Below are 72,089 nucleotides of genomic sequence, written 5' to 3'. Positions count from 1 at the left end.
ACTTGACACACAAATAGTTGCAATGGCTCTGACTTGATAAGGGGAGGTCATCAAACAGTGATGATTTCAGCATTTGAAACAGTGAATTCTCTCATTAAGCACACAGTTTCATTTCCGTAAACAATTCATCTTTGTTTTCTTTTCTGCGATCAGTTGATTTGGATTTGATCACAACCTCTTCAATCGCCACAATATTCTGGTTTAAGAATCCGTCATTCAAACTGACTGGGGTGAATTTACTACGCTGTGCTTATGTTTCAGTTAGTTGGCCCTTTTACCGGCTTAATTTACTGAGCCTGTCTAACAATACATTAATCAAACACTGTCAACAGACTGTATTTGAAAACTAGAAGTGAATTTACCTATTGTTTGTAGCTAGTATGACAAAACGACCAAACAATCTTCCTGTTCCTCTTTAATACGCAAGAAAAGCTGGATGGGCAGCGCCACCAAACTTTCTTTTTTTGTTTTGAAGAGAATGTAGAAGCAATAACACAGATTGCAAATACATCTACCAACCATATTCCAAGCAGAAAGAAACTGAATAAGACAAACATGATATCATGAATCGGGTGAAAAACTGAATGCATGTGCAGTATACATGGATGTATTAACACAGGGTATACCAGGGTATAAGGCACATAGGACTTCAGACAGGATTCACAGAATCTTTCAGGATTACAAGGCATCAGATTAATGTGTTACCATTCATTCATTCATTCATTCAGGTAAGGTCAAGACCTCACAAACCAAACAAAGGAAAAGCAGTGATATATATACTAAAAAGAAACCAGGCTTGTTTAACAAAAAACAGGTGAACACAGTGATTGAATAATTACCTGATTAAACCAAGGAAAACAAGACAGTGACTAAACAATAAAAACAGGACACGACATAGACTTCAGAAGGGGGAGGTGTGAAAACCCAGGGTGTAACACGAGATTATAACAGCGATCCTCTGTACATATAGCAAAATGCAAGCAGAACTGACTACAACAAACAGAAAACAACAAATTCAGCTGTTCAATATCTGACACATTTTAAATGGTTCTTGAAGAAATGCAGGGCCAGTTTCCCTGTCTTTTCACTTTTCCCCGGCATCCTGTATTGATTGTATTTGCCTCGATCAACCTTGGGTTGGTGACCTACTCTGATAGAGCCACAGGAGGCAATCAACAGATCTCCAAGGCCATCCATGAAGAACTCTTAATGAAGAAGAACGGTGGAAGTAGAGACAGCGCATAAAAAGAAGGTGAATGTAGATGAGAACCATGTGTAATCATCAGTAGAATTATGAAACTTACAACAAGTACATATTTTTGTGACACACTATTAAAAGCCAAAATGAGAAGTATGTTTTTACTGGTTGGCACAATCTGTCTTTATCCTGTTTTAAAAAGTCTATAAGTCTATATTTTGACAGTCTCAAACACAGCCATTTGTTGTCAGAACAGGAAGCAGCAAAATTTATCAGTGATGTTTCAACTGCGTAAACTTGATGCAAGAGAAAAAACCCTCTCAATATTACAAATTTCAGAGAAAACTTTCTTTTTTTCAACTACAAAACTGTGTGGTATCATTCAGACTGCTCTGAGAAAACATCACTCAGTTAAAACTTGGCACAATTGTAAGAATCAGTGATTAATGTGATTAGTGATTAATGATTAATATATCTTTTCTAGGGACTAAATGATGCTGTTGAAATATTCTTTAAACTTACCACTATGGGCCACTCTTTTTAGCTGAGGGTCAAAGCCCACCCTACGCACTGAATCTGTCCGGGCCAAGAAGAAGTTGACAACACCATCAACAAGGGAGCAGTCTGGGTATCCAGGAAGAGGCTGGTGTCTTTTTCCAAAAAACCTGGACAGACAGCCTCCTTCATTTATGTCCCCCTCTTCATACACCAGTTTGAAGTAAAATGTATTTTTACCTACAGCTCCACCCACCTGTTCACATGAGGGAGGAGAGAGGAGAGGAGTGCTGTTATCAGTGGAGATGGACTGAGGTCAGCAGGGAATAGCCAGTGGAGAATGAGAATACATAATTTTTGATTGTATAATTGAACAGAATGTTCAGAAAGAACCAAGATATTTGTGCAACAGCCTTACTTTTACAAACAAAATCAATTTTTATTCAAATTTTCATCACTGACACAAAGTTTTTTTTTGTATTATTTTTATTTTTTTTTGCCTTTTACTCCTTTTCCTCACAATTGTGTCATAGCAAATTCCTTCATAGCACAGTTCCCATCCTGACCATGGGGTGTCTCTTCTGCAACATGTGGATTTGCCAACTGCTTCTTTTCACCAGACCACCGAGAACTGTTCTGAGGAGCCTTAACAAGTGTGGAGGTTCATTCTATTCTATTCTATTCTACTCTATTCTATTCCATGATCCTCAGCTCTGTCCAGCATTAATCTGATACCTCTGGTCAGCCAGTGGGAATCATGATTGCAGAATGAGGGAGACAATCCCCTGCCAGCTTCCAACCCAGAAACACTGTCAATTGCATCTGCGTGGATGCTTGTCCAAACCAAAGGGATACAAAATCTAGTCCCCATGGAAGTGAGTTAGCATCTTTTCCGAGAGCCACTCTACCCAGTTTTGGTTAGGTCTTTTATGTTCCGTGACATGTATGTTTTTAGCCCAAATACATTTTCATGTTTTGAATCATTAGGACAGCAACAAACTTTCGAATTACTCTCAGAGTTTTAATCCCAGGTGTTACGTGCGGGACACTTTGCATTTGTTTTACATGCATCTTCTTTTCCTCTCCCTGTTTTGCCTGCATCTTGTTTCTCTCTCTCTCTCTCTCTCTCATCTTCCTCTCTCTCTCCTACTCTCCTGACACAGGTATCCAGCTGTAGTGCACAACAGCTGTTAGTCTCCGTCTGGCCTGGTGTTGCGTCCTGCCTCCTTGTTCCAGCCCGGCCAACCAGAGGCGGAGTGCCCCTTTCGTCTCAGCCAACCAGAGACGGAGCGCCCAGATTTACAGATGTCGGTGTCGTGACTCGTCACATTTCTAGTTATTTTTTCCCCTTGTGTTTCTAGTGTGGTCTTTTCCTTGTGTCTCCTGTGCTCCCCCTGTTGTCTCTGCGTGTGTTGCGTGTGGGCATGGCGCCCTGTTTCATCAGTCCAGCACACCCGCAACTCATCAACGCTGCTGCATTTATACACCGGCTTTTCGACCGCTCTCCGCCAGTTCGTTGTCTCAGTCAGCATCGGATCATTCACGCCACCTGTCTGCGGACCTGCCTGCGTACCTGTCTGCGTACCTGTCTGCCTGCGTACCTGTCTGCATACCTGCCTGTCTGTGTACCTGTCTGTTTAGCTGCCTGTCTGTGTACCTGCCTGACTGCGTACCTGCCTGCTCTTCGACTACAATCCTCACCTCTAGCTACGCTCTCCGCTCTGTGTTTGCCTGTTGCCCTCCGATCGTCTCCCACTCACCAGCCTCACCTCCATCAGCCTCCTCTACCGAGTGTTTCTGCCTGCCTGCTCATCACCCCACTGCCCATAGCTCACACTACAAGAAATATCCGTTTAATCTTCTTTTCGAGTTCTTTTGTGTCTGCAATTTGGGTTCGCTCCTTTGTTTGTAACAGTTGGCCTCGAAATGTACAGATTTCGATCCCGTTATTGTGCCCCCCTCGTGCTTTTCGTGTTCGCCATCAACAAACTTGCTATACTCCGTCTGTTTTCCGACTTCGTTTGTGGATTGTGGATCTTAGGCTTGGTTGTATTTGATTGTCGTGAAGGACAGGAAAGGTGGGGGAATCCCCGCATTAATATTGCACTTTGTATAGGGTTAGGCTAGAGATGGGTGCCACTTTTGTATGTTTCGGTTTTAGAGTTAGTTGGTGTAGGTAGTTATTATGTTTGACACTGCCACTCCTTTTGTTCTGTAGATAAGTGTGTGTATTTTGGTGAAGGTGTTTTAGGGTTGTTTTGTTTTGCTCAGTTCATTCCTTTGGCATGATCTCTCATCCTCTCCCACCTTCCCGTCTGTTTCACTGTAAATATTTTGTATATGTCTGTTAATATAGCATTGTAAATATTATTAATATATGGCAGATCCTTGTACACTTCCCCCATGTCTGTATTTTATTTATTTTTTTTTGGTAGTTGCACCGTCAAAACCAGCAATGGTGGCGGAATCCTTTTATGCTGCATCCTATACCCATACCCCTGGGTGCGATATCACACCTGGGACGTAACACTAGGAAATGATCACATATTCATGTGTACTCACAATGTCCAACTCTGGCACAGCCTCCATGATCTCCACAAAACTCTCAATTTTGGTCTCACTGGTAAACTGAAAGTCATCGTCTACCCACAGGAAATATTTGGTGGTTACCTGAGAGACAGCAAGATTCCTGCCAGCAAACCAGCCCTGAAGTATCAAAGAGAGGAGAGAGGAGTTTTACATCAGTTTAAGGGTAGATTTAGTGTTAAGAGGCAGTTTTCCTTGAAATACATTTGCAGAATAGAGTTGTGTCTGACATGGGTACAAAGTAGTATTAGTACTTGATTACAATAATTTGCATAAATTTAAGAGAATACAGATTTTGGTCTGTCTGCAAATACAGATGAATCAAAGTTATCAAACTTTAACTTACCTGAGCTGGAGGCATAATGTAATGTTCAATGTTAGAGCCATTCACTCTTTCTGGGTTTAAACTGTCATCTGCAATAATGATTTTGATGTCCTTGTAATACTTCCGAATACTTTCAATTAGAACATTCAGTTCCTTATACCTCAAGAACGTCTTAGTTGTAACTGTCACTTGGGAGTTGACATCTGCAGCAAGAAAAAGGAAAGCTCTCATAAGATTCCTGTAAACTGGATTCAAGTATTGCTTTATGTCATTGATTAACAAAAATAAGACCGACTGTGATTAACTCAGAGCTTTGTGAACCACAAGTTAAATAAGAGCTATCATATTTCACACATGTACAGTAACGACCAAGGTATAATGGACACTTTTGAAACACACCATAAATACTTGAAAAAAAAAAAATCAACAAACATGTCACGTCTGTCACATCATTATACTTTACAGTTGAAGAAACCATCATTTAAAGAGAAAACACAGAGATTCTCAGGCTTGATCCTAAAATTAGCATTTGCGATAATTAAGCAAAAGATCATCAGGAGGTCTGACCTGTCCCAGGGTCGTATAGAACAGGCATCGAGGTCCTCTTAATGATAATGGGGAACATGACTTCATTGTCTTCAAATATGAAACGCGCTGAAAGAGACAAGATTAAAACTCAAGTGTCAGTACTCATTTACGTCTGTGCCTGCAAGCACTTTCCATTCATTGTGAAGCCGAAATAGCATAGGAAAAATATGTCGTCTTCCCACTGCATTGTTTTCATTGCAGCCACCTTTTACCCATTTGACTGATGCAAACAGATTGAATCCTGCCACCAGGTAGCTTTTATGGTGCTGCTGGAAAGGTTCTTTTTCTTTTTCTATCTATGTATCCTTTGTCTTCTTTCTTTCAAACCTTCATGCCATGTCATATTAACCTGCAAAATCTTAACCTTAAACACGTGAAAGGGTTTTGTCATGTAATGATGGCCAGTGAAGTGATGTGTCTGAAAATTCCAAATTCATTGCTAAGACAAGAGTAACAGTGTTTGGAGTCTCTAAAAAGTCACATGAAGCAATGATTATTTGGTGATTTTTTTAGTTGGAAAAAGGTATTTAAAAATATTTAAACCGGGTCCAAACAAACATTCTCTTGACTTCGAAGGGACCTGTACTAGGGGCGTACAGAGACGTCATTATCTGTATCTGCTCAGCCAACAAAATTGTCCGTCTCTGTAGCTGTATTCAGATAGTACACCAGAAGTGGGCATGGTTTATACCGGAAATCACGTTAAATCGGGCAAATTTTGTATTTTCTAACATAATATTCATTGGCAATGCAATTTTTGTGCCTTCCAAGCATCAAATTGATTTAATATCGGGATATAATTAATTAATTATGAAATATATTTCCACATCCTCATACTGTGCTTTTCATCTGTCTCACTCTTTTTAAAAAAATATTTTTAAATAAACTAAACTTAACTAAAATGTTTTATGAACTGTCTGAACGCCACACCTGTCTGTCTGAACGCCAAATTTGTTGACCATGAGTGTCCTCATACCTCACTGATGTTCCACTTGCAGCACACAAATTACTCTTCAGCAAGCATGAACTTTCAAAGGACTTTTATTTTGAAACGCCATCTCCATGCAAGACGAACGGTGTAATAAACAGTAGGATGCAACAACGTGCCTTAAATTGTTATTCATCCGCATATCATGTCCGAACACTTTTTATAATTTCACAACTGAATACAAGGCAGTATAATATAATTTGGAAGTGGTTTATTTAACTTTTAAAGAGATAGAGATCTAGCTATATGGCGAATGTCTAATTTCAAGCTAGCTTCACCAGCGATCACCAATAACGTGCAGTAAATGAAAAGACTAGTTGGTGAAATGAAAGTGCCATGTTGCATACAGAATGGGCATTTTTATCTCGTGGTCATCCACAATGATATGAATCGATTTGAAGAAACTTAATAGCTGACGCACAGACATGTCAATCATGTTTTTTGTTTTTTCCGAATAATAACGGGCAACTTCGGGTAGAATAAATAGGCTGTCTGTTTTCATAGCATTATTTGTGCTTTCCCGAATAACGTATTCGGATTCGGGTACACCCTTAGTCTATACCACCTTGGTACATACTGAAGAGATAGAAATCAACTGAAATTGGCAACGGTGGACAGAAGCATATGCTCTGTCATTTATATGAAGAAATAGCCAAAACAGACAAGTGACTGCATGATAAAAATAAAGCTTGGGAGTGAGTTTAAGTGCTATGGAACTTCTGAACTCTTTATTGTTACATGCTAGCTGAATATATTAGCCGTGAGAGAGGAAAATTACAGCTGGCATATGTAAAAACTGGGTCTTACCTAAATCCCTGGTCTTGATGTGGTAGATGGTGCTGGTGTAAGACACTTGACTCAGCAGTTGATTCAGCTGGGTCACATTTTGGGTTGAGATGTTCAGCTTGTTCTGACCCTGGCCCTCCACCAGGTCCATGTCTGTTGTGCTCTCCACAGACAGAACACCACTGGACACACTCAATGACACCTGAGAACACACAATGAATTCTGTGCACTCCAAAGGCCTCCCTCTACAATTAATCCATTAATCCATGTGGAGAGTCATAGAAACGATGACATCTCATTAAAACGCCCCTTTATTGGGCATCATCAAAGCACCTAAAGCATCATCAGGAAAAGCCTGGAATGAAATACTTTTCCAGTATGGAAAGAATGATTTCAGTTCAAAAATTTGTAGTACTTTGGCAGTACATAGCCCCTGATAACCTCGGGAACTATAACTCTCTCAGTTGCAATTTGCCCAAAATTCAAAAGATTCTATATGAAATATAATCTATGAGATATGGCTTCTACATTCTGTGTGTTTGTGCAAGAGGGTAAAAACGGGAAAAAAGTGAAATCAGTACTCATCTGTATAATTCTCCTTTCAAACAGCATAAATGCCTAACAGGCAAATCAAAGAGAAATGCATGCACATTCTACAAATTTTGTCTGCAGTCTTCAGCCACAGCTTTTTTCTTAATGTACAGATTATAGCAGCATGTTGCTCTGATCAGGGAGGAAACCAGTTCGGCCATGCAAAAAAGCACGAAATTAATGCAGAAGCAGGAGCCATTAGATCACTGTTGTAGGGGTGTCGCAGACAAACAGTTTCCGAAGTTGAATCAGATTATCAAGTCTTGCCTATAGCTGACTAATCCTCAAAGCATGCCTTTTTTTTTCGCTCATTGATCCGTATTCTCATTTGTGACGTTGGCCTCCATGTTTTCCACACCAGACAAGAGAGCTGAAACACCCAACTAAACAATTTGTCTTCTTGACTTGGCATATGAATTTATTTAATAATAGGACGTGTTCCATCCATTTTCTCACTCATTATTTGAAACGTCTGCATTATGGTGACCTTGTAACGACAATAAATATGCCCATTTAGAATATAGAAGGCCCATAGCTTACAGTAAAAAAGAAACCAGGGTAGGTAGGTACAAAACTTTTTTCTTCCGCACATAAAAACAACGACAAAAACTGAAACGAGGCCACTGTCAAGTGTCGGCATATCAGACATCAAACAAAGTGGCATATAAAAATGACCATAACAAAATATAGGATTAAATAACAAATGGGTTAACACATGCCTTGGATTTTTATTATATTTAGTTTAATCCCTACAAGCTATATATTACAGGCAATACGGAATAAACATTATTCGTTACACGACTCCTTAACTTTAACATAAAACAAGCATTTTAATGCCATGAAGTGCTGAACAACGTCAACACAAAGTAGGACAAAATGTACACTACCATTCTGGATTAAACAGAATGGGATAAACTTAATAAATAACAAATATATAACTGCAGAGAGCCGAATATGCAAGCTTGCCGCCATGTCCAGGAGTTGGTTGCATGACTTCCACATCTGTCGTTCGTTGCCCGGCTCACCCTTGCTAATGTTCCTAAGGTATTGTGATAAGTTATCAGCAGTGCATGTTTGGGTCACTCTTGTTCATTTCTGTTTATTTATTTTTAATGAAATCAGAGTAGATTTTGTAGGCATATAATGGAATTCTGCGCTGTTCCGAGCCTGTATCTGACTTTCGATTTTATGTTCAAATGGCGCTTTTATGTTCAAATGTACCCTGCTCCCTTGCAAGTCAGAAGAAAAGCAAATGTGAGAAAGAGTCCCGAGTCACTTTTAAATTCAGTACCCTCATACAGCGGGAATGAAATGATCCTTGTCTCGTAACCACATTTTGAGACAATTCGACTATGAGATTGGCGGTCGAATCGGGCTTCTTAGATCGAATCATTGTAGGGTCACCCCTACAATGTTGAATTAGGCTGTCATTACATCAGCCTGTACACAGCCCTTATTTGATTTTAGGCACTAAATATATTACATTTCTGAGACACTGAATCAGATACATATTTGAACCAGCAAGAACCAGCAACCCTCCAATCTTCGGTAAAAAAACAAACAAACAAAAAACCTTACTCCCAATCATTCTCAAAGGTATTTGAACATATTTTCACATACACGCACCTTGTAAAGTGCCCTTTTCTGGGCATGCACTGCTAAGCCTGCAACAATACCAATTAAGTAAATATTCAAAGTACTGTAAGAAGAATGACAATAGCTTGTTAAATCAGTTTCACAAAAATCACATTTTAAGTCTGTAAGACTAGTCTTTTTAAGATTAATCAGGATATATGTAACTTTTCTCCCTATTCATGGTTCTGTTTGCATTGTGGTGTTGTGGCCATGCCTCAGTGTATCACAGTTTGGTTTGAAAGAAAACTCAACCAAATCAGAAATGAAGTTCTTCTTTCATTCAAAGCACGAAACATACATGTGCCGCGTGAAAAGGCTTACAGGCTTCAAATTCTGACACACGAACTGCAAACAGAACCGGTGGATTCGCTTCGGGATGAAACATCCCTGTTAATTACTGAGAAAAATGGTTTAGTTATAATGCGTGTCCAGTTGTAATGTTTGAAATAAATAACAAACCATGTGAGTTTTTAACTTGCCACCAAACACTGATAACTAAGCAACATAGTAGGAAAAATTAGGTTTAAAAATTTCTTGAAAATTTTAAATTGTGTAATGAATTTTATGGATTACTTTTGATGGGTAAGAATACCTGGAATCAGGCTTTTTGTCAAGGGTTCAACTGTGAAGCCATGACTAGGATACTGAAGTGGAGAGTTGGAAGGAGCTATGAGTACGACATCTAAGTTTGCATTCATCCTAGACAAAAGTTGTAAAAAAAAAAAAAATTACAACATTACATCAATAACTTATTCACAGTCAGACAAGTACTCTTGTAGGTGTCACCCATGCAAGGCATTCACCTCAGCTAAGACGAATAAAGCAAGTGCATTCTTCCTCCATCACATGCAAAGCAATGGGCTGCAGTTATTCACATGAATTTACACAGTATTGTGTGTGAAATTATGCATTTTATATAGCATAGCCATGGCATTTGGTTTTCAATCTCTGACTTTTTTTTTTTTTTTTATGTACGACTCCAAAGGGGTGAAACTACCATTATTTTTGACAGGGTTAATTCATATGTTTTTCACACCTGATCTGATGTTTTCTGTACTCCTCTGCTCTGCGTTTCAAGGTTTGGTTGATTTGGTCCTTTGGTACACTGTTTACCAAAGAAACATCTTTACCTCCACACAAGCATGCACGTGGGAAACTGTCCATCTTCTTAGGTCTATGGGATAAATTTCAAACACAGCACACAAATCTCAGAGCAATACATAGAGCTGCTGATTCATTTTTCTAAAACAAACTTTAAAACAACATCTGTAACTCCATCACCTGCCTTTATTTTTGATGGTTATTTAATGTTACATAGAACCTTTGCCTTCATGTGCCTCAAGACACCCAATCCAAAATTATTACAAGCCTCACCAGACTGATGTCATTTATTTTTGAGAAATATTTGAATATTGTAAAAATGTCATGATGGTTGTGTGTCCAAAAGGCTTAAATAAAGCAACAATTCAATCATCAGCTGTCAGACTGATGTCAAAGGCAACAATTTCCCCTATACTCCCCACATTAAAGTATTGTGGGGAGAAACATTCAGCAAATGCTTTAAGGTATTAGAATAGAATTAATAGCTTCAAATGTAACATCTTTACAAGCACATTACGAGGATCTCTACAATAACTTTTTAAGCATTTGGTTTCCCCTTTTTAAATTTTAGATTTAAACATTTGGATATGTTTAAAAAAACATTCTGTTTATGTGTTATATATTTTATGAGTAACTAAACATTTATGATGGATTTTCAAGTGAAATCTGTGGAATTTCTAAATTTTGACAGATTTATGGAAATTGGTAGTATTTCGAAATGGAAGACTGGAATTAGTTAATGGACATAACAAAAAAAAAATGACTTGTTTGTTTGCTTTTCCTGAAACAGACAAACAGACAAATAAAAACATGTCACAATAATTAGTTACATATTGTCATTCATTAATTCACAAATCACATCACCTACTTTGCTTGTGGGAAAGCAGTGGCTTCGGAATAACATCCAGCATGTCTTTCTTCTGTTTGTCTATCAGAATGACTTCAAGATTAGACAAACATAGTATCTATAAATATTACTAAAAATGTTGTCCATCTTACAGCTATTAATTCAAATGTATGTGTAAGCAAGCATAGCATACCTCACAGTCAGTGATCCTTCGATAGAAAAAGACACCCCCATAAGGACCAAAATAATAATAGTTGTGAGGCCAAGGACCACCACGAAAGCAATCGTCAACTTAGAGTACTGGGTCTTCATTCTGATAACTCTGGAGAAAAAAAATTGATAGCTTTGATAACTTTGAAAGAAAAAATAAAACAGATAGAGGGCAGAATGTCTGTTAAGTAAGATGATCTGGAGAGGAAATTAAATAACCGTTAAGTTGGCTTGTAAAAGACGAGCTTAAAACAGTTATGGTTTTCCATCCCTTCATAAATACACTACTAATAGTTTCAGTGAGATTTACATTTACATACTCAGTGACCATTTTATCGAAGATATCCCAGGTCTCCTGGCATGTCTGTGAACTCCATAAGCAATACCAATCTCAGACTACCAGAAAGGAGTTAACACCTCTTGGATTTGCAGAACTCCATTTGTTTTTTTTATTTAGCCTCCCTATGCTGTCTGGACTAGGTCCATATTTGTCAACGACATATGTGAAAAAACAATCATATCATGTGGATGGGAACCTTAACAAGTGCATTTGAACATTACTAACGAGGAAGTTGTGTGCGGTACAAACCATGGAGTGATGAAATAACTGTCATAAACATGAGAAGGCAAACACCTGTCAGAAAGCTAGCCAATGAAGATCTACAGTATTTCCGCAGCGTCTGTGAAATTCTAAAACGGTTAACGTGGCAATGTGGCTTAACGTACCAAAACAACAACGTATGAAAACTAAATTTCTCGCATACTTCATTTCTCATAAAAACCGTCACAAGCAATAGCCTATATAGGCTACTCTCAGTAGATCTGTAACCCAAAGAGAAAACAATGAATTTTGCCACAAATGTTTTCACCTTAAAAGGGGATCATAATGAATCAGATTGTGTCTCAATATAGCATTCTTAAAACTACCTTGGAACACTGTTTTTCTCCCAAAAGGTGAGACATGCTCCATCTATGGAAGCCAAGAAATGAGGGAATTTTCACGTTCTTAAGTAGCCTGGTTGTTTTTGTATGTCTTCCTTTGTATTATACATGTGGTTGCATAGGGGGGAAAAAAAATGAATATTCAGTTTATCGTGAAATCAAGGAATGTGTATTCACTCTTGGGCTCCCAATAACTGGGTTTTCTGTGTAGGCTACTTCAGACATTAAACATGACATTCTTTCATCAGGAGTGAAGAACATAGTATATAAAATATATGGACCATTTAAGTAGTCTATATTTTTAAAGAGACTGCAGTGCTCTTCTTGGTACCTGATACTGATCACTAGTGTGCTTCCTCTAATTAGACCGATATGTTCTTTCATGCATTTGTTTGCAAGTGTTTGTAGTAATGCAGACAAATAACTATAAAACAAAATATAGGCTATTCTTTACAGTGAGGAGGTTTTCTCTCTACATTACAAACATCAGACTCCTCTATTTAGCGAGCTCAATTTGGTTTATTTTATATGAGTCTCACATTCAATGCGACTCTGATGTGTTAAATCATTAAAGTTTACCATGCACTCAAAAACAATTTGTTGAAAGAACGCAATTTAACCATGTGTCAGGAGTGCAGTGGAACTGGACCCAAACTCAAGACACAGTGATGGTGGCAACAAACAGGAGGACTTTACTTACAAAATGTAGACAAACAAACAGGAACCAAAACTGGATATAAACAGTGCAGCCAAACAGTGTCTTCAAATGAACCCAAACAACAATAGACAAAGGACAGGTCAAACACAGGGGCTTAAATACAAAAGGAGAACTAAACTGGGGAAACATGATCGGTACAAATTAACAAGGGTAAAACAAGGATAATAAATGGAATAAACAGAATCAGGTGAGGGGCGAAGACACACACGGAACAGGGGCACAAGACATTTCAAAACAAAAGTCCAAAACGAGGTGCAGGCTGTGACACCATGCCACATATTTTCATCTAAACCAGTCAAGTGAAACTAGTCTGTCTTTATTATGTTCTGTGAACGGAACATACATTTGTAGAAGAAATGTAATCATTTCATTTAAGTTCGATTTATTTGCTTTGCATTTGTCTTTAGCAAGCCTAAGACTAATTCAGTGAACGAATACATTGTTTGTCTGTCTTACTTCTATCACATTATAATTAGATTTAGCGATGCTGTTAGCACCAGCAAGTATTTAATCAAATCACTAATAGGTTACCAAAGGTCAATTAATTTTAGTATAAAGTACAATAATATAAACAGTTTAATATTTTAATTTCGTACAACACAAAGGCTAAATAATAAACAATACACATACACTTCTACTAGACAGAAAATGGAAACATAAACTGAACAATAACAAGCTGGGTCTAAACAGCAGCCCATTGCTCCAAGGCATGCTGGGAGGCTCTGCCCTTCTACTGTGAGTAAGGAGCATGTGCAGTAGCTAGCAACACTTGTGTCAGATGCAAAAGTAACTCCTCCTCCTTGAATCAATCTATATTGATCCAGGTCATAAGAATTTTTGTTGCTTGACATTAAACAAACAAGAACAAATCATGTTACAAATATAAACACAATACATTCATATTATACAAACATTTCTATTTTGGTAATAAAAGAAATCCCTTTGTTGAGTTTTTTGAGTGCATATGTAAAAGAGTAGGCTAAATTTATAAATAGGCTATGCGTGTCAGATGTCTATGACTACTAAGTCAGAGCCACCAACGAAAATGGTTCTCTTATTTCCCAAGAGAAACAAGACAATCGGGAATCTATATTTTGTGCCTTTTTTCAATGTAACACGCCATTGCTTCTGTTGGCACATAACAGCTTAACAGCGGTCAGAGAGAACCACGATGCTGGACACAACTGCGGCCGCACAGAACTTTTAATGACAGATGTAAAAAAGGTTCACCACCAGCAGGCTGAACAAAAAAACAAGGTTACCAGGGGTCCAAAGAATGACGGACAAATTAGGGTAACAGGCGGCCAAAAAACTGTGGAACAATACAGTAATACTCAGAAAACACGCGGGAGGTGTAAACCTCGCACTGACTGATCCAGCGGAGGACCTTAATTTAAATAGCGGAGAGTATCAGGGAAAACTAATGTGAAGGCAGTGGTGCAGAATGAGGGTGATCAGACCAGTGATTAGTAAACCAGCGACGCTGAGCGCGGAATGGCTGAAACCGGCGAGGGAGAAGGCGAGGTCGTTACTACAGGTTAATGCAGCACTATACGATTATGCTTTTGTTTTGGCCTTTGTTTGTTCGTTTTCTGATTCGTTGTAAACCCGCAGAAACAGCAAAATAATAATTATTAACAAGCATAATTTAAAACCAGCAGCTCAAACGGCAGGTAGTACATAGTATTTGAACCAAATGTTACTCACGCATGTCTAGGTGTCCAACAGGGGCAAAATCAGGGATTCTTACCTTTGATCCTCTGGCAGTCTTGTGGAGCTACATGTATAAATCCAATATACGAGCTCTTTATCCTGCTTCCTCATATCCCTGAGTTATTGGTTAATGATGAACCTAACCGCACCCATGTTCAACGCACCATTTCAAATCTAACTGAATCACACCTGCAGACTCAGAAGTGAGGATATTCACGTTGTCTCCAGTTAGGTCATAACATTTTAAGAGCATAAACACTGAATACCTTTATTTGATAACAAGTAATGCCTTTTAATTAAAATCATATTTCGTGTAAATAGGTCCATTTCCCTGAAAGTTTTTATTATTATTATTGTTTTTAAAGCCATCAAGAAGGTAATTAAAGAAGGCAAACAATAATCATGACCACGCGAATGAGAAGAGATGAGAGTTACCACCATAATTATTAAAGCTGACGTCATTAATAGTGAGGTGGGCTCATCTGCCGCTATCTTTGCCAATCATTGTACTTTTTTTTTTTTTTATTACTCTTCAGAGTAAGTCAGGTGACATAAAACAGCAGTTCTAAGCTGTTAATGGAAATGTTGAATTGAATTGTATGATAAAGCAATCTAGTCTATTCATTGTTCAATCCTTCCAATATCAATCAATATTCAAAGCAATTGAAACCCACTAGCAAATATATTTCTGCAGCAAAAGTATTGTGAAATTTCAAAAGTATTACAGAAATCTTATAATTCTAGTGTTAAATACTACATGGTACCACCCAAGTAGTTATAGGTTGAAAATGATGCTATAGAAAAATACAACTGGAAAATAATATGAAGAAATGAATATATGACATGAAGATATATCATGTGAAGGTATGAAAGGTATGATAAGTTATTGTAGAGGTATTATACAATGCAGTCGAAATCATAGTAATTGCAGTTCTTTTATGCAACAGGAAGAAGTGGAAGAAGGAGACAAAAGTTTAAAAAGCTATTGAGAACCCAGAACCCAAAGAAATGAAACCGCTGAAACATTGACTGGTAGTACTTCAAATGTTAGGAAATCCCTGCATATATGTGATACTACATTCTTTCCAGCTGGTTTCTTCTTTTTCAATAAATCTACAGTATATATCTAAATAGAGACGACATATTTCAGAGTTTGGCCAAGCCAGGCAAGACAATGCACTGATAAGAATAATAGCCCTCAATCCCAAACATACATCTTTTGTAGACAAGGAACACATACTGCTCCTCCGCATAGAATCCCTTGGGAAAACCTATTAGAAGAGTTCTGCAAAGCCTGTCACCTACTACAAAGGAAAAGAGAACAGGAAGACAACATCACTAGCACCCTGGAGTTCCTGTCCCTCATAAGGCCGTACAGAGATGCATTGATAGTGTCCATTGGTATGCACATCACTGACACTGATGACACGAACTGATATCAAGGAGATGGAAGAAACAGGTTTTGTTTAGGTATTAATATGGGGTCAGTTTTCATTTCAGAATCCTTCATTTTTTTATTTTTCAGTGAGGAGCAGACTAATGTTTGGTGCTCAGCTCTGTCTGATAGCAGGGAAGTGTGTGCAAAGCCCAGGTCTTATCCAACTCCCTGGCAGCTCATGCCGATGAAAAACACTGGATGTAACAAAACATTCAGTTTGTTCACATTTTTGGTTGAGATACTAAGCTAACTCAGAGCTCTGCCCTCCACCAGGCCCCCGTCTGTTGTACCCTCCACAGATGGAATACCGGTGGATGCACTCAGTGACGCCTGAGAGTACAGCAATACCTCAACTCACAACACTACAGAACACTGCCAAGTACAACAGGGAAACACAAGCATCGACCCTGACCACACGGTCCCTGGATTATGGCAGCTGCTTTTCCATCTGTGAATCTGATATTGAGCAAAAGCTGTGGGTTACACTTCAGATTGTACCTGCATCACCTTTTGTAAAGTTTTGTTGACGAGTAAACCGTGGTGTCATGGGTAACTAAAAGAAAGTTCAATTTAAAAATCAATCAAAAGTAAATGAGAACCCACAAGATTTTCCCTTAAGCTTTCGCAGAAAAGAGCAAATCACCTGTTCCCATTCATTGTCCAGGATCACTGATAATATTCTCTTACTGTCACAGTATACCCTTCCACAGTATTGCCCTTCCTCATTAATGTACAGCTAAGACTGTAAAAACAGTACAACGTAAATTTTAAAGTTACTTTGATGATAATGATGTTTTGCCACTGTCAATGCAACATTGCCTCTGAGTTTCTTAATCGTGTTTAAATAAAAAAACAAAACAAAAAAAAAAACAAAACAAAAGTGTATTAAACAAGTAGCAAATGAAAATTTCCGATCCATATACAGTTCATGTAACTACTCATTGCCAGCGCCATCAAACAAAAATGTTAATGAACAATTAATTTTGTTTACTAAATTTTCCTTCCTCAGAGCTTCCAAAACTCAGTTTCCAAAACTCCCATCTTCAGCCAATCTGACATATTTTCCACACGGTGACCGTTTGATAGAATTACTGTGCAAGTGAATTTGAGTACAGTATTCCTCAGATTTGCATGGTTGAAGATAAAGCATATCTGAGCTGGAGCAAGTTCATTTTACTGCTCAGTGAGCGATGACTGGCCAGAAATGCTGAAGGTGCAGTCAGGCTGGATGGGTTAATTTGTAGCTTGAACACTAGCTAACCTAACAGTCACAGTCTCTGGGCATAGAGTCTGGAAAATGACTTGTATGTTTCATCCCTCTTTCACTTAGATAGTTTGCAACACTGAAACATTTGACACACAAATAGCTGTAATGGATGTGACTTGATAAGGTGATGACATCAAACAGTGATGATTTCAGCATTTTGAAACAGTGAAGTCTGTCCTGAAGCACACGGTTCCATTTCTGTCAACAATTCATCTTTGTTTTCTTTTCTGTGATCACTTGTTTTGCAAGTGATCATAACCTCTACAATCGCCACAGTATTCTGGTTTAAGAATCTGTCATTCAAACTGACTGGGGCAAATTTACTATGCTGTGCTTATGTTTCAGTTAGTTGGCCCTTTCACTGGCTTAATTTACATGACAGCCCAAAAATAGCCTGTCTAGCAACACATTAATCAAACACTGTCAACAGACTCTATTTGAAAACTAGAAGTGAATTTACCTGTTGTTTGTAGCTAGCATGACAAAATGACCAAACAATCTTCCTGTTCCTCTTTTTTAATATGCAAGAAAAGCTGGACATGCAGCACCACCAAACTTTTCTTTTTCTTTTGAAGAGAATGTAGAAACAATAACACAGATTGCAAATACAACATATATATAACCCTAACCCTAACCCATATATCTACTAACCATATTCCAAGCAGAAAGAAACTGAATAAGACAAACATGATATCATGAATTGGGTGAAAAACTGAATGCATGTGCAGTATACATGGATGTATTAACACAGGGTATACCAGGGTATAAGGCACAAAGGACTTCAGATAGGATTCACAGAATCTTTCAGGATTACAAGGCATCAGATTAATGAGTTACCATTCATTCATTCATTCATTCATTCATTCATTCATTCACTCATTCATTCAGGTAAGGTCAAGACCTCACAAACCAAACAAAGGAAAAGCAGTGATATATATACTAAAAAGAAATCAGGCTTGTTTAACAAAAAACAGGTGAACACAGTGACTGAATAATTACCTGATTAAACCAAGGAAAACAAGACAGTGACTAAACAATAAAAACAGGACACTACATAGACTTCAGAGTGGGAGGCGTGGAAACCCAGAGTGTAACACGTGATTATAACAGCGATCCTCTGTACATATAGCAAAATGCAAGTAGAACTGACTACTACAAACAGAAAACAACCAATTTAGCTGTTCAATATCTGACACATTTTAAACGGTTCTTGAAGAAATGCAGGGCCAGTTTCCTTGTCTCTTCACTTTCCCTCTGTATCCTGTATTGATTGTATCTGCTGTGGTCAAGCTTGGGTTGGTGACCTACTCTGATAGAGCGACAGGAGGCAATCAACAGATCTCCAAGGCCATCCATGAAGAACTCTTAATGAAGAAGAACGGTGGAAGTAGAGACAGTGCATAAAAAGAAGGTGAATGTAGATGAGAACCATGTGTAATCATCAATAGAATTATGAAACTTACTACAAGTACATATTTTTGTGACACACTATTAAAGGCCAAAATGAGAAATATGTTTTTACTGGTTTGTTAACTGACTTTCAAAAACATTCCTACTATAGTAATCAACACACCATCCGTTGATCAAAGCTGTCAGCACTGCTTAGGAATGGTGAAGCTAAAGCAAACAACTGCAATTTTGCAACTACTTTTTGTCCATTTTGGCACAATCTGTCTTTATCCTGTTTTAAAAAGTCTAAGTCTATATTTTGACAGTCTCAAATATAGCCATTTGTTGTCAGAGCAGGAAGCAGCAATATTTATTTGTGAAGTTTAAGTTGAGAAAAAAACCCTCTAAGTATTACAAATTTCAGAGAAAACTTTCTTTTTTTCAACTACAAACTGTGTGGTATCATTCAGACTGCTCTGAGAAAACATCACTCAGTTAAAACTTGGCACAATTGTAAGAATCAGTGATTAATGTGATTAGTGATTAATGATTAATATATCTTTTCTAGGGACTAAATGATGCTGTTGAAATATTCTTTAAACTTACCACTATGGGCCACTCTTTTTAGCTGAGGGTCAAAGCCCACCCTACGCACTGAATCTGTGCGGGCCAAGAAGAAGTTGACAACACCATCAACAAGGGAGCAGTCTGGGTATCCAGGAAGAGGCTGGTGTGTTTTTCCAAAAAACCTGGACAGACAGCCTCCTTCATTTATGTCCCCCTCTTCATACACTAGTTTGGAGTAAAATGTATTTTTACCTACAGCTCCACCCACCTGTTCACATGGGGGGGAAGAGAGGAGAGGAGCACTGTTATCAGTGGCGATGGACTGAGGTCAGCAGGGAATGGCCAGTGGGGAACATTCAGAGACATATACTGTTGAAATATACTGTTGGGTCTTATTTGTTCAGCATCTTTTGGACATGAGAATTTTGTAAAAGTCAGTTTGAACCAGACATTTCATCACAAACTGAGACAGTTTGATGCTAAAGCCTTATTTTTTATAAATAATGATTATTCAAATTTTCGTCAGTCCACAATCCAATTGTTTTTTCTTGCTACACATCCCTTCTTCTCCCAATTTAGTCATAGAAAGTTCTCTCGTATTTTTTTTCCTTACTACTTGCTCAACTCCCACACAGGTTAGGGAGGGTGTAGTGTACAGGTGGAGATGCGACCATTTCTTTTCACCAGATTGCAGAGGACTTTTTTGGGGAGCAGCACGTGAAGGTTCCTGTCACTCCCATGGATTTGGCCACCACTAATCTAGTACACTTGACCAACCATTTGGAGTACCTATTGCAGTGATGAGGTGACAATCCTTTGCCAGCCTCTCGTACCCCTGAGTTTTGCCAGCTTTTTCCATGAGGATGCTATGCCAGAATCACTGCTACAAGGATTGAAAACAAGTTATGTTTTTGGCCTATATACTTTAAAACATCTGTACAATCCTTCCACTGTTGTAGTCAAGACCACCTAAACCGAGACCAAGTCATGACCAAGACCAGAGTGTATCGAGACTGAGACAAAACCAAGATTTTGAGGGGTTGAGACCAAGCCCAGACCAAGACCAAGGCAGGACGAGACCGAATCAAGACCAGGACCAGGCCAGTGCTAGTCCCACACTGCATGACATAGAAACACTGTACAGTGTACACTTGGGATAAAATGTGGAACATGCAACCATAGGCACTTCTCAAATTGATCTGAAAGATCCACGGTCCCATAAAAACACCACCTACAAACAAACACTAAGAGCTGAAATCAATTTAACCATCTTTATTCAGCACTCTTTTTCCATGTTTTGCCATCCTGCTAACACAATACAATTTTTTGTGCAAGCGCTTTTTTAACATCTTTTCTGATTTCACACTTTTCTAACAACTTTCACAACTGTATTTATGTGTTTATTTTATCATTACTAGGGTGTTATTGACATATAAGATCAAACAAAATATCTACATCCTTTTGTTGGTCACTAGAACTAGGCCTTACCCTCAAGGCTGACCCCAAAAAGCGCTTTTTTCACGTTTTCTGTTTTTACAAATTTCTGAGAAGTTTCACAACTGTATTTTTATGTTTATTCCATTAATACTAGAGTATTATTGACATATAAGATGAGAGGAAATATGTACATCCTTTAGTTGGTCACTAGGACTTAGCCTGACCTTTACAACTGATCCCCAAAAACACTTTTTTCACGTTTCGTGATTTCACAAATTTCTAAGAAACTGTATTTATGTGTTTATTTCATCAATTCCAGGGTGTTATTGATATTTAAGATGAAATTAAATGTCTACATACATTAGTCACTAGGATCAGGCCTGACCTTTGAAGTTGACCCAGACTCATTTTAGATATATATTCCAATTTCACAATTTTTTGAGAAATTTCACAATCGTACTTTTATGGTCATTTCATCGATACTAGTAAGTTATTGAAATCTAAGTGGAAGTTGTCTAGATGCCTGGTTGGTCACTAGAACTAGGTCGAACCTTTGAACAGAAAGGTCCCAAAATGTGTTTTCAATAGTTATTGTTATTATTCAGAAGAGCAATCATGAGTAATCCTTTACTACTGTTTAAAGAGAAACTGAACATAAAATATAAGTATTCACAATTTGTTGACCATCCATGGCCTTATACTTCACCAATGTTCCACTTGCAGCACACTAATTTCTCTTCAGGAAGCATGAACTTTCGAGGGACTTTTATCTTGAAACGCCATCTCCATGCAAGACGAGCGGTGTAATAAACAGTAGGATGCAATAAAGTGCCTTAAATTGATATTCATTTGCATTTAATGTCATATTTGAACCATATTTTTCATTTCACAACTGAATACAAGGCAGGATAACATAATGTGTAAATAGTTTATATAATTTAATGAGATAGAGACCTAACTATCTGGTGATTGCCAAGCGAATGTCTAATTTTAAGCTAACTTCACCGTGGTTGATATCCCTGCAGTTGTGGTCTTGACCGGCCTTGAAATAAAATCCTGAGTCGTCTATGTCTGAGACCGAGACAAGACCGAGTAAAAATATGGTCGATTCCGAGACAAGACCGAGATCTACAAAAAGTGATCTTGAGACCGGTCTGCAGACCAAAACCGATCTCAAGTACTGCAACACTGAATCCTTGCCCTCATACCTTGAGTGCTATACTCAGAATTCAAATTTGGAGTCACACGTAATGATTGCTTGAATTACTCACAATGTCCAACTCTGGAACAGCCTCCATGATCTCCACAAAACGCTCAATATTGGTCTCATTGGTAAACTGGAAGTCATCGTCCACCCAGAGGAAATATTTGGTGGTTACTTGAGAGACAGCAAGATTCCTACCAGCAAACCAGCCCTGAAGTATCAAACAAAAAAGTTTTATATCAATTTGAGGGTAGATTTAGTGTTCAAAGAGGCACTTTCCCTTGATACAGATTTATCAGTTAGAGTCGTGTTTGACATAGTTACACAATTATAGGATCAAATCATGATCAGCATAAGAGATTTACCAAGTAGCTTGTTCATTATTTCATCATGAGTTTGTACAAATTTATAAATGTATAAATTTACCTTAGCTGGAGGCATAATGTAATGTTCAATGTTAGCGCCATTCACCCTTTCCGGGTTTAAGCTGTCATCTGCAACAATTATTTTGATGTCTTTGTAACACTTCCGAATACTGTCAATTAGAACATTCAGTTCCTTATACCTCAAAAATGTCTTGGTTGTAACTGTCACTTGGGAGTTGACATCTACAGAGAGGAAAATGGAAAGTTCTTATAAGATTGCTGTAAACTTGATTCAAGTATTGCTGTATGTCATTGATTAACAAAAATAAGAGCACTTATGATTCACTGAGAACAATAATAAAAGAAAAATCATCAAACATGTCAAGTCTCAGTCAAATCATTATGCTTTACAATTAAGGAAACCATCATTTGAAAGGCATGATCCTAAAATCACATCACATCACATCACATCACATCACATCACATCATATCACATCGTCTGCTGCTTTTCCGGGACCGGGTCGCAGTGGTAGCAGGCTGAGGAGGGTGGCCCAGAAGTTCCTTTTCCCGGCAACATTCACCAGCTCCTCCTGAGGGATCCTAAGGTGTTCCCAGGCTAGTCAAGATATATAATCCTCCTTACGTGTCCTCGGTCTGCCCCGGGGTCTCCTCCCAGTTGGGCGTTCCCGGGAACACCTCTACAGGGAGACGCCCAGGAGGCATCATGACTAGATGCCCAAAATACCTCAACTGATTCCTTTCAATGCGCAGGAGCAGCGGCTCTACTCTGAGCTCCTCCCAGATGTCTGGGCTACTCACCCTATTCCTAAGGGTGCGCGCAGCCACCCTGTGAATGAACTCAGAGCTTGTAACAATGGGTGAGGGTTGGAACAAAGATCAACCAGTAAATTGAGAGCCTTGCCTTCTGGCTCAACTCCCTCGTTACCACGACAGTCCAGTACAATGACTGCACGACTGCTGCCGCTGCCCTGATTTGCCTGTCAATCTCCTGTTCCATTTTACCTTCACTCGTGAACAAGACCCTGAGATACTTGAACTCCTCCACTTGAGGCAGTAACTCAGTCCCAACTCTGAGGTGGCAAGCCAACTTTTTCCTGCATAGAACCTTGGCCTCAGAATTGGAGTTGCTGATTCTCATCCCGACTGCTTCACACTCGGGCTGCAAACCACCCCAATGTTTGCTGGAGGTCACAGTTTGATGAGGCCAGCAGAACCACATCATCTGCAAAGAGCAGAGACTGCGGTCACTACACTGGACACCCTCCACACCCTGAATGCACCTTGAAATCCTGTCCATGAAAATCATGAACAGGATTGGAGACAAGCTACAGCCCTGGTGGAGTCCAGCATCCACTGCGAATGAGCTTGACTCAGTGCCAAGAATTCAGAACCTGCCCGTCCTTTCTGAGAACAGCCTTGATGAAGCCCTGCCTTCCCCTCTTGAGTTGCCTGATGGTTTACCAGAAAATCTTTGGGGCCAACCGTAAGTCCTTCTCCATGGCCTCCCCGAACACCTCCCATACCCGAGTTTTTGCCTCCACGACCAACATCACTGCAGCCTTTTTGGCCTGCCAGTACCTTTTGGGCAATTCCGGAGTTCTCTCAGCTAGCCAAGCCAGGAAGCCCTCCTTTTTCAGCCTGACAGCCTCCCATCCACCGGTCCTTGGGTTGCCGCCACAACAGGCACAGATGACCATCTGGCCACAGTTCAAAGCTGCCGCTTCAACAACTGACGCTTTGAACAAGGTCCATTCGGACTCCATTGCCCGAACCTTCTTCGGGCTCAGGGACAAGCTCCCTTGGAGGTGTGAGCTGAAGGCCTTCCCGGACAGGGTCCTCAGCCAATGTTCCCAGTTCATCCTTACTACACACGTGGGTTTACCAGGTCTATCCAGCAGCCTCCCCTGCCATCTGATCCAACTCGCCAGGTGGTGATCAGTTGACAGTTCTGCCCCTCTCTTCACCCGAGTGTCCAGACCATAAGGTCCTATGAGACACTACAAAGTCAATCATCTACTGCTGGCCTAAGGAGCTCTGGTACCAAGCACATTTGTAAGCTGCCTTATGCTCAAACATGGTGTTCATTATGGATGAATCATGACTTGCACAGATGTCCAACAACAAAGCACCACTTGGGTTCAGATCAGGTAGGCCGTTCCTCCCAATCATCTCCCTCAAAGTTTCTCCATTATTGCCAACGTGTTAAAGTGTTGAAATCTCCCAGTGGGACTACCAATTCCCCAGATGGTGCCTTTACTAGGATACTTTCCAATGCCTCTTAGAAGGCTGGGTACTCCGAGCGGCCGTTCGGTGCGTAAACCGTCACAACAGTCAGAGATTTCCCCCTTGCAACCTGAAGGCGCAGTGAGACGACCCTCTCATTCACTGGGACAAACTCCAACACAGCGGCGCTCAGTGAGGGGCTAACAAGTAACCCCACATCTACTCCCGCCTCTCACCCCGGGCAACTCTGGAGAAGGATAGAGTCAAGCCCATCCAGGAGTTTGGTTCCAGAGACAAGGCTGTGTGGAGAAGTGAGCCTTTCTATATCTAGTCAGTATCACTTTACCTTCTGCACAAGTCCCAGGTCCTTCCCCCCAAGAGAGGTGACATTCCACACACCAAAAGCCTGTTTCTGTATCGTAAGTCCAGTCCACCGGGGCCTTTGCCCCAACCTGCCACTCACGTGGCATTGCACCCGGCCCCTATTTCTCCCCTTGTAGGTGGTGGGTCCACGAGAGGATACTAAAATCAGTGTTTGTGATAATAAAGGAAAAGGTCATCAGGAGGTCTGACCTGTTCCAGGGTCATACAGAACAGGCACCGAGGTCCTCTTAATGATAATGGGGAACATGATTTCAGCGTCTTCAAATATGAAATGTGCTGAAAGAGACAAGATTAAAACTTGAGTGTCAGTACTCATTTATGTCTGTGCCTGCCAGCACTTCTCATCTATTGTGAAGCCAAAGTGACACAGGAAAAATGTGTTGTCCCACCACTGCATCATTTTCATTTTGGCTATATTTCATTCATTTGGCTGATGCAAACAGATTTAATTCAAGGATTTTGCAGTATTTATCCATTTACATTGCAATTACTGTTAAGTGCACTTGATTGTTATGAGAATACGTTTTGCAGCGATTTCAAAGCTGAATTCTCGAGATCCTCAAGTTAGTTTAAGCGCATAGTTCGCCTACAAAATGGCGGGGCCGAGTATTTAGCGCCATAATTTTCTGCAACCAGAGGGTGCAGTGAGACCTTATAGTGTGCATTAAAGTTATACTACTTTGTGAGACCTAACTCAAGGAATTTAATTGTTATAGTTTCTTCACGTATGGACAATGTAATAATCCGTTTGTATTACAGATGTTATACTGTACAATTGGAAACAGTATTCAACGTGCATATTTTTGAGAAATATTTGAATATTTTTTTTAAAATTCGCGATTTTTGTCTACATGGCTTAAACAATGCAAAAATTCAATAATGAATTAGCAGACTGGTGTCAAAAGCAAGATGTTCCCCCAAAATATTCCCCCACTGATTTGAGAAATGTTTCTTCCCCTGAGAAGCATTTCAGGAACACTTTAAAGTCTAACAATAGAACTGAAATAATTTCATAGAACTTCATAGAACATAATGAACAGTTTAAAGTCTAATAATAGAATCGGAACAGCTTTAGATGTAATGTACATTAAAAGGAGGTCTATAACTTTTTTTTGTTATTTTATATAAATATTTGGATATGTTACAATACAGTCCTTTTCTTTTTGTAAGTCAAATTTAATTTATGAATACATGACAATTTATGATGGATTTTCAGGTAGAAATTTGTGGAATTTTAAACATATTTTGACAGATTTATTTGATATAATATTATTACATCTTTAGTTTGAGCTAAACTTGTGGCATGATGTGTTAAATACCCATGCGGTGGGTATTTAATTGTTTTTAATTACTGTCATCATAATCTTATATTCATTTATTAAATCACTTATGATATTACCCACTTTGCTTGTGGAAAAGCAGAAGCTTTGGAATAACATCCAGCATTTCTTGCTTCACTTTGTCCATCAGAATAACTTTAGGATAGGACAAAAATATTGTCAGTCGATATCGTAGCAATGTCATCGGTCATATAGGTATGAATGATTCAATGAGTAAAAATCCTTTAGAGCTGATGAGCTATTTGAAGGGCAAAAAAGATTCTTCGTCATTTCTATGTAAAAATTGTATCTATAATTTTCCAGTATTGAGAAACTGATGGAAAAGTTGTGAAAGAGTTATGATTGAGTTGGCATGCTTAGGTTTTGCTAAACAAGATTATCTTAGATACTCAGTATATAATCTTACAGTGTAATTACACATAACATTACAGAGTCACTACCTGAAAAAATGGTAAGTGACAGCTTTGTAACAAAAATATTGCAATTGCCAATTTATCTAACTACACTACACAGTATATTTGACTCAATGAGTCAAGAGCTTGATAATCTCTTCTAAAATGAATCAGGTGTACCATAGCATAACATGCTCATGGCATGGGTTGTTCTAGGAGTAGACTGAAAAATATAATTCCATGAAACTATAGAACAGTAATTATTAGAAAGCAAAAAAAAGTATAAGCAAACATTGCCTACCTTGATGTTGGTGATCCTCTGACAGAAAAAGGCACAACCAAAAAAATGAAAATTATAACAGCCATGAGACAGAGCACCACTACGAAAGCATTCAGAAACTTAGAGTTCTGGGTCTTCATTCTGATAGTTTCACAGCTTAATCATATTTGAAAGAAAAAATATAAGAGAGAAGGCAGGGTATCTGTTAAGAATGAGGATCTGGAGAGGAAATAGAACAACATTTAAGTTGGTTTAAAAAAGCCAAGCTTAAAACAGTTGTAATCGTTTTCTATACCTTCATACATACACCACTAACAGTTTTAGTGGGATTTACATTTGTGCCAATTCACCAGAGACAGTTCTGGGGAGACATCACAAATCTCCTGGCATGTCTATGAATCCTATAATATACTTCCCCAGACAGGCAGAGAGGATAAAACACCACTTGCATTTGCATATCTCTATTGGTTCTCATTTAACTTCCTTTTAAATATTCCATGCTTTCATTGGTTCCCTATTTGTCAGTCAGGTATGTGAAAAACTAGTTATGTCATCTTGTACCTGGTATCCTAAACAAGTCACCTCGAATTCTGATGTGTGTGGTACCAGCCGTGGAGTGTTAAGTCACTGTCATAAACCTGAGATAGTGCACATCAGTTAGAAAGCTACCTAATGATACTCCACAACATTGATATAATGGCTGGATAATGAACAAGGACAGTACTGTGGACATGAGGCACCACTGTTGCATAGTGTAGAGAGTGCACGTTATATTTTTAATATGACCATATGGTAGACGTGAGGTTGTGGACATTGGCACAGGGGTTGTGGGTGTGCACTCATAACCATACGGGTTGCCCAGAATGCAGGCAGGTGTTCTACTGACAGATATGTCCTACATAGAGCTTGTCTGATACCTCCGCACTTGCATTGAGAAATTTTAAAACTCTAAAAGTGAAAAAAGCTTTACGTGACTTAATGTACCAAGACAACGAACTAGATAATCAGAATTTCTGACACCGTTCATTTGCCATAAACACTATCTCCTGCCAAAACGAGACCGTCGTCCAAAGACAAGACATTCATTTTTATGTTAAGTGTTTCCTCTCCATAGAAAGCTCAAGTTTGTCGGCATTATGTGATTGTGTCAGCAGTTGGTCTTTTGCTCTGCGAAGTGATTGGTCATATTTAGAGTTATTAACGTGATTGCTAAATGTACATAGCCTGACGATTGTCAGCAAAGCTCATGATCAACCTCATGTAGACAGCGTTCTTTGGTTCTTTGCAAAAGGCACAGAGCTTTTAAAAGGAATATTTGCTCTTGCTTAAGTATTATGACTGATGTTTGTTTGATCTGACTGCTGTTTGTTTGATCTGTTTGATCTGTTCCAGTTGCCGTTTTTAATTTCCTCACTGAAAATGGATGGGGAAAGCTTTAGGTCTCTAGTGGTACGACGATGGATTGCACACAACAGCACTCGATAATTAGATTCAGTGGTCTTTTACTCCATGACTACACTTCAGCTGGACACAAGTCCAATATTTAGGACCTGAGTACTGAGTGGTGAGAAGGCCCTATTCTTTTTCTTTTTTCTTTTTATGTATTATATGGGTCTCATGCATGGATGCGGCAGAATGGCTCGACAGCGCCCCCTACACAATTTCAACGAAGGGTTGCCATTGGCTTCATTTTCACCTACATCTACGAAATTCGGTAGGCACATGTAACATGTGCAGGAGGAGTCAGGATCACTGGTATCTCAGGAGTAGCATGTGTGGCGAGAGATAGAGAGAGAGAGGTAGAGAGAGAGAGAGAGAGAGAGAGAGAGAGAGAGAGAGAGACATTGTTAGATATGTTCATTGCCACATAATGGTTAAGGGGCAATGTACATTGTGTGTCAAGTGCAGACAGGGACTCTGGCAAGACTAACTATTACAGCACAGCTAAAAGGGAGAGCTGGAAGGTAATACAGACATGAGGGCACTCTAGGAGACAAGGCGGCCAGTCATTCCACTGTCAACAAACCTGAGCGAACATGTTAGAGTGGGGGGCGGGTGGGGGCAGAATCCAAACATCCCAGTTCACCAAACACTCTATGCCTGAGAACCCTCCAGATCTGCTCCTTTACATAGTAAAAAGCTGTTAGCAAAAGGCTTGACTAAACAGATAAATTTTCAGCTACAGTACATTTATTTGAATATTACACATGAACTTAAAACATTGCTATATGTTTACCAGACACTCTCACGGTCTATCTGTATGTATGTATGCATGCAGTAGGTGATTTGTTAATTTTAACGGGGGTGGCCCAATGGTCACTGATACTAGAGTGTATATAGGGGGATAGCATGTTAAAACAAGGAGGGTGCATTTTGGTCATTTTGCTAACAAGGGTGATGACATCGCCCCTAATATCCCTACAAATCACCTACTGTTTGTATGTGTGTTTGATGTAGATTCCTTAAGAACAAAATGATCATATTATCAAACAAAATGGTTTAATCTCCTAATAACACTTCATTAACTTGTCGATGTAGTCCGCTGTTGTTTACCACAAAGCTTATTTCTGTTGGCATTGGAGTGCTAACTATATGGCTTATCAGTGGATAACTTGCTTGATGCTTCATCCTTGTATGGTTTAAAAAAAGAACGTTTCTCTCATTCTCAAAAACCACACATTTTTTTCTCAGGCACCCAACCCCCATTCCGCTGTTTTTCTGGCTTTTTGGGTTTTTTTTTTTAACAAATTTCTTACAAACACAAGTTCAGTGAACACATCCCCCTGACAAAATTAGCTCTGACAACATTCTCAAAGAGTCAGTACAATGAATTACTAGAAGTTTCATTTTTGAAAACTCATACCGTTGAGTTCAATATCCAAAACTTGACATAGCACTTTGACTTAAAGAGAAGAAATAAGTGGGCATGAGTAAATGAGGCTATAATATTTTACACTGCATTAAGTTGGTGTAACTCAAGTACACATTGTCCAATCTGCCCCAAACCTCACATGATTGATAAGAGTCCTGGCCTGAAGACATCTACATGCAAATATTCAGTTTTAGACGTAGCGCCCCCTACTGGCAACAGGAAATAACTTTTTTTTTACTTTGATGTACTCCTCTTAGGTGGTTGATCTGATCCACTTCCAATTTGGTCAGAAAAGCCTTAAGACCTTAATATTTGTGTTTGTTTGCCAATAGCCCAGCAAGTGGGTTGGATATATTATGTGGTTTTGTGGTTTTAAGCCTGAATTCATTTAGCTGTTGCTATGACCATGTAATTTGGCCAACACATCAGATGTGAGTGCATTGTTGGATGACAGAATGTACGGGTCGCAAATGGCCAGAGGTGCGAGGGCCTGTCATTGCCGCTCGCGGCTATATTTTTTAAAGTTAAGTTTGCGCTGCAGCATCATCCAATCACTTTGCATTTTCTCGCGTAAATGCATCTCTAGTTATCTCATATAGCTTAACAAAAAACATATTCACTACCCCCAGTGCAATACAAAACAAATTATACTGCTACACTAAAAACTAACATAAAATGAAAAATAAATACCACTGTTTATTGGGAGATACGGAAGCCGCTGCATCCATGAACACCGCTATGTTGTTAGGTTACTGATACATGGGTTTTTATGCACACTGTAGAGGTTAAACATAACAAACTTTCATTGGGAGCCAGGATCTGCACAATACGTAAACTATAAGAACTTAATTTTAATAGTTTATATATTTTTAAAAATGTATTACACTGTTCTCGATACCTGGTATTTACATATGATTGCTGTTGTACTTCAAATATTTTTTGTCTTTGCATTTTGTCTTTAACCATTGACACAGATACTGAATTCTGAAAGAAACTGAGAGTAGTTGAGTTTAATGCAAACTACAACCTAATGAATCCCGTAAACTTTTGAAAATACGGAAGGTGAAGTTGACGTCATGCTGTGTTGAATTTTGGGTAACTTTTTGTTTACGCGCCATGTTGTGAGGATCCTGCTACCTTGCACAGTGAGTTGGAGGCTGTGTTTTGATTCTCTGTTGTGCTTCTGAGAAACATTTCCATTGTAGGTCAGTGCTGCTGCATCAAGCACTGCCATAGTAGGTAACACCATCATTCAGGGAGAAAACTGGACAATGGAATACATTCTTACGCCTTTCCTACGTGTAAAAATCATTGGACGATTTTCCCGATTTAACCCGAAAGCGGGTTTAGTGCAAACTCAGAGTTAATTAATTCAGAGCAAGTAGTAAACCGCCTAATAGAAATGAGTCCTATGGGTTTGTTTTGCTAGGAGAATGAAGCCATAGGTCTCTTCTACTAGATGGTTTACTACTTACTCTGAGTTGATGAACTCTGAGTTTTCACTAAACCCACTCTCTGGAATACCCCCCCAGGTGTATTTTCAATGCAGTGAAAATATTTAAATTATATAAAATCTGTGACCACACATCATACTGTGACAAACTGCAGGGTACACCATAAATGAACGCTCAGAAAAAATGTATCATTGTAGCTCTGTTCATGATAGTAGTCGATTAGGCCATTTTTAATAACGATAGTAGGTAATTTTTAATAACGACAAAATTCTACTTATAAACTGCAAACGTCTGGCTCTTCACTCAAAAACTCAACAAAGGCATTTGTTTTATTACCAGAATAGAAATATGTTTGTATAATATGAATGTATTGTGTTTATGCTTGTTACATGATTCGCTCTTGTTTGGTTAATGGAAAGCAACAAAAATTCTGATGAACTACATCAACATAACATTGATTCAAGGGGGATGAGTTACTTTGGCTCAATGACACAAGTATTGCTAACTACTGGGCATGCTCAATACCCCCGGGTAGATGGGCAGAGCTTCCCAGCATGCCTTGGGGCTTGGACTGGTGATGGATTGTTGTTTAGACCCAACTCATTATTGTTCAGTTTATGTTTCCCTTTTGTGTCTAGTAGAAGTGTATGTGAATTATTTATGATTTAGTCTTTGTGTTGTGTTTATTGATACTTGTGATAGTTTTAACGTTAACTGTACACGTGAATGTTATCTTCATGAAAGATCTACTCCCCTCCTATGCTTTCAAGAAAGCAAACATGTCATGTCTGCCCAACGAAAAATGTGTAGCGCTTAAGAGTGAAAATACAGCATCATTAATCCAAAGGAAACACAGCTGGCCATGCTGGAGTAAACTAACAAACAAATATAATAGCAGTGACAAGTAAAACTTTAAATTGTTCTCGTTTTTGTATATGCTATCAAAATTGACTGACATTTGGTAACCTACTGGTAGTTTAATTAAGAACTTACTAGTGATACTAAAAATGACAAATCTGATCATAACAAGATTTACATTAGTAAAACTAACAAATGTCATATTAATTCATTCAATAAGACTGATACTAGTAATACAAACAATGTACTAGTTCATTTGACGAGACTAAAGAAAAACATTTGGATTCAATGGCAAGGCAAGTTAATTGAACTTAAATAAAATGATTACATTTCATCCACAAATGTATGTTGTGTTCACAGAACATAATAAAGACAGACTAATTTCACTTGATTCGTTTAGATGGAAATATGTGGCATGGTTAAAATTCGTCCGTTCAACTGGTAGGCAGTATTTCTTTTATAGCTGGCTCACATGCAAGGCGACTTTGAAGCTTTAAAGTCAATAACAATGTTAACCATGTTCTTTAAAAAGACTGGCGTTCGCAGTCGAGATTCCGTGGGAGCTATCTCCAACTCACATATGAATACGCCAGGTTAGATGTCTGGATTGAGTCAGAACCAGAATGGTCAAACCAGAATGGTTCTCTTATTTCCCAAGAGAATAAAAGAGGATCAGGACCCAATATTTTTAAGTTTGTTCTGACGTAGCATGCAACGAGGCTTCTGGTAGCATACTGGTAATAATAGCAACGGTTAATTCGAATGTAATTATTCAGCCAAGTGATCATAGGCGCCGGTTCCGTGCTCGGGAGCTCGCGCACCCACGGGGAAAAGGTAAACACCCACCGGGAAATTATGCTATGCTCCGTGAATTTTTAACTTTATGACTACTCTTGAAACGTTTCTGTCCAACAGCGCACTACTCGTTTTTTTTTCTAAATACATCTCTAATAGACAGGTGAGGCCGTGAATTTATTGGCTCTAGGCCACACGGTCCAGAAGTGACAAATTAAAAGCGCTGCGTTGGCTTTGAGATTTTAAATCAAGGCTATTGCCAAGGTAACTAATATCAGACACATATCGTCGTCCATTTTAAACATCCTGGGAAATGGATACGTTTTAGAAATGACAGCGCTGGCACACGCGGCTCTGAGGACACTCATTCACACCAGCCAAGTTGGCCTAGTCAGACAAGTAATGCTCACGGCGAACCCCTCCTTCAGCGCCCAAAACGCAAAAGTTGTACGCCCCCCCCCCCCCCCCAACCAAAAAAGCACCATTCTGCTGTAAAATCGGCGCCTATGCAAGTGATCATAATTGGATTTCGTTAATCATTATCAAAGAGTGTCGGTTATAAGGGTTATTTTTCCGGTTCATTATTACCGACAATAATATCGCCATCCAGACTGTTGTATTTGGTTAATGTAGTCATTTAAACTGATTTTAAGATAGGATTATACAGACACGGTGACATGATATCATTGACGTGACATGCAAATGAGCGATAGAAATCTCATCGCACAAATGTCACCAATTCAAATTTTTGGAAGCCCTGTGCTGCCCCTAGCAAGATGCCGCCCTGGGCGGCTGCCCATGTCGCCCATACCTGAGAGTTTGAATGATATTTAGGTTGGTTGCATTACTCTGCTTGTTGAAGTGGCAATCAGCATACCGATTTGCCTCATGTGTGTTGCATGTTGATTTCTCCTGCCACTTTCTCTATTTGGCATTCATTTCAATTGCTTGGTGGTAGAAAGGAATTGTTTGTTAATTATTTTTTTATTTGTATTGATGTGGTTGTTGGTTAGAAGAGTGACATCGGCATATATATGGTGGTATGTCGGTCTTTGCACAGTTTAAAGCTTAGAGTGTTCCGTTCCGAGCACCCACCAGGAAAAAGTCAAATCGGCGCCTATGCAAGTGATCATAATTGGATTCCGTTAATCATTATCAAAGAGTGTCGGTTATAAGGGCTATTTTTTCCGGTTCATTATTACCGAAAATAATATCGCTATCCAGACTGTTGTATTTGGTTAATGTAGTCATTTAAACTGATTTTAAGATAGAACTATACAAACGCACTTCTCGGTAGCCTATCGAAAAGACAAAGAACTACTAGTGGATCTTCTGACAGTCTTGTAGAGTTGAATGCAGAATGAATGAATGAAAGGGTCAGCTCTTCATCCCTCCTTGTCAAACAAAGTAGCCCTTGCCAAGACATATGAGAGAATAAAAGTCGTCTGTTGAAGAGTCACCTGTTAATGACCACACCCTTGTCACTCATGTTTCACACATTAATTTAAAGGCAAAGGAAATCGCGGCTGCAGACTCTGCAGTGACGATATTTACGCTGTTTCTAGTTAGTTAATAACACTTTCACATCATAAACAATAAGTAGCCTATTTGAAATCAAGTAATACTTTGAATTAAAATGACATTCTGTCTAAAATATTCTGTATTAAATATGACGATCTTAAGCAAGTCACTCCACCCTTATTTGCTATATGGCTAATGTAGCTCAGATGTTTCAGCCATAGAAAGAAAGGTATAAAGAAAGAACATGCAAAAGCACTAAATAAACTGTAATAAACTGGCGACTTCATTCACCCCCCCTCCCTCTCTCTCTTTCTCTCTCTCTGTGTTTGTGTGGGTGTGCATGTGATGATGATGATTTACGATACATGAGAAGCTGTACACCGACTTTCCGCGTACATTTGGCTGCATTCAAATGGTCTATGAACAGTGCAAACTTTAAGATTAATGAGTTCTTTGTCTTTTTTTAAAGGGACCAGAAAAGCCTATCGTGTTTTTGTTGTCTCTGTTTTGATTTTAATAAATGCTTGTCTGCTGAATGTATAACTACAAACATGCGTGGGAAAGAGAGAAGATACGGGCGGTACAGCTATAATTTAAGGATGGTCATCACACAAGAACCCTGCCGGCACGTGACCGACCTTGAAATGTGGTTGCAATAATGTCAGTTGTTGCTTCAACGTTGAAAAAAACGTTGAAGCAACATTTGATGCTAATGGTTGTAGAAATGTTAACAAAATACTTATAAATCAGTGTTGAAATGTCAGCGTTGAAAGATCTGTACATTGAATCGACATAAAGTATTCAGCAACAAGCAAAAGAAAATTGTAACAGCTGCTTTCCCTCATATTTATTCAGGAAAGTGCCATAATATCTTTTTTCAGGGAGTCTCATTTGGTCAAATTCAAGCTTCAACCAGATTTGTTTTATTTTTGTGTTTATAGTAAAGGGGTAGTACTATTGCAAGTTATGCACAGCAAGTTGCATTATAACAATTGCTTTGAAAACATATGACGTGTACAGTAAGTTCCTGATTCTGTCATGTTGATCCAATTGCAAACTAGGTTATAATATTGTAACGTCGGAGAGAGGTCGTTTGCCCCACCCCTTTTGCTCTGTTGGACAAGTTTCACTGTTTGTTTCTTGTTAGACAACGTTTTTGAAGTAGATGTGTGCTGGGGGATGTTTACTGGTATTTTGGGGATATCTGTTTCTATGTTTTAAGCTTTTATATCACAGGTAGTAATTTGGGGAATCACCATTTTGGTGAAGTGTAGCCAGAGGCATTAGATGGGTTGCTCTGTTCCATTATTATGTGACTAATTATTAATTGGAAGGGCTGGGCTTATTCTGTATGGTGATTAACGCAGTATTTTTGAGTTGGCGTCTAACTTATATGGTATTACTGTACAATACAATTAAGAAATAAATAAGTGTCCATCAGAGTGAAATTCGATCCCTAGCACAACTATTGTTTAATAGAAAGACGTAACACCAACGTTGCGATGTCAATGTTGTTTATACTCTCAATATCAATACGTAATTCAGTGTTGACGCAACACCTTCACCCATGTTGAAAAGTAAGACGTTGAAACAACGTCGCGATATCAACGTTGATTCGATTTTCAAAGTCAATATTTAATTCAACGTTATTTCACCGTCGACACAATTTACAATTTACAATTTAGTTATTTGGCAGACGCTTTTTACCAAAGCGACTTACAATTGGTGCATCAGTCGGATTTCTAATACCTTCAACAGAGATCATAATAAGACTGAGCGTCAAATTGCCCTTTCGCATTGCGCCCCTGGAATACTTTTACAAACAGAAATACAAGACAAAGGTTTTTTTTTTTTTTTTTTTTTTTTTTTTTTCTAGGGAAGGGAGGTTAGGCATTGGGGGAAGGGAGGTTAGGCATTGGGGGACAGGTGTGTTCTAAAGAGGTGGGTTTTCAGTTTCCTGCGGAAGATGGTAAGAGACTCCGCAGTCTTGACTGCATGGGGGAGGTCGTTCCACCACCTCGGGGCAATGGCGGAGAAGAGGCGTGGTCGGGAGGAGCGGCTGCCGGGTTCCCGGAGTGAGGGGACCGTCAGTTGTCCGGAGGACGTGGAGCGGAGGGTCCTAGTTGGGGTGTAAGGCGTTATAAGAGACTGAAGGTATGATGGGGCAGAGCCTCTTGTGGCCTGGTAGGCCAGCACCAGTGTCTTGAACTGGATGCGGGCTGCTACTGGAAGCCAGTGGAGTGCAGTAAGCAGCGGAGTGACATGAGAGTGCTTAGGGAGGTTGAATACCAGGCGTGCAGCGGCATTCTGCACGAGCTGGAGCGGCCTGATGGCGCAGGCCGGCAAGCCAGCCAGTAGAACGTTGCAGTAGTCCAGGCGGGAGATGACAAGCGCTTGGACTAGGAGCTGGGTTGCCTGTTGCGTGAGAAAAGGGCGGATTCTCCTGATGTTGTAGTTGTACACAAGACCTTATATTCACCAATATTGAGAAAAAAGACGTGAAACAACGTCACAATATCAACGTTGTTTCGGTTTTCAAAATCGAAACAAAATTCAGCGGTGATTCAACCTTGATCCATGACGTTGACTCAACCTTGAGTGAAGGTTGAAATGCCGGCTGGGAAGCTTAATGTTGAATTTATTGAGCATGACTTCGAAATCTCCGAGTGGCGCTGTTTTCCACTCCAAACCCGTATAGGACGCCGGCAAATCTCTTAGTAAGTGGTAGAAATTCCCTTTGATAAGTTTGAAGTATCACGACTTCATTATGAAAATATATCCGCCTTCTAAAGGTCAGAGCGTTTGCAGAAGAGGAAGAATTCCTGGTGAAAAGAGAACAATTTGACAGGGAGTGAGAACAATACGAACATAACAGGAAACCAGCGAGAACCTTTTAAAGGTATTCAAAATAAAGCAATTTTGTCAACACTTTAAACCCGAATAAGTTAGCAGAACTTAAGGCAACTAGTTGCCTTAAAACTTTTGAGTTAATTAAATCAAAAATGAGACGTTTTCAGAGCTGTTTTTAAGTTAAAATTGCTTGTAGTATTTAACGTTAAAGTACTGATTACATCAACTCCAGTATGTTCGTAATATGTAACAGTAATGTAAAGTTTAATTGAATAAATGAAAGTAAGTTAAGAGAATTGAACCTTTTTACGTTTAAAACCTGCTTATTTTATGTTTTCTTGTTTTTTTTCCTTTTCTTTTTTTTTTTTTTTTTTTACGAGATCCTGACCCATTGCGTACTCTCCTTCAAAAAGCCCTAATTAAAAATGCCTGCTTTTCATCATTTTCATTTGCACCATTTTTTGGCAGTTCAGGGGGTTGAAGATAAGGTGAGCAGTTGGTTGAGTTGAAACAGAATATGTCAGCCAACTCAGTTACTTTAAGTGAGGTGAACAGACTATCAATCTTCATGAGAGGCCATTATTTGCATTGCACCTCATGATGAACTATGTGTGGTATATTGGTGTGTGATCATTTTGAATTGTTCTCGGGTGCGGCATGTATCATTTGCTTTTGTTCTCTGTGTTGGACTGCCTCTTGCTATTACTGATGAACTGTGTAACTTACCCTAATCTTTCTCACACCGGAGCCAGATTGTGAACTCCAGGTGCCCCAAGTGACCTGCATTACCTCTGGTCAAGCGCCTCTCCCTCAGCATGGAGTACTAGAAATGTTGGCTGCCTCTATGGAGAGAGAGAGAGGGAAGCCTGAGGGAGGACCAGAACTAATGTAAGCTATTTGGAGGACAACCAAAACTAACATGAGCTACAGTTCTACGCTTGTTCAATATTCCACTAAGTAATGTGAAGAATTAAATTTAGACTGCGTGTGTGTGTGTGTGTGTGTGTGTGTGTGTGTGTATACATGGCTTACACTGGCAGCTGCTGTGTATCTGAAATAGTTATTCTCTCCCATTCCAGTTAATCCTGTCTGCTGTGGGGATTCCCCTCTGTAACTGGCATGAGAATCAGTGTGCCAGTAGTCTGCAGGTGAAATGAACTGAGAAACTCCTGTATAAAGAAGAACTGATAAGAACTCTTCCATTCCACTGGGGCTTATGCTGACGGAGGATCCATTTTGCTCAACTGAGTATGGATTTCCCTTCTCAGCAATGAGTGACACGGTCTAATCCATGAAGAGCGTCTTCAAATACTGACACAGGATACGAATGCCCCCAGAATTTTGGAGGACAGGTTCAAGAACTTTAAAGTATGATGCGTCCTCCCTCTTCCAGGTTCTCCGTCTTGCTTTAAAGGTCATTTCAGAAGGTGTTGATGCACATAGTTCCACATCTAAAGGGAAAACTGCAAGAGTATTCTTGCACCTATTTTTTTGTTGGAGGTGCAGAGGATCTAGGCAGTAAGTTCTCCAAAGAGAATTTCCTCTCCCTGCTCCATTTGTGGTGGGACACAGTCTGGGGCATTACCAGTATCCCTGATATTAAGCAATCTCAGATTCATATGAGTCCACTGGTACTGAAGAGATGGTAGGTTTGGGCTTTTGCCATAAAACAAGCTGGTATCCATTTATAATACTCTACAAAATATATAATATTCTGCATTGGCACTTAATTACACAAAACTGATTAATTTCTGTATCGCATTAAATGAAGTTAAATATTTGTGAGGTTAAAAGAAGAGGGATAGAAAGAAAAAAAACACATTTCTTTTGCACGACTTTTACTGGTCTCTAGACTATGTATGGTGGATACTGTTCTTAAGAATAAATAATTACTTAAACTGGTTTACCCCCAAGGTTTTCACGGTAACGGAGAAGTGCCATGGTCACCTGGTGTCCTGTGACCTGTGGAGAATGAAAAATTGTATCTGCTTAATAAAGTACAAGTTGAGTCTAGCATTCTAAGCACATGGAAACATTAGATCTTCTTGCCATGTGGGCCGTACTGACAGACGTACTTCATTTATCAATTTATTCATTTATTATGCAGTGATTACTCATTCATTCATTCTGCAGCATTCTCTTTGGGTGTCAAAGGATTGTACATCTGTGATGTGTTATTCAACAAGTTAGCTGGCAAGGTAGCGCCTTTGAACTCTTGCTCATCTCATAAATTTACCCTAAACAGAAAAATAAACTGCTTGATTATACGTGTTTAACACAAGTCGTAGATGCTTGCCGGGGCATGATTATAATGCTGTATCTTCATTATGTCAAGAGAAGAATGCTGCTAAGCAGATATGTATGTTCACTTCTTACATATCTTTGACATTTTACCTCAGTGTCTTTATCTGTTAGGAGTACCTAACGTGGACATTTGGTTTTCATGCCATAATTCAGTAAATTTTAGCTTGATTTATCTTGATTCATCTGTGAATGCACACAAAAACATTTATTAATTTATTAAAAATATTTATTAAAAATATTAATAATATGTAAATAACAGTATACAGGGGTGGCACGGTGGCGCAGTGGGTAGTGCTGTCGCCTCACAGCAAGAAGGTCTCGGGTTCGATTCCCGGCCGAGCGGCCAGGGTCCTTTCTGTGTGGAGTTTGCATGTTCTCCCCGTGTCCTCTGGTTTCTTCCCACAGTCCAAAGACATGCAGGTTAGGTGAATTGGAGACACGTGTGTGTCTGCCCTGCGATGGACTGGCCCCCACCTTTCACCCTATGAGTGCTGGGATAGGCTCCAGCACCCCCTGTGACCCTAATCAGGATAAGTGGCTTAGATAGTGAGTAAGAGTGTGCATAAAATATATACATACTTGTATACTCACAATCTGTAACTATACACAGCTATTCTGTCTGATTTCCTCAGGCTGATAACCAAGTACTTTCTGTAGGTAGATGATAGTTTACTGTTTAGCAGCAATACCAAGATTGAGAAGGTTTTCAGGCATGTGGAGGCTGTGTTGATGTTGGATATTGTTGCATTGTGAGTTGGGCACTTTTGTGAAATCATTGGCAACACGATGCTATAACCACACACACACATCAGAATGAGGAAGTTACTGGGGAAGCTCCTCTGTTTCCCTGTGTGTAGTAGACTGGATCCCCCTGTTGTATGTGCCAAATGGATGGGACCTGGCTTCTGCTGCACTGAGCTAAAATGTGATACCGATGAGGAAGAGAATATATTTTATTTTTATTTGTTTTTTTTTTCTATTTTATGCTTATGTACTGTTACGTGCGGTGCACTGTGCGTTTTATTTGTGTCTTGTTTCGTCTACATCTCTCTCTCTCTCCCCAGGTACCCAGCTGTGGCACCGGGGCTGACAGTTCCATCTGGCCTGATGTTATGTCCCGCCTCCCCGTGCCAGCCTGGCCAACCAGGAACGGAGTGCCCCTTTTGGCTTGGCCAACCAGACGCGGAGGGCCAACATTTATAGAAGCTGGATGTGCTACCTTTTCAGATTTCGATCTCGTTTTGTTTCTGTGCTTTTTGTGGTTTTCTCTATAATTGCAAACTTGCCATTCTCTGTACGACTCTGAATTTTTGTTTATTGACTTCATTTGTGGATTGTGCATTGGCTTTGGTGTTTTGGTTATCGTGGGGAGAAGGACAGGTAAGGTAGGGGATCCCCGCGGTAGTGTTCTCTCTGTATAGGGTTAGGTTAGAGGCGGGTGCCACTCTTATATGTTTCGTTATAAGATAGCTAGTGTAGTTAGTTTTCCTTTGGTTCTGCCACCTTTTTGTTTTGTAGTTCAGTGTGTGTTTTGGTGTAGACATTTGGGGTGGTTTTTGTTTTACTAGTTTCATTCATTTGGCACTGAGACTTTATCCACCACCTGAAACCAGTGATGTGAGTAAAATGTATTCAATCTGACCACAGGTTCAGTTCAACAGAGTTTATCTCAAATGTGCACAATGGATAATACTAATGAGAAAGTGACAATTGTACAGACAGATAACAGAACATTCCAATTTATGCACAGAAGGAAGACATAACATATGAACATCAGGTTTCATATCGCTTGAACAAGTGAACTAAGATCCTAAACAGCAGCACCAAGCAGTGTCTTTCCACTATGACAGTCATCCATATGTATACCATACCCTGGATGGTCTACTTCTAGAATGCTAAAGAGATTACTGAACAGTGAACAGCACTATGGATAAGATCAGGCCTTTGAGATGCCTTGAATATTTCCACAAATCACTCAATTATCAAAATTTGCACCTGGCCACCAAATGGATATTTGGTCATCTCACATACTATGATGAAGATTTAAGAACTTCTCTACTTCTGCTGTAACCTGTAGGTTCAAAATAGCATGCACGAACAAAGAAATAGATATATTACAGTGTGATGAATTTCATAAAAACATAAGCTCCCAAGCATAAAGAGGTGCCATTAACACAGAGAGAAAATCACAAAACAGCTTTTCAGAATTTTAAACACTTCAAATGGTTCTCGAAGAAGTGGTGGGCCAGTTTTGCTGTTGTATCAGCTTCCGTCTTCTTCCTGTATTGAAGATAATCATTGTGTTTGACCTTACGCTGGTGACCAATTCTAACACCACCACAAGTGGCAACCAACAGATCTCCAAGGCCATCAAAGAAGAACTCTACATGGGGGAGGAGGGTGAATGAAGAAGCAGTACAAAAAAAGAGAAGGAGAATATGAATTTATGAACATTACTGTATGTGCCAAACCATGTGACATGAACTTAAAAGTGAAAGTACACCAAATACACGAATTAGTTGTACATACATACAGAGTTGGAGGTATTGATTTGCAAACTGACTTCAAAAGCCCTACCACAGCCCTAGTAATTAATTTGCTGTCTGTCTTCAGGTGAAACATGTCATTGCAGATTAAACTTTCCAGTTACATGGAAAGCTATCGGTATGGAAAACTGTTAATTTCCCATGACAGCAAATAAATGGAGGGGGAAAAAGGTGAGCACAACACGATGACAATGGCTAAATGGGTAATTCAAAAGCAAACGAATGCTATGTATAAATTGCAATAATGAATTATTCATGATTAATATGTTCACCTGATGTTTTTGAGATAATCTTACAAACTCTTACCACTGTGACCCACTCTTTTCAGGAAAGGGTCAAAGCCCACCCTCCTCACTGAGTCCGTTCTGGCCAAGAAGAAGTTGACAACACCATCAACCAGGGAGCAATGTGGTTGACCAGGAAGGGCCTGGTGGCTGCGGCCAATAAACCTGGACAGACAGCCTCCTTCTTCCATGTGTCCCTTCTCATATTTTACTTTAAAGTAGACCCGGTCTCGGCTCACACCTCCAGCCACCTGCTCAAACCGGAAAACAGAGGAGAAAGCTGGTGTTCTAGAATGAATATAGGGCTGAGAAAGGATTCATAAGGCCAGAGATTCATAACATTTGAGGTACGGTTTTAAATTAAGTTCATATGTATTGACTCTGGTTTGGAAGATATATGGAACCGGACAGTTTGGCAGAAACCAAGGCATAATTAATTAAAAAACACCAAAATAAATAAATTAATGAATAGACAAATAATTAAATACAGATAAAAGTATAGAAAAGAATCAAAAAATACTTACAATTTTGAATTATTTGACTTCATCAAGCTTAAAGACAATGCATTTATGTGAATGTTGGCCCCATATTTTTTTAAATACTGGGAACTACAATGAGCCTTTTAATAACTCTCACAAATGAGGGAACAAGAAACAATGGTCTGAAATACTCACAACATCCAACTCTGGCACTGCCTCCATGACCTCCACAAACTTCTCAATCTTTGTATCATCAATAAACATGAAATCATCATCTACCCACAGAAAGTACTTGGTCATCACCTGAGAGACAGCCAAGTTCCTGCCAGCAAACCAACCCTGTGATATCAGAAAGAATAGTCTGTAATATCATTACAGTCTTGTAATATCAGTCTGAATAGTTCGCATCAGTGTGAGGATTGTGTTTAAAGAGAATGCGAGCAATTACCCCTGAATGTGTTGATCAGTTAGAGTAATGTTGTGCATAGTTATAAATTCTGAATATGTGAAAATGTATTATACATTTTTTACCAAGTAATTTTCTGAGTCTAGATCAAATTACAGATTCAGGAGATGTATACCTTTAAGTCAATGCACTTAGGAATATGTACCATATTGGTTTTTATTTGTCTCCATGTAAAAATGAACCAAGCTAAAATTTACCTGAGCTGGGGGCATAATGTATTGCTCAATGTTGGCGCCATCCACCTTTTGTGAGTTTAAACTGTCATCTGCAATGATTATTTTGATGTCCCTGTAATACTTCCGGATACTTTTAATCAGCACATTAAGTTCCTTATACCTCAAGAATGTCTTAGTTGTGATTGTCACTTGGGAGTTGATATCTGTGGCAAAAAGAATAGCTCTCATGAAATAGCGGTAAATCGGATTCAAGGGTTCCTTTATAGCACTGATTTCTTCTATTCCAGTGCTCCTAGTTGTTTTTAATTATAGCTGTTATTTTCATGATTCAACATGTCATATTAACATATGAACATTGTACGCCACAAATTAAATCAGATGTACTATATTTCAAACATCATCATATTACACATCTCAGATATAACAGGTACCTTTGAATTAGACCACAATGTTTAAAAGATCTCCAAACACATTTACACTCTCATTGTTTTTTACATTTACAGAAACCAAAAATGGCAGTACAACAGGAAATCTGACCTGTTCCAGGATCATATAAAACAGGCATAGAAGACCTCTTAATGATAATGGGAAACATGACTGCATGGTCTTCAAACATGAAGTTTGCTGTAAGAGACAAGACTGAGATGAAACTGATGCTGTCCAATTATAGGCCTATTTCTCCTCTCTGTAAACATCTTAAATTAAAAATTAAATGAATTAAATTAGATTAAAGTGTCATGTCTCATTTATACAGTCAATTATAGCACTTGCATAATAGTTTGGCAGGGAGGATATAGCCCATTATAAAACAGTTGGTTCCGGTCGAGTAATTTGATTGGACAACGGTATTCCAAAGAGTGCTGATATAGAGTATAACAGCACTGGGATGTTTTACTATCATGTATCACTTCGCTTAACAGATTTTCCGATACAATCACTGATTACACCAATGCAAACTTAATTTGCGTTTACCGACAACGCAAATGTGGATACGTTTCCATGTCTGATAAAAGAATCTACCTAGCCTGCAGTTGGGTAAGATGAACAATAGCTAGCTAGCACGCCTATCGTATATCAAGCCCATTCATGTATGCTAAAAAGTAGCTCGCTAGCCTTCGGTGGGCTATGATTAAAAGTGACTTGATTGCCTACTGTATAGCTAGCCTTTTCATGTATGAGAAAAAGCATGTAGCTAGCTAGCTGGCTAACTGACCTGCAGTCAAGAAACCGTTCATTTGTTGCTTGACAGCATGTGTAAATGTAATCCTGATGGAACTATTTTTGTCAGTGGAGCCGGACAAACGATGAAAAACATAATTTGTTGTCTCAAATTATCATTACATGAAAAACAGCCTTGTTTTTAGAACTGCTGTATAAAAGCAATATCACAGGAGAGGGAGTGCTGTCACACTGTAAATAGCTTGGCTGTGATTATCTTTGGCACTTGGCCTGCGGCCTCATGCCTACGACCAAATCACAGCCATGCTGATATACAGTATAACAGCACTCCCTCTCGTGTGATATTGTTCAAATATGGTCTCATAGTTTTATCATTTACTGTTTTTTGTAAGGGTGTACACTGGTGTGTTTGTCTACCGCGGCTCATGAAAACGGTCTATGCCATTTTTCCCCAGCAATCCTCTCTGTCTTTGATTATTTGTTTTTCATGGAATTCGACTTGACTACTGCTGTTTACTCAGCCGTTTAAGACTGTGTACATCAAACAGACTTTGCTGTCTTTGGTTGGATTAAACCATTATGGTGAAAAAATGAGGGAAAATCCTAATAGGCTTCATGATTAATGTGATAGCTAAATCAAGACGGAGAAGAGCTCTTGTCTTTGTTCAAGCTAAAAATAAACAAGAACTTCTAATGAGAACAGTCTTTTTTATGAAAAACTGTGGGGACTCAGAATGACACCAAGCTGTCAAACTCTACTTTAGTTTTTTTCCAGTCTTTGCCCATAGGCACAAAGATGACAAATAGGAAAGAGTTGAGAGACATTTTTTAAGTGTGATGGACCTTCCCAACTCTTTATTATTACAGTTCAATGAAGCCAATATTTGGAGATTACATCAGCCTTAAGCAACTGAAGTAGTGCTGGTGTCTACAAAGCCTGGGTCTTACCAAAGTCCTTGGTCTTGATGTGGTAGATGGTGCTGGTGTAAGACACTTGACTCAACAGTTGATTCAGCTGGGTCTGATTTTGGGTTGAGATGTTCAGCTTATTCTGACCCTGACCCTCCACCAAGTCCATGTCTGTTGTGCCCTCCACAGACAGAACACCACTGGACACACTTAGTGACACCTGAGAGCACAACATTTCTTCAGCAGTGGTATACATGAACAATCATGTGATCAAATTGCCTCACAATGTCTTGGCTAATTTTTATGATAATATTTCAAGTAATTATATGTAATGGAAATCAAGTTGAATGTTCATGCATTTCCTTGTTATGTGACTTATTTTATTTGATTTTATTTCATTTTTAATTTGTGTTTATTTCTCTAATCTTCAATATCAGAGATAACAAATAAAAGGCACAAGTGTGAATTTTTTAAAATAAATAAATAAATAATATGAGGATCAAATATATATGAGTGTAAGATAAAATTTTTAGGACATGTGTGCTTTCCTGTTACTGTGCAGTCCAAAAGCCTGGGATTAGGCCTCTGTAGAATTAATCCATGTGGAGAGTCATAGAAACTATGATGTATCTCATTAAAATACCTTTTCCTCAGGTCCTGCCTTAGCTCATTGTTCCATGTACTGATTTTGTTAATTTGTACAAATAAAGCATCAGTATCAGGAAAGACTGGGATGAAATTATACTTTTCCACTAGAGGAGCAATGATTAGAATCACAATTTGTAGTTCTTTGCCAGTGAGTAGTCCACAATAACCTGCAGGAACTATAATCCTCTCACAGTTGCGGTTTACTCAAAAATGAAAGAATCTGTTTGAAGTATAGTCGTACTGAGGCAAAGCCTCTATATTCTGTTCATTCTTGAAAGATGAAGTCACCAGCCCTCATATGTATGATTCTCTGCTCAAGCCGCATAAATGCCCAAGTTAAGCAACATAAATGCCCCAGTACTCTGAATGTTGCAGGATCCAGTTATGTCAGACAAAAAAGTAATGCAGAAGCAGGACATTTGATTTCTTTTGTGTTTGACTGTCATTGCTGACATCAGCCCATACTTAGCCCCTATTTGATATATGGCACTCAATGCATTATATTTTGCACAAAAACTGAATCAGATGCAAATTAGAACTGGCAAGATCTTCCTAAAAAGCAACAACCCTTCAACCCTTATAGAAAAAAACTTATTCCCACTCACTCTCAAATGCAACTGGGTATATATTCTCATACACGCACCTTGTAAAGTGCCCTGTTTTGTGCACCAACAGCTAGGCCTGTAACAAAATCAATTAAATGCATATTGTAATAACCGAAGGCAGAATGACAATGGCCTTTCAAGAATTTCTCAAAAATCACATTGTAAGCTAGAGTAGTCGCTGGAGGTGTAACGGTTCACCCTATTTACCGTTTGGTTTGTTCCTTGGTTTGTGGTCCACGGTTTGGTTTGTATCACATTTCGGGTTGAAGAAGATTGAACCAACATAAAACTGAAATTTCTCCTTCTTTTAAAACATATGCAGATTTAACACAAAATAACAAATTCAGTACATGCAGCAACAATGCCCTTCAAAAATGCAAATGAATGTATTGTTTTAATCCTTTTCGTTTGTAAAAGGAGCGTAAAAAAAGTAAACTTGAGCAACTGGTATTTTTAACTCATTGCTCCATGACAATAACTTCAAGAAGTCCAAATGTCACTGTTACCTTTAAAGGTTCTTAATCAAGAAAACGAGTGAAAGATTTCCATTGTAGTAAATGATAGCAAAGTATTGGCAAGTTGCATGAGGCATTTTCATTAATTCTATAACAGCCGCTTAAAGCATAAGCACACGGCACGATAAGCACAGTCACTATACGTTCTGGTCGGCAAAGATAATCAAAAAGAAAAGGAAAAGCGTACCAACTTCTGATTATGATTAACATTTTTATTAAGAACACAGACTGCGCGGAATGTTCTTGCTTGGAATATGTATTGGCGTGGCACCCCTCTCCCCCAATCAATAAATCAATAATAAGTCACTCTGGAGAAAAAATTCACTATACGCATATTGTAAACCGAACCGAGGACCTGAGGTTTGGGTACAAAACCGTTACACCCCTACAAATCACTGTTGTAACACTGGTCTAGTTGTACTGGTCATTTGTGATACATTACCAAATGTATGGATTTTTAATTTGCCACCAAACGTTAATAACAAAGTAAGTAATAGCAGTATTAATTGCTTAAAATCTTTCTGAAAACTGACTTGTGACATATAAGAATACCTGGAATCAGGCTCTTTGTCAAGGGCTCAACTGTGAAGCCGTGAATAGGATACTGAAGAGGAGAGTTAGAAGGAGCTATGAGTAGGACATCTAGGTTTGCATTCCTCCTAAACAAAATTTGTGGATCAAAAAAAACACAATGTTGAATTAACAACTAATTTGACCCAACACAGCATTATTTTTGATTTAACAGTAAGGAAAATCCTGTTTCAAATCAATCATGATGGTCATCTGAACATGTTGTCTCTCCTTTGAATTTTTTATCTACCAGAAACCTTGGATTTTTGTCTCCTTTTCTCCCAGTCTGGGATGTCCAAGTATTCTCATTGCTTTCCTTTATGCATGGCATTCACTTCAGTTATGGTGAGTAAAGTAACTGCATGCTTCCTCCAAACGCATTTTGACTAGGACTCCTTTTTGTTTAGACCTGAGAGCTTGCAGAATCAACTACCACTGGAATTTTTCCCACTCAATATATTTTGTTTTGTTGGGAGTGCTAATATTAAAGAGGCCACTTACTCATGTAAATTTGCTGGCTTGACAGCAACTTCCCCTACAGAGACAGTAGCACTTGCATCCTGCTTTAATTTTGCCTTTTTGTATTTGATTCTATGATAAAACCATGCTTTGCATGCAAATGACATTAATGCGGGCGATTTAAAAAGCAATTTATGGCTAAATGTGGGAGTTAAAAGAATGGGACATTTTTTGTGGCAAAGTAAGTTTTCTCACTTGTGTGTATGCAACAATTTAGTCCCCAGGCTCTAATGAAATGTTTACATATGAGGTCCCTTATGTATGACTAACATTATTTTAGAGAAGGTTACTTAATGTGATATTTTCCACACCTGATATGGTGTTTTCTGTACTCCTCTGCCCTGCGTTTCAAGACTTGGTCAATTTGGTCCTCTGGCACATTGTTTATCAATGAAGTATTTTGACCTGCACATGAGCATGGTGTGCGTGAGAAATGGTCCATCTTCGTAGTTCTATGGGATAGATTTCAAGTACATCACCGCTAAATATTAGTATGTTTGTACCCATGTAGCTGAAGACACCCAAAGCCAAGTTTGAATTACATCATTTCCCCCCCCAATCTTTTATTTTAAGAAAAATATTTGCATATGTTAAAAAATACAATCATTTTATGTTCATATGCCACATGTAATTCATGAATACTTCAAAATTTATGATGGATTTTCAGATGGAAAATTTGTGGAATGTTTAATAAATTTTGATGGGTTTATTTGACAGATGTATGGCAAATAACATTATTCTCATGTACATCATTTAATTTATTAGTTCACTCATCAGATCACCTACTTCACTTGTAGGAAAGCAGTAGCTTTGGAAAAACATCCAACATTTCTTGCTTCACTTTGTCCATCAGAATAGCTTTAAGATAAAAAAAAATATTGTCAGTCAATATTATTGCAGCGTTATCAATCACATCGTTAGGGCTGCCCTCTGAAAGTCGACGAGTCGAATCATCAGTAGGGGGCTGTCAGTCGACGGAGATCTTTCAAGTGGAGCAGTCGTTTTTGGAGTTTTTTTTCGTCAGTCAGTGCGCATTACAATAACAGAAAAAACAGATAGAAGCTTACAAAAATGCACAGGGATGACATTTCAGCGAGGAACTATAAATAAGGGGAATCATAAATATATGTTTATATTCCAGCAGGGCTTGCTGGCGCTAAAAAAAAATCCACGTTACAACATGCATTGGTGGTTGACTGATGAGGGAAGCTAAAACCTTAGGTGATTGGTAAACTAGGCTGTCTATAACCATGGCTCAGAAGAAGTCTAAAGTATGGCGGCATTTCGAACTTTTGAAGGACAGCCCTAACATAGTTAAATGCAATCTCTGAATGCAAGAATTTGCTGATATCATTCAACAACATCGAGCATGGCAAACCATTTGCAACGGGTAAGTTGCATAGCTAGGCGGCTATCGAAAAAGAGACTGAAGACAAACGTTTTCTTTTTCATCTTAAATATCTCAAATCTTAAACTGCACGTGTTTAATCTGTTTATTTATTCGTTTACACTTAATTTTTACACATTATGTTGAAAGAGAGATAAAGTAATCTAATACATTCTGTTGAAGACGAGAAGTTATTATTTTATAGCGGGCAATGCCGTGAATTTATTTTGAACTGTTTCATTTGTTTATTCCTTTAGGCTACACGTTGTTTTTGACGTTTAAAGTGAAACTGAAAAGTAGGCTATTAGAGCTTGATTTAAACAGAAATACACGCGTGCCGCCTCATTATTCCGACAAATCCATATGGTAGCCCGACATTATATGTCGGCAAATCAATTAGGGCGCAATTCAAATCATATGCAGCTGTCTGTTATTGATCTTTAAATGCTCAAAAATATGTCCTGATGACTCTGTTGCCTTTGACTATGTTAATGTGGTCGAAATCATCACTGAAACTTATGCCAATGGATTTTCTGATTGCCAGACAGTCTATATGAAAAAAGGAACGAATAATCGAATATTAGTATTGAACAGCCAAATCCGATTCAGCTAAAAAAATTCTAAGTCGGGTACAGCCCTACATATAGTTATGAATAATTCAACAAGTAAAAATCCTTTGGAGCCTACCAATGAGCTCTTTAAAGGGCAGAAATATCTTTGTCATTTCTATCTGAAAGCTAAATCTATAATTTTCCAGTTCTGAGAGACTGATGAAAAGTTTGGGTAATGATAGAATTGGCATGCTTAGGTTTTTCTGAGCAAGATGATCTTAGATACTTAGTATTTGTTCTTATAGTGTATTTATGCATAACAATACAAAACCTGAGAAAAAAAATGGTAGCAGCTTTGTAACAAAAACATTCCAATTGCTAATTTAGCTGACTGTGAGAACAATAAAAAACACACAAGACACCATATTTGATTCAATTCATTCAAGAGCTTGATAATCTCTTCTAAAATGAATCATGTATTCCATCGCATAGCATGCTCATGGCATGGGTTATTCTAAGAATAGACTGAAAAACATAGGTTCATTAAACCATAGCACACTGATTATTAGAAAACAAACAAATGTGTAAGCAAACATTGCCTACCTTGATGTTGGCGATCCTCTGACAGAAAAAGGCAACCCCATTAGGATGAAAATTACAACAGTTGTGAGACAGAGCACCACCACAAAAGCGATCAGAAGCTTAGAGTACTGGATCTTCATTCTGACAACTTCAGAGATTGAGCAGATTTGAAGAAAAAAAAAAACAGAGAGAAGGCTGACTATCTGTTCAGTAAGAAGATGTAGAGAGGAAATTGAAAAAAAGTGAAGTTTAGTTTTCTGTCTCATCATAAATACACTATGAATAGGTTTAGTGAGATTTACATTTCTGTCAACGCATTGAACAGAGTTCTATGGCAGACATCCCAAGTCTCCTCTCTCTCTCTCTCTCTCTCTCTCTCTCTCTCTCTCTCTCTCTCTCTCTCTCTCTCTCTCTCTCTATATATATATATATATATATATATATATATATATATGCAAGCAGCGATTGTGGAGGCCAAGCAGCCCAGCAGGGCAGAGTTGCCATGGCAACTTGATCTGATCATGGTAAATGCGTGGCTGTAAGCACTGATAGGAAGTTATATGACAGCTGACCTGACACAAGAATCACATTTGCTGACAGAAACACATGAACACTCAAAAGGCAAAAGTTATTTTTGCTAATTGCAGCGCCCTCCAGTGGTCAAATGACATAATTGTTTTTTGCACATCTTCAGGACGGTGTCCTGGGTGGACATACCAAGTTTGGTGTTGGTACATCAAAGTGTTACTGAAATATGCCCTTACTTCCTGTTTGGTGTCTTCGCCGCTGATTTTGATCTGTTGTAATGAGTCAATGCTTTTGCCTATCAGAAAGCCACAATTAACTTTTGTGAAGCTTGGTCTGAAAATCATCTGTGCCAATTTTGAGGAAGACTGGGCCAGATTTGCAGCTTGTGAAAATTTTTTAAACTTTTCTATATAATACAATATGTCGGCCGCATCGATTAGGTTGACGTCTGTAGGCCTTGGGACCTCCCAAGGAATCTCCAGACATGTGAATTAGCTATTTAAGGCAAACACATCAACAGTTATTAGCCCAAACATATTTTTGCTTATTGCAGCGCCCCCCAGTGATCAAATGATGCAAAATTTTGTCCTTCCTCAGAATGGGCTCTGGAGTCTATGTATTATGTCTGATTTTGATATATCAAACTGTTGCTGAGTTATGACCTCACTTTCTGTTTTGCTACTTCGCCGTCGAATACGAATGCAGTACAGGAAACGGCAACATGTCCAGACCTCAGGATCAACAAAGGCATGATTTCAAATGATATTTGGGGGTCCTTATTATGGCACCCCCCAAGTGGCAAAATGGGGCAATTTTGTATGGACTTCCTTTGGGCAGAGTCCTGAGTCAGTCCACCAAGATTGGTGTCGATACATGAATGTTTTGCTCAAATAGGAGCTAACTTCCCTTTTGGCGACTTCACGACCAATTTCGATTGGCTGTAAGGGACGAATACTTTTGCAAATCGAAAAGCAACAAATAACATTTGCGAGGGTTGGTTTGAAGATCATCTGTGCCAATTTTGGGGAGGATTGGACAAAACTTGTGGCCTGTGAAAACTTTTGAAACTGTTTCATAAAATCCAATATGGTGGAAAATACAATATGGCAGAAATTGACGGCATAGGGTGCGTTGAGCTCAGCTTGATCCAAGGAATCGAAAGGTACCCTATTTTCAAAAATCGGGCATGTATTTCAAGAGTTACAAGTGGAAACGCACCTCCAACTTTGACCTATTGGTGGCGCTAGAGTGCTCCAGGTGCAGACATGAAACTTGGTGAAAACAATCAGGGAACTGCCCCCAATCCGTGTGCCAAATTTCACAACTTTTTACCACACGGTTCTAAGGGCAGCAATAGACACCCTAGCCAGAAGAAGAAAAAGAAGATGATGGAGAAAAGGTAGAAACACAATGGGAGCCTATGCAGCTTCGCCGCTTGCCCCCCTCCCCCCAAAAAACTTTCCCGGACGGCCATTGAGGAGTTAACACCTCCTGCATTTTCGTTTTGTTCAAATTTAACTTTCTTTGAAATATTCCATGTTTCCTTTGGTTCCCTATTTATCAGGTATGTGAAAGACTAATCATACAATCTACGATACAGTGGAGGTCACGATCAGGGAAGTTATGATGTGACTGAGCGCCAATACCACAGTATATTAAATATATGAACGTTTTTGCTGTTGATTTAAGTATTTTTTAAGCGCATTATGCTGTTATCTTTGCCTGGTATTCGCATCTGACTATCACTGTGAATTTGCTGTCTCATGCATGTGTTTTCATATGTCTGTACTGCAGATAATGAATCGTACGACAAAGTGAAAGCAGTTCTGCCCATAAACCAAAATCCGAGCTCATCTGTTCGCGGGTTCCATTTGTTTTGTATTGTAACTGATTCACATTTAGCTCGACTTTGAAGCGCTAAATCGTTTAAATTAACCACGTAAGGTAAAAGCATCGGCATCCTTAATTGCGATTTTTCATGGTAGCCCATTCCAAATCCTTCATACGCCACATCAGAAGTCTTTATCGAGTCAGGGCAACAAACGAAAATGGTTCTCATTTCCCAAGAGAAACAAGAGAATCAGAATCTATTTCTTGTCAAAGATAAGTCTAAACACTTATATACGAGCATTAGAAACTGCAATACAAATTAATCTCTATTTTCTAAAATGGCTCTTACAATGTTTATTATTAATGGAAGGAATATCGCCGTGCGCACCACTGTCTTCAATTAAATAGACCTATAGCCGTTGAAATTTACTGCAAACAGCACTTTGAGTATATTTGTTATTTTTGGTTTGGCTCGATCGTTTTCATATTTGCTTTTAAATCAGCAAAATTATTGTCAAGCTCAATGTACAGAGTGGCAATTCTTACCGTTGATCTCTCGACAGTCTCTTGACAGTCCTTGGATCTCTTGACAGTCTTGCGGAACTGTATGCAAAATCAATAAACCTTGTCAAATATAATAAAGCAGTCATCTGTTAATGATGAACCTAACCTTACCCTTGTAACGGAAGTTTGGCACATTAATTCACAGCCTTACGGAATCGCGACTCCGAAGTTAAGATATTCACGTTGTTTTCAGTTAGGTAATAACGTCCTAGTAGCATAAACACTAAGTAGGCCTACTTTACTTGATAATAATTAAAAAGTGTCCTTAGTTGTGTAAACATGGCAGTCTTAACTAAGTCAGTCAAGGTAAACCCATATTTACAATTTACAATTTGGCATTTAGCAGACGCTTTTAAACAAAGCCACTTAGAATAAGTGCATCAATCAGGTTTAATTACCTCATAAGCGAAGGATCGCGGTAAGAAAGCAAATTAATTACTCTCAGTACCACACTCCTGTGTATTCTAGGACAACAGAACAGAAAAACAATAAACAAAACCTGAGACATAGTTAGGATATAGTTTTTTTTTAATACCACAACATAGAAAGAGAGGTTAATTAGTGGGGGAGTCTGTAAAGGTGGGTTTTCAGTCTCCTGCAGAAGATAGCAAGAGATTCCACAGTGGTAGAAGACATACTGAACGGCAGTTTCTGACATCAGCTGGATTTAGAGTGGGTTTCTTTAGCAGTTGCATGACCCGTAGCCAAAGCATGAGAGGGTTTTTTGCCGTCTGAAACTCACCAAAAGTTATTTGCGGACAAGTACGGATGAGTTGAGGCTGTCAAATTTAGCACCGCTGTGCATCGAGAGGGACCTTGAAATCGACAAGGACAATGTAGTTGCCAGATTTGCCAAAGAGAAGGAGAGGAAGATGAAGCTTTAAATAAACTGCCGTTTGTTATCGTTTCGCAATGCATTATTTGGATTGAAAGACTCCTTAGAGCAGGGGTCTCAAACTCCGGTCCTGGAGGGCCGGGGTCCTGCTGATTTTTGTTTTCACCTCTTAGTTACCTGTTGATTTTCACCTTGAAAACAGGTGTGGACACTCTTCAGCCAATCAGAGATTCTATTTAGTTGATCTACAAGAAAAACAGCAGGATCCCGGCCCTCCAGGACCAGAGTTTGAGACCCCTGCCTTAGAGGATAAGGGACCATACATTTTCTTTGCACTTGTCTTGTGAGTAACCCATGTCAATATATTGTTTTTTGCTTGTTGTAAAGGCACGAAATAATAGTTTGATTGTTTAGGTCGGATAAAGCCTAACAGGATGTAGCTGTCGATGGATTTTATATTTTTTTCGTTATTTGTTTTAATTATTGGTAGCTGTAACACTGCACTGACAGGTGTTTGGGGCTATGTCTATGCAAATAGGCAGTCCTTGCTAACTCATGCCTGTTTTACCGCACACAGAAACAACTTGATAATAATGAAACGACCAAAACTGAAACGAGGCCACTGTCAAATGTCCACATATCAAACATGAAACAAAGTGGCATATAGAAATGACCATAACAAAATACAGATTTAAATAACACAGTTAAGGTGAATCACTACAAGCCATAAATTAAAGGCAATTTGGAATAAACATTATTCGTTAAATGATTCCTTAACATGAACATATAATGAACATTTTAATTCTATTAAGTGCAGCACAACGTCAAAGCAAAACAGAATAAAATGTGCAACCACATTTTGGATTAGATAGAATGGGATAAATCTAATAAATAACAAATAGATAACTGCAGAGCGATCTAATGGGCTCTTAGCACTGCAGATAAACCTAACCTTTTGGCTAAACCAGTGGCTCTCAACTCAGGTCGTTCCAACTGTAATCTCCATATTTTATATCTGCGTACTTTTCGTCTCACTATGAACTGCATGACTGGTTCTTCCACGTCCCTGTATTGCTTATGGGATACGGGATGGCGCCAAAACTTCGAATTGGTCAAACCCTCTCCGATGTTCAGTGACGTACGAAGCTTCGGACCAGTCACGTGGTAATGGCAATTTGATACAGGCTTCAGCACGCTGTTTCGAACCAATATGCTTTGCGAAAGTGAAACTAACTTCGGAGATTCGGCATCAAACGTCCCATCACTATTGGTAGGCTATATCGCTACCTACCATTGCAAAATGTCACGGAAGATGGGTGTCCGAAGTTTCTTCAAAAACCAGTAACTGTGATGCCGTTGATAAACGAGATGAAAAAAAGAGGGACTGATACCGTGGACGGAGGATGAAGGACAAGCAAGTAGCCTAGTTGGCTACTGATCATTTTTTGTCAGACAGCGGCACAAGCGAGCACCCAGTTTAAGTCCATGCGGATCAAGAGGACGGTTTGAGCTCAGGTTAGGCTACCGCCGATCAATTGAGCTCAATTTAGTTAATTTCTTGGAAATGGTTTGTTCATATTTCAATTATAATTGTCTAATTTTCTAAAACTGCATTGTTCATATTTGCCTGTCTACACGCAGTGTTTTAGTGGCCTCCGCTGTTATTACGGGAAAAAAATCATTAATCTGCTTCGTGTGGTGTTGGCATGAAAAGTGACCGCGAGGTCGGTGTCTCTGTTCGTTTTTTCTCTCCCTGCACTAATAAATGCGTAAACTATAAGCTTGTTCTGTATCAGTTATTAAAAAATGAAAATGAATGAAAATGAAATGCTATTAAATATGTGTTATTATAATAAAAAAGGCAATTAAAATGATGGGTAATAACAGATTATGACGTCATTTTACGACCCTAACGAGAAAGTCTAACGCAACCTCTGGTCTGATGATATCAAGAGAAACATTGGGACGCACACATTCTCACAGATCTCACATATACTGGTGGGAACAGAGTGCAACATTGCTTCATATTCGTAAAATGACATTCTCGGGAAAAGAATAAAGAAAGAAAGAAAAATATTGCTTTTGAAACTGTGCTTCGATACATTAGTCCATTTGTTTTCAACTGACTCCGCTTCCACCAAGGGAAACATTTTCACCAAATGAAAATGTCGACTGCTCACTCAACGTTACCTCAGCCAGAAGCCGAGATCAGGTTCGCGAGAAGAGAGAGAGAGAGCCCCGTACACAGCACCTGAGCTGAATAGTCCAGCGCAGCAAAAAAGAGCCCTCTTCTTCTGTTTTAATTAGGAACATATCATAGCATTGTTACGCATTTTACTCTGACAATTGGTGACCCAGTGAAAACAGATCCGCGACCCATTTCGGGTCGCGACCCTATGTTTGGGAGGGATTTTAAGGGGCAGATGGTAGGACTGTTAGTAAGAAGACGTTTGGAGATGTCTGTGTAGCAGAGAGGGGACTGTGTAGAGAGTGCTATGGTTTATGTTCGTGTGTTGAGGAGAATTGGCTACGAATGTCTGCCGCTGTTTCTTCAAAGAAAGTAGCAACGTCATCAGCAGTCACGGAGGTGGATAGTGGTGCTGCAAGGGGTGGGCGGAGTATTGGTAGCATGATATTCAAATGAAGTATTATTGGGGTAAGAATTACAATAGCGTTCTAAAGCGATAGAATCGGACCTTCCTATCGCAAGACGAAGGTTATTAGATTTTTAGCACAAAAGACTGTCCCCGAACGTTTGTCAACCGGGAGGCATCATTAAAGTAGTATAAATTAGAAAATTTTGACAGCAACAAGTATGAAAATATATGTGGATTTTCGCTCAAATCAGGGATAACTTTATACTTTGAGGTAAACATTTTTTGGTCTTGTTTGTCATTCCTTACCCATTAATGTGTGTGACACCATTGTGCACTTAAAACTCTGCGTTACTGGAGTGGTTAGAGACTCAGAAAAATCATATTATTAAACATTTTCGCGTATGGGTGATCTCAAATACACTTAAGGAGTTGCAAGGTAGGTTAAAGATAATGTTATGTTTTTTGTGTTGCTGAATTTTTTACTTTCACTTAGTTGTTTTGTATAGCTTCTCATGGGGCTTTGCTCATTCCGTCTTTCTTTTTAAACCTAGGTAGTATGTATCAGTCTGACACCATTTTGAAAGTGAAAATTTTGGTTTGGTTTTTACACAAGTTTAAAGGCAACGTAGTCATTCTGTAAAACATATGATCTGTCATTTTAGAGTTAAATGAAGGGAAAATACTTTGTCTTAAATAGCCCGGACCTAGTCAAGCAGGTGGCAACGGTAGTAGTAGTATTGGTAGTAGTAGTAGCAGAACACCATACTTAGGGCAAGGCTTAAAAGAATCCCAGCCGAATATCTTAGTTCCGTGTATCAAAAAATATTGAAACGACGTATCAAAAATGTGAAACGACACCAAGAAATTCTGTCTCCATTCAATATAACAATCATCAGAGAAATTCCGATGCTAAAAAACAAACTGTGTGGTGACATGTTTAATCGTTAGATGCGCCACCTCAGGATTTGCGCAATAAACCCAAACCTCAGCTCTGAAAAATAAACTGTGTCGTGACTTGTTTAATCGTTAGATGCGCCACCTCAGGATTTGCGCAATAAACCCAAACCTCAGCTCTTATTAATTAACTCAGCTATTATCCGTAATTAGGCAGCTTGCTATCCTTGAAGTGCCACCATGCTCTTTTCGTAGACGTTGTTATTCTATGCACGCAATGTATTACAAGTTAACAGCTTACAAATGCATTTTTTTTTCGCACAAACGCCTTAGTCTAGCGTTGCAAACCCTGCAGGTGCTGCCTCTGTGGTCACACGCAGAACATTCAGCTCACTTGTAAATAACCAGCGAGACTTTTCGCTCGATCTGAATAAAATACATCTTAACAAGACTGAGAAATATATGTGTGGGAGCCAGACAGACAGTACTCGTAATTAATGCATTAATGATATTTTTTATTTGTGTTTTGACAGAATGAAGGTCCGATATCTTTCGCCGTTAATTTTTTTTACACTGGCCACAACTACCACAGTTTTCATCCTCTCTGGATCCGTGTATAATACTACTAAAGGATCTCTGATTTTAAGGTACCTGGTAAATGTTATAATGTTTGTTATTATAACTATTATTATGATTAGTAGTAGTAGCTAGCAGCTAATTTACTTAAGCAGCGATATAAAGTGCATTGTAATGGTAACGGTTTTTCTTTTTTTACTGAAAGTTTTCCTGTAGGACAAAATAATATAAGAAAAAGCGTGACATGTCCTGAAACAGCTGCTTTCCTCCAAGAACAGTAGGTATTCAAGACAGTGGTACTAATTAATGGGGTGATTGAAATAATCAGTGTTTGTATTTGTGAACATTAGTAACAATTAAAGACTCACTACAGAAGATATGATGGCTTTATTTTAGGAGAACAAACATATACATGGTTGATCTTTTGTTCAAGGATAGTCAGATTTCAGCCTAAGTCAAACGTCTCATTAAAAAGCCGTATATTTTCAAAATGGATGGATTTTTTCTTTTTAAAGAAATCTATTCTAAATTTTCAGTTTGATATTTATACAGCACACGGCATATGAACAGGAAGCTACAGCAACTGTGTGTATTCAAATATGAAAATGAAAGAGAAACTACTGCAGACATTATTACAGCACTTTGAGACGGCCTTTGAACACAAATGAAAAATATAAGATTCAATGAGGATCTACATGTACGGGTTCTTTTTAAACTTTCAAATCTAAAGCAGGTCACAGAACATGTACTTTTATGGAGCAGCATCTAGTTTTGATGAAAGAGCAACATGAAATGTATGTATGTGCAGGATTTCCTCCGTTTTATTGAAACAAAACATGAAACAAAAGAATTCTTGGGAATTTACAGGACTTGAAGCAGGATTCACAATGCAGGATTCTTGACATAAGCTTGACCATACAACTCACTAGATAAAAGCAACTCAATTCCACCAAAAGAAAGACAGGAAAACCAGGAGTATTTAAATAGGCCTGGTCAAGGTTAAACTGACAGGTGGAACTAATGATCCCTGAAAACAGGTGGAACTAATGATCCAATTAAAGTGAACCACAGAACTAGAGAATCACATAAACTGGTCAATGGAGGGTGAACTTGAGAACCATGGCATGACAGAAGAACCCCCCACTCCATCCAACTTATATTATTGCGACATGCATCAGAGCTCACGTAGATCTGTGGTTAGGTACTTTCATCACTGTCAGCTTTCATGCTCAGGTTCCCATGATAAGAGGAGTTATATTTTGCATTGTTCATTTAGCTGAAAAATGTAATCGCTGTGGGTAAGCTGAAAAGGCTTATGTAGAACACCTTAAAATGGTGTCAACTGCTGTGTAAAACAGACTGTGTGACCTGTTTGTGAACCTGCATAGACTGTGGTCACAGAAGTGGAAAACATTTTCATGAGTGTCTGTGGTTGCTGGGACATCAGATCACAGCTGCAAGAAGTCTTAAACTGGGGATGTATGCAACCACATCAGTTTCCTGTCTGTCTGTCACAATAAACCAGTCTGAAATGAAAGTGCTCGGTAAGGCAGTAAGAGTTGCTCTCATGCTGGTGAAGGTTAACCCGTTACCGGTTATCATTTATCTAAATGCATGACGATGCAAGGCTGCAAAATTACATGGAAAGTTCACATTACAGACATTTGTTTTGAAAATTTGAAGAGAGTAGTGTGTTTTAAAGCATGAAAACTCACGTGACCCAAATCGTGATTTCCTCTACAAAGTTCCAACAACACGAAATATTCCACTGTAAAATAGCTTCGTGCTATGAGGGTAAGAGTAATGATGATTCTTGTCATGATTCTAGCAGGAAATGCTAATGATGCTGTAACAGAGCATAACAAGCAGCTGCTCTTTGCATTCTCATGTGAGAATAGCAGTCTTTTTGAGAGCATTAGCTAATTAATACAAATAGTGATTAATGAATATGTGATTAGTTAATCTATAATCATTGCTAAATTTAAATTTAATGAGTAATATATACCAGTAGTCATGGGATTTTAAATTTATGAAAAATTTCTGTTTGTAAGAAGTTGTGAAACCTTGAAAGGGAGTAGAGCACAACAGTGATACAAGAAAATTACAGATGCAGAAAAAATACTCCTAAGTAATAGTTATCAAAGAAGGAAAATACAGTGTTTGATCAAAGTTAGATATGAAACTAAAAAGCAGATGAGTAAACTTGATTGTTGAAAGCGGTCACTACTAGAGTTGCCAGACTTATCACAAATGGCATAAAAGGTGCTAAATGTGATGGATTTGAATCCTCCTTGTGGTTTTTCCTTGGTGGGGGTTGTTTACGTATGGATTAAGCATGTTGGCAGTGCTATCGCTGCTGCATCCATTTGTTAAGAAAAATGTGGAATGTAGCAGTGCTTTGCTGGCTTTGATAATTCTCACTGGTTGCTGGAAAACTTTGAAGGTATTTATAACTATACCCAATGTGCAGTCTTAGCTTACGCATGGTGAGAGCATTCTGAGTGTGGATGGTCTGTGCCTTACAGAGTAACCCAGTCAGAGCCAAAATCTCATTTCATTACAGTCTCTGAGCCACTTACAGAGAACTGTTCACATAGTGTTTCTATCCAACTTGAGGAAACTTGAATGATTTTAAGTATAAAAATGCTAAAATCATCATCACCATTATCATCCTTGTAACCTTTTCTTAAATCCTTGGAAAAAACACAGAGAGGGAAAGACCTTTTTTAATTGATGAGGAACAACAATAAGATATAATAAGATAACTAAAATGACTTAAAAATCCAACTAAGTCAATTACATTTAAAAACAATTTAAAGAATTATATATTTAAAAAAACATCCTACCATGGTCATCTACTCTCTCTGGTGCTGGTTTGTAGTCTGTAAAACCTCTGCTAGTTTTTGCTTCAGAAGCAGAATTTTAAAAATGAAAAACAAGTGATTACTTGATTTTGTTTCAGAAGTCAGCATTAGGGGGAAAAAAATCATCTCTTCATTTTCCTGGTCAGAAAGGTGGACAGCTAAAAAAGGACTTTACTTTCCTTTTCTTCTTTGTAACACAGAAAATTGAGTTGCTAATGAAAAGGGAAAAAAAGCATACTTTTTTAACTTGTGATACTGGAAATTGTCACAGAAAAATCTGTGAATTAAGGCATGGATGAGCTCCGAAAAGATGCCCATCATTTTGGTGATTTTATGAATCCCACTAGATTTCTGGGCAGAGGACCCTGATGAGATATTTCAAGTGTTGTGATTGGTTGCTCTGCCCGAGCATTACAATCTGCAACACTGCAGTACAATCGACATCTCTTCTGTGTGAGCAACTGCAGCTGTATGGCATTTCCCCTGTTTTCAGTTACTGTCCTTTACACCAACAACAACTAAAAACAGATAACAAACAGATATTCTGATAAAAGGAATATCTGAAACGTGTGACATCACACATCAACAAATCCACCACATACAGTCTCAGTGCATCGAACAATGTTACATCAAGTAGCTAAATTAATGAGAACTTGCACGACTACCTCACATTCGATTTCAACTCAACAGGACCTATGCTGTCTGAGGAAAAATTCGCATCTCTTCCCAATACCCATTGTGAGTCTCCATTAACAGAGAACCGATAGCTTTGAGACAACTGCTATCCTTGATCAGCTCTCAGAGCGTGTGGAGCAGGGGCGGGGCCAGAGAGTGGGCTTCGGGAGGCAGGGGCCACCCTGGAGATTTGATTAGCGACACCGAGTGCCACCCAAAAATCTAGAATCACCCGGTCTAGAATCACCACTGGTGTGGAGGAACAGCAGGTCAAGTGGGAATGTTGGTTGGTGAAGATTCCAGAGTAACTGCAGTTATGAAAGAAGCAGTCAGTGAGAATACAAGGTAGAGTGTTGGAGTAAAAGAAGTAATTGACTTAGTCTGCACCGAAATCAATGACCTTAAAGGTAAAATCCGTTGGATTGAGTCACAAGTTGAAAAACTGAACCCAGTTCTGCATCAAAACAGAAACGACCTTCTCACCTTGAAGCTTACTTATGCTGATGGACTTTGAGGATTCCTTTCAGATGTGAAACAAGGTCAAGAAGTCATTTAGGTGTGCCAAGCTCTTCTCCCTGAGATGAAGAGCATCCGTCAGTTTTTACAGTTTCAATACTAATATGATAGCGTTTGGCATGCAGCAAAGGACTCTTTTTTCTTGAGAAACACCTACCGGATATATCCTGACAGAGAGAGGAAAAATAAACTCTGGCTGCCACGGAAAAAGCACATAAAGAAAATAAGCTGGTGTACTATCAAGGAGGCCAGGCCTTCATTAATGAAAGCAAAGTATTCCCTCCTCCACGAACTACGTCTGGTCTCATGTTCCATCACTTCCTGTGACAAAGGACCGGCAGTTTTAATCGGTGTCCCTTGACATTTTGTTTGTTAAAGATTCAGTATTATTTAAGTATTTTACGGTTACTTTATAACATGATGTACTTTCAGCCAATGAGGAATGTACTCATGCACCTCAGACTCCTTGCATGGTGTGGTCACCATCTCGTAGCTTGCATACACTTTCTCTGAGTTGAAGTGTATGTCCTGATATCCAGAGGTATTGGCAGAGTATCCGACAATTTTGTTTTAGGCATTTTAGGGGTTCGACAGTAATTTCTCATAGACTTCACTAGGTGTCAGCCTTGCTCTTCTCCCTCAAAAAATAACAGCACTTTTTCAAACCAGGGTAATTATTCTTCTTTTGGGTTGCGATGAAGTGACCTGATCTCAATTATTTTAACAGATTATTTCAAAATACCAAAATACATTTCATATTATAGAAAGAGAATTTTAGACTTGGACTTTTTCTTCTTATTTGTATTGTAACGAGCAACTGAATCGCAACTAAAATGCTGCCTGTATACTGCAGGTCATTGGTTCACTCCTCAGAGGGCAGTTAAAGCAGCTATTCTCAGTTATCTCCCTAACTAATGTCTAGTTATATGATTAATACAAGGAGAGAGGAAAATATTAGTCCTCATATGAATGTGAGTGTATCTTCATTTTTTAATAACACACTGAATTCATTGCGTTCCTTTAAAAAAAAAAAAGAAAGGATTGCTGTTCTGATCCCTTGTTAATGCACTAGTCGTTGATTTCCTTATTGTTTTGCAGTAAGGAACACGGGTGTTCCTGGTTGCAAAACATTCACAACCTTTACTTGGTCGTATTTTTTTTTCTTTTTTGGTCACATGTCGTGACCTGTTACTTAGCTTGATGCGAGAGGGCTAAAGAAAAACCTCCAAAGAATACTATAACTTTGTACCTCAAACAGTTAAATGCTGATTTCCACTTTTTATAAGAAAGTCATTTCAAATGCTAATTTCTGACGATTACAGTGGGACCGAGACTTAGGGTCGTCTCTTGGAACTCTATATGCGACTGACGCATTCTAAAAAAATCGCACCAATATTTACAAAATATCTGGCGCTTCCCCTGTCCTTGTTTTTCATCGTTCAAGTTTCATTTTGGGGGAGAAATCAATACGCTATGTTCAGCAGAACGACTGACAACAAGCAACTAGGTAACGAATTTGCGACCGAACGGTAGCGTTTTCTGCTGGGTCATATCAACTATATCTACAACAAAAAACTAAGTGCGAGTGTGGTGGCCTACTTAATAAATGTACAATAATTAGCTTAATAATAGTCATGCAAACGTTACTCCACGGATTTGGCTATAGGTATCTCTCGGTTGCAGCAGACACATCGTCTTCTAACAGCACAAAATTTTCGGACGGTCATCGCGCAACATACTCGTTCATCGCCCAGTTGTGAGAGACTCTCGGCGGTTTCTGCATATATTATATCATATCTTTCATTAAATCAGAATAAGGCTCTAAAGTGAACGCATCTTAACTGGAGAAAAGATCCTGTAGACTAGTCTTATTTGTGCTTCCGGTCTGTTCAAACGGAAATGATCTGAAATGGGCATTTATTCATAATTGGATAAGTAAACGTTTGGTTTGTTGTTTTTGTGTGGTGAAACCTATTGGAATAATCAAAACTATTAATTTTTCAGGGATAGGCATATCGTTCCGGTAATAATGAATCCTTTTTTTATTTCAGTGTGTGCCAAGAAACACAGAGGTACAAATAAAAAAGTTGTTTTCTTGTTTTCGATTTCAAAACGAACAACGAACGTTATTTACAAGCTTGCTGTACTGAGATTGCGTTTCGATGCTGTCCAAATACATTCTTTCGGCAATTATAATGGGATAAATACTGAACCACGCTTATGCTGTAGCATAATTATGATTCTCCTGTGTGATCGTTGAAATCTTGATCAATTGCTAGTATTATGCACTTGAAGAATTGCATAAAAGGAAAAATAGTTGTAATTTTAAAAAAACAGAATGATGTACGTTCTTGTTTATCTCTAAATATATGATTAATCTGCTCATTGTTCACACTCTCTCTTACAGTAAAAACCAAATGGGAATTTTCAGCCACACATCATGCTCCTGTACAGGCAAAAGTATTGTCCTCAAAAACATTATACCTGAGGACCAACTTGATGAAGTCCTGAAACGCAGAGCAGAGGAGTACAGGAAACAGCGGAACAGGTGGGTAAACATTCACACACACGCCTCTCTAAACAAACTCATCATTTAGTAAAAAACCAAACAAAACAAAACAAAACAAACACACAAAAAAAGTTCAGTTCAACATGAGAAACTGAGCTCTGAAGTGAAAAAAAATGATGCCAAGTTAGGCATCTGTCTTAAAAGTTGTTTGTATCCAGTCACACACAGGAGATCCGTTATTTAGCTTCTTTTAAAATCCCATAATTAGAAAAAAAGATTATGGGCTAGTGTTTCCATTCAGTTTCTAATTTCTGTCCTGCCCATTTTTATTTTACATAGTTTCAATAAATCAGCGGCTTGATAATCAATATCAGTTTAATATTGTATTTTTTTGAAAATGTAATATCTTTTGTCCAGGACAAATACCAACCTAGATGTCCTACTCATGGCTCCTTCCAACTCTCCTCTTCAATATCCTATTCATGGCTTCACAGTTGAACCCTTGACAAAAAGCCTGATTCCAGGTATTCTGGTCTTTGAGAAGTTATCTACAAAATTCATTTCACAAAACCTGTTATTTACAAGCCTTTTAAACATATGAATATTCACTAAGGTGTTGTTTGCTGTAAACAAGGTTGTATTTTTTTGGCCAAGTTATTTATGTAGGTTAAAACTGTTAATAAAAAGACATATAAAGTATGGATGTCTAATGAACTTTTGAAGCGGGCAATTTTATCATTCTTGTTTCTCTGAAAACACATTATTTTAAAGACACTGTTGAAACAATGGTACATTACCTGCATTACCATGTTATCACTCCTTTCACAGTGGACTAAATCTTAAACTAGTGACTGTTGTTACAGGCTTAGCTGTGCATACAGGAACAAAGGAACTTTACAAGGTGTGTTTGTGACAAAATCTGCTCAACTTCTCTGCAGAACTGCTGTGGATAATTGATTTGCACTTTTCACTGAAGTTTAAGTGGCTATTGCTTGTTAGTGAAATAAAATCTTGCTGGTTTTCTTTTGTCTTATCATATTTTATGATCTGAATTGACAAATTGTGCATGCACACTCTTTGATGAAATGTATCACGAACCACATTGCACTTTGATGAATATGAATGCCTCTCTTTTTTTTAAGATACTCTTTTTTTATTACTATACATGTACATACAGATTTTGGTGGTGTTGTGAGCTGAGGTGCTGCTGTGCTTTCAGGTGTTCTTGAGTGTGTCCTATGGTAATCTGTTAGTTCACGGTGCAACAGAAACAGATCTGGTGGTAGGCCAGGGTCAGAATGCGCTGAACATTTCAACTACACGTGTGGATCGACTGAATCAGCTCCTGAGTCAGGTGTCGTACACCAGCACCATCTACCGCATCAACACCAGAGACTTGGGTAAGATCCAGATTTCACACATACCAGCCTTACTTCCTGGGTTGATGTCATCACCGAAGACTTATGTGACTCTAAAAAAAGAAAGATAAGATGCATCATTTCTATATCACTTAAACAGAACTCGTGTCTTAACCTTCCTTCTTCTTCCTTCTGCTTCCAAATGCATATTATTTGCAAAGAATGCAAACACTTAGTATATGTCTTAGTGTTATGCTGAGTCAGGTCAGTTTTGATTCATCTGACCATTAGCTTATATATTTGACCTTGTTTTTAATAGTAAATGAAGAAAATATGTGTATTTTCATGTCTACTGATACCTCTTTTGGAGATGTCAAAACACTTGCTTTGGCTGCCTTGAGTTTCCTAAGTATCTTAAATGTAGGGTTAAGCCAGTGGATGCTGTACAACATCAGTATTGTTAATTAATAGTTTTGCTGAGTGAAACATTGAAAATCTTTGCATTTGTCAAAATCGTTAAAAGGAACTTTATTGTTTTACTTTATTGTAACATCTGTTTTCTTGATATGATTTTGTATTGATTAATGAATGAAATTTTTACAATCCATTGGTCACTTGCAGAGTTAAAGATACAGGTGTGCAAGGAAGACAGCTCCTTGTTCTCTTATTCCAAAACAATGTTTGTCTCTAACATATAAGAAGAATTTGAACTTTTTTTTTTGTCTATACGCAGCTACATTGCTAATGCTAGTGTAAGCATGTTGAAACTCATCTACTTTGACAGTGGAATGGATTGCATAGTACTTAGCAGAGCTGCATTAAGCTGAAATCTACCAGAAAACTGAAACTTGGCTGCCATAAAAACAGTGGAATTATGAATGTCCCATATCAGCTTTTGCTCTGTCACTGTTACGTTGTCAAAATGAGAAGTGATGGCATGAAGAAACATAATTGGACGGTGTCAGTTTGATCTCCGTCTTGTCTCTTTCAGCAAACTTCACATTTGAAGACCATGCGGTCATGTTTCCCATTATCATTAAGAGGTCTTCTATGCCTGTTTTATATGATCCTGGAACAGGTTAGATCGCCTTTTCTTTTTTCCTTTCTTTAGTAACTACTACTGAAAGTCATCTCTGTTTCTTTATAAAAGCATTTCTGTGAATGAGAACTTTCGTTCATTTTTCTTTAGATATCAACACTCAAGTGACAGTTGCAACTAAAACCTTCCTCAGATACAAGGAGCTAAATGTCCTAATTGAAAGTATTCGGAAGTATTACAAGGACATTAAAATCATTGTTGCAGACGACAGCTTAAACCCAGAAAGGGTGATTGGCTCTAACATTGAACATTACATTATGCCTCCAGCTCAGGTAAGTTGAAGTTTGATAACTTTGATTCATCTGTAGTTGAAGACCAACTACAACCTCTAGGCACCTCATTTTTTCTTAACGTTCTGATAAAAAAATATGCTGTTCATAATTAGAAACTATTCTGTTTGATACTACAGGGCTGGTTTGCTGGCAGGAACCTGGCTGTCTCTCAAGTGACAACAAAGTACTTCCTGTGGGTAGACGATGACTTCCAGTTTACCAGTGAGACCAAAATTGAGAGTTTTGTGGAGATCATGGAGGCTGTGCCAGAGTTGGACATTGTGAGTAATTCAGACAATCATCTGCTCTGGTCTAAAATGTGAGAGTTACAGAAAAAACTGTCGCTTTTATTCCAGATTGAATAAACACAATATACTTATATTAAATAGATTCTAAACAAGGAAAGCAACTGATGTGTATCCTAATATGTGTGAGAAGTTAATTGAGGCATAAGACTCAATCATCAACCTTTAGATTCAATCCTTAAATTTTGTTAATTAACCAAGTTGTGTTAACCAAATGCCAAACCCTATTGACCTTAAGCCCAATAAATTCTGAGAAAGGAACGCTTTCTTTTTCTTCCCCCCTTTATGAGCAGGTGGGTGGTGCCGTGAACAACGATCAGTTCTATTTCAAACTAGTCTATGAGAATGGGGACATGGAAGAGGGAGGTTGTCTTTCCAGAGTCTTCAACACTATCCACCAGGCTCTCCCCAGCTATCCACATTGCTCTCTTGTAGATGGCGTCGTCAACTTCTTCTTGGCCCGAACGGACTCAGTGCGTAGGGTGGGCTTTGACCCCGTCCTTAAAAGAGTGGCTCACAGTGGTAAGACTTGTACAGAATATCTCAATAGCATTGTGCATCGCTAGGGATTAAGGTTTTGCTCATTATTATATCAATTTATGCATATTCAGAGGCTATATACAGTACTATTTTGCAGTGCACAGATGAAGTTCATAGAGAGAAAAAATGCAGGGACAGGATTCACACTTACTAGAGGATGGAGGTCCTTGCTTATTGCTGCTCTCTGTTTGAGGTGGCTCTTGTATTCTGAAAACAGACTCACTGGCTATTTGCCCTTCTGAACTGAGAAAGAAAAAGGGCTTAAACCTCTTATTTTTTAGTTGTTTTCCTAATTTTCAGATATTTTTCTTAGGTCTGACTTTTTCAAGGCCATTGAAAGGCACTCCTTCCCACAGGCCAGTTTTTGCTCAGTTTCAGCAAATTGTATGCTGTTGCTCCTTATTGCTGATGATAAAAAGCTAGATTTGAAACTGTTAAGATAGCTTTTACACTTTTTATATACATTATTAGCTTAAAGGGAAAGTCAAACCAGTGATGATAGCTTTTACCTGCAGATGCTGCACTGACAACCAAGGGAGGGATGTGACCATTTCTCAATTTAGTCATTTGAAACTGATGAACTGCTTTGAATGTCACTGGGAAAACGTGTGTTCCTTTTGCATTTAAGCACATAGATTCTCACATACAATGAACTTAATAAACCGATTAGTTCATAAACAAACTTCTAACCCACACCCTCTTCTCTCCCTCTTTCTCTCTTTTTTTTTTTTGGTATTGCCTCTTCCTTCACTCTCCTCCCCCATTAAGAGTTCTTTATGGATGGCCTTGGAGAACTGTTGGTTGCCTCTTGTGGCAATATCAAAATTGGCCACCAGGCTCACGTTAACCACAATACCTATAGTGAATACAGGACGCAGAAGAAAACTGATGAGAGAAGGAAACTAGCCCACCATTTCTTCAAGAACCATCTAAAATGTGTTGAGTACTGAAAAGCTTTTTGCTCATGTTGTGTCTGTATTAGTAATGTGTTTTAATGTCTAAGATGAACTGAACTGAAATGAACTGTCATGAAGTACTTTTTTGACTTACATTTTGAATTATTACTACCACCACAACTCCAATATTGCATGGTTCAGATGGGCATATTTCAAAGCCGTTTACTCACATGTTGTCTTGACCAAACTGCAAAAGCTGTTAAATCATATGTTTTATTTCCTAATTTTAATGAAAAGTGAAATGCAACTACAGGTATATGTGTGCACATAATTCCATATGTTCTGTGTTTTGGTCATTCATAATTACTTTAACATAGAGTCTCTGTTACAATTACACTTAATATAGTTTTAATCACATTATTTCACTGAGAAAACATTTGCTTTAAACTGTAAATTTGGAAAAATCTACAGTAGAGAACTGTAAATTATTTAAAAATCAGAGAATCAGTAATGACCAAGGTGGTCAGACACCCTGATGAAAAGCCAACAGGACAGGAGAGCCTGTGCAGATCCCACAAAAACAACTCTCAGAGGGGGTAGGATGTCCCAGGAAAAGCAGAATCAGCTCCATGATTGAAAGAACATAAGCCAGTCATATCACGCTGCCGTGCCCTGGTTCTCTCTCTTTCCCCATTGGTCAGGTTTATGTTAGGTTTTGTGTATCTTCCTCGGTTTGCTGTGCTTCCCCTTGTTAGTTTAATCATTGATTCCACCTGTGTTTGGTTAATCAAGTCTTATTCTGTCTGTATAAATACTCCTGGTTTCCCCTTAATGTTTTAGCATGTAGTTGAGTTGTCAATGTATTGTATTGTATTGTGTTCTGTTGTTTTGAGTTTTCTGTGTTGGTGAATTCTGTAATTTCCAAGAAGTCTTCTGTTGCATGTTTCAGTCCAATAAAACTGAGACAACGCATGTGCATGCATCCGGCTTCTTCTACAAACCGTGACAGAATTCCACACCCGCCCATGGACGCAGCAGGTTGGACTCAGCTCCTATGGCCAAATGTCCAGAGAAGTCAGACAGATCCCCTTGGAAGTACCGGGAGCTGCTATTTTAGTGCTCCCTGTACTTTGCACACGAGGGGATCCGTAGCGACAGTTACCAGGCATCAGTGTTCATCGACCTTCTAGAGCTTTAAGTACTAATGTGTCGTGTGTTGAGTTGCCATGTGAATCCTGTGTTTGTGAATCTTATAAGGTCCAAGAAGTCTTCTGTTCATGTTTCACCCTAATAAAACTGAGACCACCCTGCACATGCATCCAGCTGCTTTTACAAATCGCGCCTTGCTGTCCTTGGCTGGTGGACCTCATAGAGAGGAGGGGGGAAAATGGTTAGAGACATGCAGTTAGAATCAGTTCACCTAATTTCTCCAATGTTTCTTGATCCAGCATCTAGTAACAACTGAATCCATGACAGAGAGTGACAAAGTGAAGAGGTGCAATTCTAGTGGCAATCAGCCTCAAGGCCATCTGCTTAGACACCTATAATCACCTGAGGTTTTTCAAATCTGGCCAACACATATTTGGACTGGAGCCAAAACCTAATGAAGTTGATAGCCTGAAGTGTAATAACTGGACTGGTGCCAGTGTAGGTAAGGACAGTAGAGAATGTTCCAGAATGGGGAATGGGGGTTGAAGGTGGGGGTGTAACATTATAAAAGGGAGGATGTAGACCCTAAGGAATGCAGTTTGCCTTGGAATATCAGACTGAGTGGAAGTAGAAGAAGGCATTGCAGCTTAGCTGATACAACTTGACTCTGGAAAACAAACTTAGGAGAGAGAGGAGGGTGAGTTGATGCATCTTATATTACTCTATTACTTGCTATTGTCTTCCTTTTCTTCTTCTTCTTCTGTTTTTATTACAGCATATTCATGTGGCCATCTCCTGGTGGCAAAATAAAACTTTGTGATTAAATGTTTGTACGTAGAATAATTATGTAAAAATCCGCATTTCACAAAAAAGAGAAGAAACAGCTTCAGTTAAAGTCTGCCTTTAAATCAGTTGATCAAGTGCTTCCTATGAAAAAGCTAAAGCTGTTTAGGGTCTATCTGCCATTTCATTAATGATGATT

At 38.7% G+C, this 72,089-nt stretch overlaps 4 protein-coding genes across 4 annotated transcripts; 1 reads left to right on the top strand and 3 right to left on the bottom strand.

The window, feature by feature from the left end:
* Window positions 1–1,023: 1,023 nt before the first annotated feature.
* On the bottom strand, window positions 1,024–11,452 carry LOC115829187 (beta-1,4 N-acetylgalactosaminyltransferase 2-like). Its single transcript, XM_030793249.1, has 10 exons — window positions 11,334–11,452; window positions 10,229–10,366; window positions 9,785–9,891; window positions 9,184–9,221; window positions 6,988–7,168; window positions 5,172–5,258; window positions 4,626–4,807; window positions 4,256–4,399; window positions 1,721–1,949; window positions 1,024–1,205 (listed from the first exon to the last, which is right to left on the bottom strand). The coding sequence occupies exons 1-10, from the start codon at window positions 11,450–11,452 to the stop codon at window positions 1,024–1,026; spliced, it is 1,407 nt and encodes a 468-aa protein (XP_030649109.1).
* A 7,158-nt stretch (window positions 11,453–18,610) lies between these two features.
* Window positions 18,611–31,136, bottom strand: LOC115829186 (beta-1,4 N-acetylgalactosaminyltransferase 2-like). The gene is made up of 6 exons (XM_030793248.1): window positions 31,040–31,136; window positions 25,208–25,294; window positions 22,452–22,633; window positions 22,093–22,236; window positions 19,424–19,652; window positions 18,611–18,792 (listed from the first exon to the last, which is right to left on the bottom strand). Exons 1-6 carry the CDS (start codon window positions 31,134–31,136, stop codon window positions 18,611–18,613), a joined length of 921 nt encoding a protein of 306 aa, XP_030649108.1.
* A 10,749-nt stretch (window positions 31,137–41,885) lies between these two features.
* On the bottom strand, window positions 41,886–50,239 carry LOC115829773 (beta-1,4 N-acetylgalactosaminyltransferase 2-like; the record flags this gene model as incomplete). Its single annotated transcript, XM_030793937.1, has 10 exons — window positions 41,886–42,067; window positions 42,537–42,765; window positions 43,189–43,332; window positions 43,657–43,838; window positions 44,173–44,259; window positions 45,763–45,943; window positions 47,015–47,052; window positions 48,044–48,150; window positions 48,892–48,975; window positions 50,217–50,239. Coding segments are annotated over 10 exons (1,257 nt in total), but the record flags the coding sequence as incomplete, so codon positions are not given.
* A 15,157-nt stretch (window positions 50,240–65,396) lies between these two features.
* Window positions 65,397–70,012, top strand: LOC115829185 (beta-1,4 N-acetylgalactosaminyltransferase 2-like). The gene is made up of 9 exons (XM_030793247.1): window positions 65,397–65,527; window positions 65,906–66,012; window positions 66,352–66,389; window positions 66,708–66,888; window positions 67,838–67,924; window positions 68,036–68,217; window positions 68,355–68,498; window positions 68,816–69,044; window positions 69,831–70,012. Exons 1-9 carry the CDS (start codon window positions 65,397–65,399, stop codon window positions 70,010–70,012), a joined length of 1,281 nt encoding a protein of 426 aa, XP_030649107.1.
* The last annotated feature ends 2,077 nt before the right edge of the window (window positions 70,013–72,089 follow it).

Source organism: Chanos chanos, chromosome 16, assembly GCF_902362185.1.
Source record: "Chanos chanos chromosome 16, fChaCha1.1, whole genome shotgun sequence".
Lineage (NCBI taxonomy): Eukaryota > Metazoa > Chordata > Actinopteri > Gonorynchiformes > Chanidae > Chanos > Chanos chanos.
The sequence above is the reverse complement of the archived record's forward strand: the minus strand, read 5'-3'. Positions and strand labels throughout refer to the sequence as shown.

Bases quoted from the DNA above. Each gene is read 5' to 3' on its own strand.
- LOC115829187 (XM_030793249.1), bottom strand. From the start codon at position 11,452: ATGAAGACCCAGTACTCTAAGTTGACGATTGCTTTCGTGGTGGTCCTT. The intron at 5,259-6,987 runs GTAAGACCCAGT...TGTCTCTTTCAG, and splicing joins CATCAAGACCAGGGATTTAG to CGCGTTTCATATTTGAAGAC. The intron at 1,950-4,255 runs GTGAGTACACAT...TCATGTGAACAG, and splicing joins CTGTGCCAGAGTTGGACATT to GTGGGTGGAGCTGTAGGTAA.
- LOC115829186 (XM_030793248.1), bottom strand. From the start codon at position 31,136: ATGGCAGTGCTTGATGCAGCAGCACTGACCTACAATGGAAATGTTTCT. The intron at 22,634-25,207 runs GTCAGACCTCCT...TCCTCTCTGTAG, and splicing joins TCTGTATGACCCTGGAACAG to ATGTCAACTCCCAAGTGACA. The intron at 19,653-22,092 runs GTGAGTAATTCA...CCATGTGAACAG, and splicing joins CTGTTCCAGAGTTGGACATT to GTGGGTGGAGCTGTAGGTAA.
- LOC115829185 (XM_030793247.1), top strand. From the start codon at position 65,397: ATGGGAATTTTCAGCCACACATCATGCTCCTGTACAGGCAAAAGTATT. The intron at 66,013-66,351 runs GTATTCTGGTCT...CTGTTGTTACAG, and splicing joins GACAAAAAGCCTGATTCCAG to GCTTAGCTGTGCATACAGGA. The intron at 69,045-69,830 runs GTAAGACTTGTA...TCCCCCATTAAG, and splicing joins TAAAAGAGTGGCTCACAGTG to AGTTCTTTATGGATGGCCTT.